Source organism: Salvia splendens, chromosome 2 (assembly GCF_004379255.2).
Source record: "Salvia splendens isolate huo1 chromosome 2, SspV2, whole genome shotgun sequence".
NCBI lineage: Eukaryota > Viridiplantae > Streptophyta > Magnoliopsida > Lamiales > Lamiaceae > Salvia > Salvia splendens.
In genome coordinates, this window is record NC_056033.1 from 3,570,675 (window position 1) to 3,638,505 (window position 67,831).

The window sequence follows — 67,831 nt, forward strand, 5'->3', positions numbered from 1 at the left end:
CGAAGAAAAGGTAATGTATTTATCAAACAAGTTTATTTTATGATCAACAATTTTAATATTTATAATGTTCTTCAAATTAAACAACTAATTACATTATTACAGCGTCTTGTTACTTCGTATTAATATACTATTAAAAACACTTGCTGCATATTATTTCTAAAACTCTCTAAATATGAAGTACAAAAGTTCACTTTTGTGGCCGACCAAATATTAGACCAATGAAAATTATCCATAATTTATGTTTATTTTAAAACACTCACATTTTCATTATATTTTTTTTTAAAAATCCTTAAATTGAAAATCTGGTTATTGAAAGATGCCATTTCGCAGAATACAATCATCGGATTTAAATTTATGTGGAAACTTTTCCACCTAATCGTGAAAAGTGAGTATAATTCGAACTTTGTGAGGGAGAAGTATAGGTATAAATTTTATCACAATTTGCAATATCTTCTCTTGTGAATACATGAACTTCTTCTTATAATTTCACACAAATATAGACATATTTGTGAAAAACTTGGTAAACATAATTGACCATATTAGCACATTATTACTCTAAAATATTTCAAAGGCAGTACTATTATACTATATAGTATTAGTAAATTCATTTTCATTTTGAAAAATACTCCACTCTTTTGGATATAGGCGCAGGTAGTGGATTTAATTAAACCCCAAAAAACAATAAATAATTGTTCAAATCTTACCAAGTAATTAATCGAGCGTGACACTAGAAACTACTACTACTCTTCAAAATGGAAGCAAAACAATTAACCAAATTAAAATGTAGTAGTAGTAACTTTGATTTCCAAACTTTTGCTCTAAAAAAGAACTGAAACAGAAGTGGGGTGAAAATGTCCACGCGCATTTTAGTGAGGAGCATGCACTAAGTGTATAACTAATAATTGGAGAAGTATTCTTTATCAGGAAATTCCTTCTGTGCAAATTGTCTAATGTGCGCCTACTACAGTACAAGGCGTGGCTGCTTTTTCAGCACCACAAATATTTTTAAATGTATAAATAATTAATTTTGTAAATTCAAAAAGAGGAATTTTGTTTTATATTATTAGGATCTCATACTTCAGTTCAAATGATTCTGTGCTCTTGGCTTGTCTTACTTAGGTTTTTTAAATTGTATTTAAAATTTTATTTGAGCCTGGCAATTTCAATATACATATAATAGCACATATATCAAGGTTTTTAATAATAACAAATTAATATTGTGAATAAAAAAATACATAATTTTTCGTTCACTTTAAAAGTTATATAAATGTTTACACATGGTCATTTCGTACCTAGTGGCTTCATAATTGGTAACTAATGGGCTCCTCCGTATTTATTAAAACGTTATGAAAATTGCAAAAAATGTGCTTCATTTGAATTGTAATGTTTCATACACTTGTGTATTTACTATTTTCACGTTTGAACCCTTTTTACTATGAGAAATTTCATGTTAGAGTACTTAATTTATATGAGCATCACTGATAAGCACCGATCTCATTTTGTCCATAATAACATTTTTTGTTCTATTTGATTTGATTTTAATATATGGAGTACATTAAAACTTGTTATTAACGTCATTATATTCAATATATTTTTTTAAAAAAGTTGAAGCTCGATTCATTTTTTTTGAAGCCATGTATAAAAGGAATAAATAGACCTTCGATTTTTTAATTTTTTTAATAAATAGACCTTTGATTGTTACTCCATATTGATAATTTGTAAAATAATGACATCAATAATAACTTTTAAGATACTCCATAAAATTATAAAATAAAAATAATAGGACTAACCATTGTTTTGTTCACTGCTTATTCCGATCTGGGCATTGTGGATATTTCAGAAAATAGGGTTATTTGCTTGTAAATACACGAACTTTCAACATTTTATGTTTTATCTCTTAAACTTTATTTTTTGAATACAAATGCATGAATTTTAAAATAATAGGACTAACCATTGTTTTGTTCTCTTAAACTTTATTTTTTGAATACAAATGCATGTGGTGATATGAAATTTTAATTTCATTTTTTTCAATTAGTAAAATAAAAGTAATATAGTTTCAATTGCCACATAAGTTTTAATATCCCACATCAGCTTTAATTTTTAATTTAGGGGAAAATAAAAAAAATTAAAGTTCATGCATTTATATTCTAAAAATAAAATTTAAGAAAAAAACAGAAAATGTTGAAAATTCATGTATTTAGAGGCAAATAGCCCCACAAAATAAAATCAAACTTGTATGAAAATATAATAAATGTGTGACAGTTGCAATTGTGAGTTGAGAGCCACACGAGTAGAGAAACAAACATTAGCATTACATGCGGTGGTTATAACTCCCAATCATTGATCATCACCATTCATTCTTGTTGGCTTCTTCTCATCTTATAAATACACATTTTACAATTGCATGCCACCCTTCCCCACCTCATTTATTACTTATTCATATGCCTTGGGCTACAATATATACTATTAATACTACAAGATAAGATTATCATTCCTTTTTTATATATCTATACTTTAGTCACCTGTCACAATTTTTTATAAAATTATTCAAGTCTGCATTTCCTTGTTGAAAGTGACTCATTTCTTTAATATTACTAATATTTTGTAGTGTTTGCGTGTGTTTCAGTCATTATGACTCCCGTGGGATTATGTTTATGAGTGGAACCCTAATTACTAAACGAATAAATCGAGATGAAGCAAAACTCAATTTTTTTAATATCATGTGGAGTATCATTATTTTGAAGTGCTATATGCTGACACAAGTATAAATGTCGAGCTTGAGTAGTATTTATAGGAATTTTGACATGATGGGGTTAGTGTATTTTGTGGGCATTGGACCCCCTACCAATAACATAATTATTTTTAAACTTTTATATAATGGAGTATTTTTTTTATTAGAAAGTGAAATTATCTTTTTGAAGTGCAGTAGATATATTATTACTGACGTAGTTCTGTACATATCCTGATTAATATTTTCGATTAGTAGAAAATAGGGACTCTTGAATTTAATTATGTGACATATGGGGTAATTATTATCTCAATGAATGAAGGATGATTTCTTATTTTGGTACTTGTACTCATTGATGATGATTATAACTAAGAGTTAATAACACATTACTATTACAGTTGGTTTATTACAATAATAACATGCCATTTTAAGATATGCAAAATATTTATCAATATTCCTACAAAAAGCTACGAATATGGCTATAATAAATTTCGAAGTAGAAGTATAAGAATATGATTGTTTTTGGAAGCTTGGTATGTGGATTAGATATTGGTGTTATGCCTTTCTCATTTCACCTAATTAAGTAGTAGTTGACGATCTTATCAACATTAGAAGGTGGAATGAATCAAATATTCCAAGAAAAAGCATAATTCAGTGACATATTGGAGGTGGTCGTGTATGTTTTCATTCTTTCACCTTTTTTTGGTTGAATAGCTACGTTTGTCTCGGTCTTGGTAGTCTTATTTTGGTGCTTTTTTTTATGCTTTTAGCTTCTCTTGTTCTTATTGGTTGGACTTATTTTTGTGGTGCGTGTTTTTTGTTACTATCTGTGCTTTCTGCTTTTATCCTTGTTTGTTTTGCGAGAAGTGCGAGGTGTTGTTTACGACAGCCATTCTTTTCCTAGTTTCTTCTGATGTAGTTAGTGTCTATGGTTGTTTGTACTCTTGGACACTTGGCTCGATCGTTTCTTGACCTGATCACGCTTCATACTTAATAATGAAAGGAGTACTAAAAACATATGAGCTGGCCGTTTTGTGAAAAAAAGTTATGAATCGACACGATTTTTTTTTTGCATTATAATTTTTTAATTAATAAATTTAATTAGTAATCAATTGTCAATTAATAAAGGTTTCATAATTCAATAAATAGTCGTTTTCCATTTTAATTCGTCTATCAGTATTTTTTTATTTTAATCCGTGAGTGTTTATATTTGTAGTAAAATGTCCTATCACCTATTCTCTCTTTCCCTTCCTCCCACCTATTCTATTTTAACTTACTAAACTATTTATAGTGGATCGATGAGATATTAGTAGTATTTGAAAGATTACCCAGTATATAAACAGTGACAACTTAACTTCTGTAGAGATGAAGTATGTATTCTTACCCAGTTATTAAAATAATGAAGTATGTATTCTTACCCAGTTATTAAAATACACCCCTAACAATGAAATAACTCAAGATATAGACTATAGCTACCATTCACTGCATAAAATTGCTTTGGTGATAACAACGTGAAAGCATATCCAACCATTTACACTAAACTCAAACTCATTTTAATATAAATGTCACATTATATATGATTTTACTCCAACTATTTACACTAGACTCAAATTTTAAAAAAATATTATCTATATTATGTCGTTTTACTCACAAAATTTGTAAAATTTTAGGTTTTAGTTTAGTGTAAACATAAAGATAAGTATATTTTTTTCTCAAAAACCAAAAATGAGATTGGTTTTTTAATACTATTGAAGCTAATTACATATCTCATTTTAAGTTTTAGTGTACCATTGGATATCGTTTAAGTCACAAGGTTATTATCATGTTTTTAGTGGGTCAATCAAATAAGAATACGAACGCAATAAGTCTTGATTAAAATTTATTAATTTTGTCCGTGTATATGTCGAGTAAACAATTATCAGTCCTTCTCACAACCGACACACAATATTACCCAAAAATTTGTCATACAACTATAATTCTATCGGATGAATTAAGTTATTAAGATCATGATTTAAAATATCTAACGTCTACATCTACCTCAATTGTACAAAGATCACTTCAATTCATCATGTGCATAAGTTTACGTATTTATTTAACCAACCATTTATTTAGTAATTTAAAACGATACTACTATTAGTACTCCCATTAAAATGCATGAATTTTCTGACTACATTTTTTCCGTCACAATGTTATTGTTTCCCCCAAAAAGTGTCTGAGGGCAATATCGTCACATAACAAAACTATATGCGACAAACTTCATCTCAGTTTCTGCAACTCTTTCCTCTCTCTCCCAACGCCAAATCTCTCTCTCTCTCTCTCTCTACATAAACATTCTAGTACTATTAAAGAAACAAACTGAGTAACTCACGACGCTCTCCCATTATTCACATCCTATCCAACTTCCCTTTCACAACACACTTCTAATGGAGAGGGCGAAACTGAAGCCCATCTACAGACCCTCTGCAACTCCTCCCTCCGATCCTATGGAGTTCCTCTCCCGCTCTTGGAGCGTCTCCGCCTTCGAAATCTCCAAAGCCTTCACCAAGACCAACCCCGATCACCGCCGCCTCCCCGCCCCCGACATCATCTACGAAGACGTCTCAGCCCAGCTCCAAGAACCCGCAGTTTCCGGCAACCCCTTTTCCTTCGCTTCTTCAGAAACCTCCCAGCTCGTCATGGACCGCATTATGTCTCAATCGGTGCGTAAAGATTCGACCTTTTTGTCTGATTTCCCAACATTCTTGTTTTCTAGTGTGTGTTGTGTGTGCGTTTTCAACAACGCTGCGGCCTTTCTTTCAAATTCCTTCCCTTTGTCCATATCTAAAAAAATTATAGTTTTGGAGTTATGTATACCATTCTGCTTTTGTTATTTTGTGATTTGTTTAAGAGAGATTGTTAACTCAATTGATTAACGAAAGGAAAGTGTTTAGTTTGTGGGGAAAACAAAAGTTAATTTCTTGGAACTGTAAGTTATCAAGGAAGCATTTATTGGTTAGGTAAGTAGCATTATGTTTTCTTGGATAAGTAAATTATTAACAATAATTATGTCAATAACAGTACTCTTATTCTCTGGGTAAAATTTGTTGATGGGATCAAGGCTCTGGGGAATTATTTAACCAAAGCAATTATTCCTCTGTTCTGTATAGTAGTGATTTGAATATGAAATATGTGTACAACATGTGCAGCAGGAGGTATCACCACGCACTTCTGGAAGGCTGTCTCACAGCAGTGGCCCCCTCAATGGCGGACAGAGCTGTGGTGGCTCTCTCACTGACAGTCCACCGGTCTCCCCCTCTGAGATAGAAGATCTCAAGGTCCTTCTTTTAAATTAATCTCAACCAAATCTTGTTTTTTTGTCTTTATTTGGAGCTTATTGTATTGTCTTGTGATCATGTTCTCTGTATGAACGCCAAACACCTTTATCTTTATCCAAAAACATAGTCAGAATATGTTAGTACCACAGTGATGCTTTCCTTCTCCCACACTTCAAGATTGCACATTTGTTTAGTCTATTTCTTTTCTTGTTTGTTTAAAATTTTTAGCTTTTATGATTATGAGTAATGAGTGTGCAATTTTGCTATCCTTGTAGATGGAATTATGTCGGTTAGACTGTGAATTTTTTTTAAAAGTATTTATAATGTTTTTATAGTGGTGATATTGATGCATGTGAATGGTCCCTCAAAATGATAGGTACAAAGTAATTGCTTGAGTTATGAGACATTTATGCTCTTTCAGTTGCTAGTGACAAGTTTCACATAAATGTTTCTTGAATTGCTGCCAAATGTGTGCAAGGAAATTAAACATTGAATTTTTGTGGGGTGTACTATTATGATGTGTCATGAAATGGAATTGAATTTTTCTGATGAAAGTGGATACATACAGGCTTGTATGCATCAATACAGTCGAGCAAATATTCCGGTGAGTAGCAAGTACAAGAGCAGCAGCACCGCGGCGGTGAGTGGCGGAGGGAAAACTGTTGGGAGGTGGTTGAAGGATCGGAGGGAGAAGAAGAAAGAGGAGGCGAGGGCGCACAATGCACAGCTCCACGCGGCCATCTCAGTCGCTGGGGTGGCGTCTGCTATTGCTGCCATCGCAGCTGCCACAGCTGCGTCGTCTGGGGCAGGGAAGGACGAGAACATGGCCAAGACGGACATGGCTGTGGCCTCTGCTGCCACGCTGGTTGCTGCGCAATGTGTTGAGGCAGCTGAGGCTATGGGGGCTGAGCGCGACCATCTGGCCTCTGTTGTGAGCTCTGCTGTCAATGTTCGATCAGCCGGTGATATCATGACCCTTACAGCTGCTGCTGCCACTGGTCCGTAATCCACCGCATAATTTGATGATTTGAGTGATTTTGAAATGTGTTTAAATGTTTTTCTTGATGTTGATGTAGCTCTACGTGGGGCTGCCACTCTGAAGGCGAGGACGTTGAAGGATGTGTGGAACGTTGCAGCAGTGGCGCCTCTGGACAAGGGGGCGGGGGTCGTTAGTGGTGTCAGTGGGGGGAGCATTGGCAGTTCCAGCGGCGAATTCATCCCCGAAGAAAACTTCCTCGAGATATGCAGCAGAGAGCTGCTTGCAAGAGGCTGCGAGCTTTTGAAAAGAACTCGAAAGGGTAAGAATCGATGCACACTTGTTGCTCGTGTGGTTTTCGCTCCTCTATCTAATCGAACATTGCTAATCGCAGGCGATCTTCACTGGAAACTAGTGTCAGTTTATATCAACAGAATGGGGCAGGTAGTGATCAAGATTTCCACTATTCAGTCTTCCAAATTGTTCATAGATTAATTTTTGTTGTAAATTGTGTTATGTGGTGATTGTAACAGGTGATGCTGAAGATGAAGAGTAAGCATGTAGCTGGGACAGTCACCAAAAAGAAAAAGAGTAAGAGTCTATATGCTTTTAGCTTTGTGTAATAATGGGATAAGATTTGGAAGTGAAGTGATTCTACATAGGGATTAGAGAAAGCAAGATGAGAAAAAGAAGAAAGATGAGAAAGATAGCCCACCATATCATTCTTCCTTTTTATACAATTTTGAATTTGCAGATGTGGTGTTGGATGTGCTCAAGGATATTCCTGCGTGGTCCGGGCGCCACCTTCTCGAGGGGGGACCAGAGCGGAGGTACTTCGCATTGAAGACCGTCGGGCGAGGCGTCGTCGAGTTCGAGTGCAAGAATCAAAGAGAGTATGATGTGTGGACCCATGGAGTGTCTAAACTGCTTGCCATTGCTGCTGAGAGGAACAATAAACATAGGGTTTGATGTTTCTCATTAGTGGTTTAGTATAGAAAGATAAGCCTCTATTTTGGACTAACAATTGGCAAGTAGTATGGGTGAAATTGGTAGTGAAAAAATGTGGTAAAGTTGTTTGGTGTTAATCCACATGGGATGGATGGATCCCTTTAGTTTTAATCTGGAGAAAATGTAGTATTTTTTGGGATTGTGTGTTTCATTTTGAAATATTAAAAGAGTAAAGTGAAGAAAAGATTGTGAAAGCATGTGATCTAAGTTTTTTGTTGTTTCTCTTTTGTTCTTTTTGTTGGATTAAGATTGGTCAAAAGGAGAGGGAGAATCCCATTTTAAATAAAGAAACATAGAAATGATGTTTCATTCTTTTCTATATTATGCTTTGTGGGACTTGATTTTTCACACTTTATAATGGGCTAATGGGGAATCTAGATTAGGGTTGCGACTTGTGATTGGCAATTTTGTTATGTACTGCACTATTTTTTGTCTCGTTTTATATTGCCAATCTAGATTAGGGTTGTGAGTCCTATTTGTAATGGTTCAAATAATGTTAATTGTTTTACATACACACTTAAACTTTGAGCTAAGTAGAATGATAGCGAGGGGTTATTAAATATTTTTCCATGTTGGACATAAGAGGAGAGGGTGTTGGTAACATTTTTGAAACCTTATTTGGAATGGAAGATGATTCAAATTTCAAGGGAACTTGTTATAAGAGAAGGGCATCATTAATGAAATATTTCGTGAGCTACACATAAATTTATCAAACTCATAAGTCAAGATTAATTTTATGTGATAGTATATCGAGATTAAGTGTTAGGTTCTACATCTATCCTAAAAAAGTAAAACGGAGTACTATAAAATTCAATTCCATTTAATCTATCGAGCCGAAAGACCACTTGGAATGATCAAAACTCTCAACAATAGGTCGGGTCGAAAAGATGTTAGGTCGACCATCCCGAATATGGCTGGTCCGGACTGCACTCAATGCTTACCAAAGAAATGAAAGAAAAAAAAAACTAGATTGATTCGGCCCAAATATTATCAGGCCTGATAAATCATGGCGCGAAATAGCGATAGGCTGATAGCACCACACTTATGTAATTTATGTTCCAAATTTATGTCGGAATTCTTATGTTAGTTTTGTTGTAATGGTCATGTAAATTATGAAAGCAATAAACATAGAGCACTGCTACTATGATGACCTTTAAAACAATATACTCCGTACTAATATTTGCTTTTATTTTTCAAAACAAGATGGGAAAAAGTTTTCATCAAATTTACATTAGCAAGTATAGAAGATAAATTGATGGTGAAGTGAAACTTAGTTAATGTTTTTATCTTCATAAAGAGAGAATATCATTATTCATCCTTCTTCAAACAACAAACAAAATACTAGACTCTCTTTAGAAGATACCCTCGTTTGAGAATAAAAAATATACACAATCGAATTTGAAAAAAAATTAGTTTAAGAAAATAAAATCAATTTTTATATTTGTTGATACAAAATGCATTTTTTCCTACAATAAATTAAATAATCAAAACATACACAAATTCATACTTGACCGGCCCCCAAATCCAAAACCCTCGTCCGCCGCCGCGACCGCGACCCCTCCGCTCCGGCGACTGCAACCACCATCACAAATCCGGTCGACCAAATCACAGCTCATAATATACTGAAACAAGTTTTAGCTCTCAAAGCAGTGAGCATCCTGTCGATGAAAATGTACGCAGAGAGTTTCTACACAATTTCACTTTTTTACAGAGTGAGAATTAACATACGAAGCAGTTACCTTTTCTCTACTTTATTTCAGAATTGAGGCCAGCGCCGGTGCTCTCACTAATTTTGAATTGCTTGAACTCTTGAGATCAAGAGGGGCTGGAAAGGATGCCTCTCGAGTTATTGCAACCGTATCTCAATCTGAGTTCAAGGTTGGGATTCCTAGTTATGATCGTCAACTATGTTACCACTTCTTTATTGCATCTCTCATATCTTTTTGTTTTTCGTTTAGGTTTTTGATTATTTAGAGGGGACTGTTGCTTGCAATCAAACAAGGGAAATTATCGGTACCTTTGTTGCTGAGTGCCGAAAATTTGACCTTGCAAAGGCAGAGATTCTTAATATTGTGAATATAAGACCAAGAAATAAACCTGAGCTTTTTCCGGTAATCTCTATCATTTCTTGTTATTAAGTTCCTTACGTTTTGTTGTGTTGTTTAATTGTCATTCCTACATTTGCTTTTCAAATTGATTGTATCTATTAGTGTAAAGAGCCTTCCACATCATTATATTTATCAATGTTGTATGTCCACATATGTTACACTAACAAGTGGTTGATCAGTGTGACCCTTGGTTCAAATACTAGATGAAGATGTTATTTCTGAATGAGTTTAAGATGATTTGGTATCTTGTCTGTTTGTTGTTGTTTAGGTTACCACTACCCTGTTCTCAATACATACAGTTCACTGCTGTTGTGAATTTTGCATCTATCTCAGTTTAATTTTGAGGGAAATCAGTGGTTTGGAAATTTGTTTCTGATGCCTTACACACTTGAACTTTAAATTCACATTGGCTAACTAAACGGAATTATTATTTATGATCTCACATGCTTTGTCACCTGGAGTCTGGAGTATTTAATTTCAGATTCATTACCCCAATTAGTTTACAATGATCTGGTATCTGTTGTTGTTTAGGTTACTCTGTTTTCAATAGACGCAGTTACACCACCATTGCAAATTTTGCATCTATCACGGTTTAAATTTGAGGGAATCAGCGGTTTGGAGATTTGTTATGGATGTTCACACTTGAACTTTAGATTCACATTGGCTAGCTCCACCGAATTATTATTTATGATTTCATGTGCTTTGTTTTGCCCGTAGTCTTGAGTATTTCATTTATGATCATTACCTGGAATTATTACGTCAAGAAAGGGGTATTGCTAAAAAAAAGATGATGGATTTTGTAAAGTAGAGTTATACCCACCTGTGTGCATACAATGTTATGTTCACTTATGAGCAGTAAAATGAAATTCAGGGGGGCTCTTGAAACTGAATCAGCTTAGCATATCCTATTCAAATGTTAGGATAACTTGTAGATTCAAATACCAAGTGGTAAGCTGGTGAACTGTTAAATTCTTTTCTGTAATTGTATTCCTGATCACTAGATAGTGATGTGTTTAAGTGCAATTTTGAGCCATCAGTAAGTCTATATCAGGATTCGGATTTATATAGTAATTCTCAATAGAAATGGAGGAAATGTAAACGAAGTTGGGCTGTCCGTTTTTGTTCTTCACCTCTAGAAAACATCCACAACAATAATGGGGGATTGGGACATCCTGTGGTAATTTTATGAGTTAGTTTCTTTTGGAATATAACAAGAGAATGTTTGAATAATTTGTGCCGACTGTCGTTGTGTTGTTATGCTGGGCTCTTCTTTAATAGACAGTCTTAGAAAGTCCAATATCATACTTTCTTACCACTGGTAAAGGTCTAACAGACAGTCTTTGAAGTCCAATATCTTGTTCATTTTGTTCATTTTGTTTATTTTTCCTTTCGCCAGCTCATCGAGGAATGCGAGTCACGTAAGGAAGATAAGGCTAAAGAGCTTGTAGAGACCATCACAAGGATTTTGCCACCTCATCCGTCTCAGGTGGATGAAGCAAATGAGGAAGCTGCTGAGGGGGAAGAAGAAGAGACCGAGCCTGAACAAGCTGCTGAAGGGGAAGGGGAAGGGGAAGAAGAGACTGAGCCTTAACCATACCACATACTTCCTCGGTTCCATAGTCATTTTGTCATTTTGTCATTTTGTTACGTTCCATAGTAATAGAGTCATATGATACGGCTGTCCCGATATCACTTCCGGAGCCTGCCCCAGTATCACTCCCGGAGCCAGAGAGCTCCCCAACACACGAACAAGAGCCAGAGCCCGACGCAGAGCCAGAGCCCGATGCAGCAGCTAGGGTGAGTGACAGGGAGAAAGGGGAGACAGCCCCGAAGAGGAACTTGAGGCCGCGGGACAAGCTACGGGCGCCGAGCAAGTTCCAGAATTAGGATGATGGGGTCTGTTTTAGTTAGCAAGTCTTTTTTGTTTTTCTTTCCTTATACGTTTTTATTTCCTTTAAACATTATTTTTGTTTATTGAGTCGGGCCGGATTTATAAGCCCCGTTCGGGTTTTCTTTGTGGTTCTTTCCCGAATCGAATAGGATACGTCGAACCACCCTAGGGTCCTTAGTATAAAATAGGGTATTTCATCCATTACTTGCTATGAAATATTTTCCCAAAAACCTAACTTGTGAAACAAACTTTGATTATTCTTGATTCTCGTCTATTGCTGCCGCACGGAACACGTCCGTTCAACATCAATCTGTTCAATTCTTCGAGCTCGTCGAAGAGCTTGATCGTTTCTGCATTGAGAGGAAGTCTGAAAATCGGGTCTAGCGGAGAACGTCCGTAACATCATATCCCTTTTTAATAAAAGTCCACACATTTTTCCACACCTACTTCACTCGCTCTTACTTTTTTCTCTCTCCATCTCTCTACTTTTTTCATTTACCACTTTATTCTCCCTTTACTTAACTCACCTAACACAATTTTTCTTAATCTCCGTGCCGAAAAAAACGTCTCAATTACTATGGAACGGAGGAAGTAGTATACTTCTTTTACTATCTCTACTTAGTTTCTTAAGAGCATTAACCATGAATTCTAGTTAGGGTAAGAAGGAAGACGGTAGTATGAAATTTTGCACAGTGACTAATCAAATTTACAACTGAACTCTCAAGAGCCAATTACTACATCAATGTCAAGTTAATTTTTTATTCTTTTGTAACGCTAGTGATTTCTCTTTTCTAAATTTTGCACAATAATATTATACTGCAAAAACAAAATATATCAGATTTGTCCCACTCTTGCTACAAGTTTGATTTCATTTTAGGATAGTTTTGGTTTCGGGCTGGACGGACCAAATTTTCCTATTTAGGCCCGTAGGCTGGCCCGAATGAAGTGCAATTCATTGTATCTTGTTCTTGTTTCTTTTTTAAGTAGTCCATCTATCACTCCTTTTGTCCCATAAAAGGTATCCTGAATTAATGCTACTCATAAATCTCATCACTGCAATAACACCTTACAAAATCATGTAGCAAAAGAGAGTTAAAAAAGAAAAACTCAAACAAATTAAAAACAGATATTTGCAGAGAAAAATGTAATTAAAGCTCCCTTTTTCACAGTCGTAACTCATAAATTACATTCCCTAGACTCTTCTCTGCTGCTAAAAAGAGTGCAAAAAATACAAAAGCAACAAATTCAGTAACTTCAAAAAAATACTCCACTAAACAACAGATTGAGGTAAAATCTATGCAGGTTGTTGTTAGACAGACCAAATTCCAACATCATATTCAATCAGTCATTCAACATCTCTTCTATTTTTTTTTATATACACATCAAGTTTTAGTAGTAAAAAAAGAAAAGAAAAATAGTACTAAGGCATGAAGAGCTTATTTCCACACTTGCATCTCCATGCCTCTGGATAGTACTCCAACGGCATACTCATCCCCGGCTGAATCGGCACGTGCACCGCCTTGCACGGCGTGCACCTCCCGCATTTCGATCTGCACGACGGCGGCCACGACCCCGGCCCCCCCAGCCTCCGCCGCTCCACCTCCGCTGCGTTCGATAAATTTAAATAAATTAGCTCCACTTTTTTACAAAAATCATTTGCTGAAAAATAGTATACATATAAATTTAGTTACTTAATTGACGAGGAGGGGTGAAGCCGAGAGCTGAGGCGGAGGAGAGAAGGGCGAAAAGAGCAAGGGTGGCGAAGTAGAGGGCTAGCTGGCGGCGGCGGCGGCGGCGGCGGAGCACTGCCATCGCCGGAGTTTGTGGCGGTGGTGTAGCGGGTTTGAGTGAAGAGGAAGAATTATTGGGAGTGAGAGTGGGAATAATATTAGTACTATAATAAGGGGAAAAAAAAGAAATGTATTATTGGTGAAATGAAATGAGAGAGCGTTGCGTGCGAGTAAGTCCAAGTCAAACAGACATTTTACTACATTCATTGGAGTAACATGACTGTGTCTGTGTGTGAATAGGTATGGTATGGATATTGCAACCTTCTCCTTTTTTTAAATAGAACTCATGTATGAAAGGAAAAAGTGAATGAAAATAAACATAGGAAGAAATAATATTTGAAAGATATGACGGTGTCATGTTTTTGCGAGTCATGTTATAGGGGAGAAATAGTACATATGATGTAACTTCTTAAAAAATTAGTCGTCTATGGTATTGGCAACACATATCTTTTTTGAATCTATTAATAAGAATTTCATTTTTTGAAATTTATTAGTAATTTTTATATATATTAAATCGGATTTGGAATAATTGTGCGACTATTTTGGAAATTGAAAAAGGTTTGAAAATAAGAGCACATTTAGGCATAAAAATATATTGGAGTAATTAATCGTTACTATCGATTCTATTCTTTGCGTAATACATATAGCTAGAAATTAGAGGTCTAATGAAAGTGATGTTACATTATTATATGATAAGATTAACGTAGGTCTCTTTGTTAATAATCAATCCCTGCCCTACCACATATGGCAATGTGTGTTAAATTATCTAAATTCTGTCCCACATCGACTTGGTGAAGATCTCATCTAATCTATATAAGTGTGTATAACTCTCCCCCTTATGAGGCCTTTTAAGGGGTGAGTGATCAATTTCTAATATGGTATAAGAGCGGGTCCAAGTTGATGACGAATTATATCTCTTTATCTCTTCTCTTGCCATGGAAGTCCGATGTGTCATTTCGGCCTACACGTGAGGAGGCGTGTTAAAATTCATAATTCTTGTCCCACATGATCCGCGATCGTCTATTTAAACAATTTAAAATATAGATTTTTGTTATATACATTGACAAGGACGAAACAATATTTTTTTCCATGTTGACTAAAAACTAGTACTCCTATTTCGTAATTTTATTTAGATGTGTGGGTAATATTTCTCTTCCATTTTTATAATCTTATAGAAGATATATAGAGTGACCCAAATTTTAATTACTATTGATGATTATTTATCAAAATTACTAAATTAACTGATAAGATCAATAAACCTCAGTTTGGATCAATAAATATTAATCGCAACCATAATTAGACATTTATATATAATGGGTGTGATCTGTTGCTAACTTTTCTTAAGTTGCTACCGTGCTAACTCATCAACGTAGTGTATTAAAAATGTCAATATGATAATGATGAAATGTCAACATAAACTTAAGTTGATATTTTAATACATTGTGTTGACATTAAATAATTTATTAAAATATCAACACAAATATGTGTTGACATTTTAATATGATCGTGTTGATATTTTTAATACATTATATTGATGAGTTAACAAGTTAGCAATTTAAAAAATTAGCATCCATATATATATATATAATAGGTTCAACCCGTCTTACGCTGAGATGTACAACATTTTCTATATTTAATTCAGAAATCAGGCATCGTGTCATAAATTAACTTTATGTGTACAAATGGAGTAGTTTTATAGGAAAGTTCTAATTTTAATCAATTAATCACTTTGTCTCTTTGAATTATGTTATATTTCATTTTGACATAGTACTATGACCATCTTTAATGATACACTAAAATCTAAAATGAGGTAGACAATTAGCTCCAATGATACTCTAAAACTAATTCTATTTTGGTTTTTGAGAAAAAATTACCTACTTTTAGATTTACACTAAAACAAAATCAAAAACTTTTTTCAAATTTTGTAAGTAAAAAATGCATAATATAAAGAATAATCTTTTAAGTTGAAGTTAGTATAAATGATCGGAGTAAAATCACATTCAATGTGATATTTACATTAAAATAGGTTTTAGTTTAATGTAAATATTTAGAAATGCTCTAAGCCAAGTATACACAAAAACACTTTAAATCTTAAATACTTACTACCTACATGCTTATCTCAAACCATCTGCAACCAACATAAAAACACTTACATCAAAATACACAGCTACCCTTTTATTATTTACTAGTACTACCATTTTACTTAATTTATAGTATATTACACTAACTCATTCAACCCACATTTTATTATAAAACTAATAATAGTATATAAAAATGGAACTCTTATTTCACTTACTTTTTCAACTCACTTTCTTTTACATTTCCTAAAACCCATGCCGAAATCAAAGTGGGCAATTAATGGAGGACGGAGAGAGTAATATCTTATTTATTTATTACTATTGTTCTTATAAAATTAAATAGGAGTACATAAAAAAAGCATGTCAGAGATGATTAGAATGGGATGGTAATCACGTGAAGAAACATGTTTCCAGTTTTCGGTCTATTCAGGAATCGAGGCAATTATATTATGACAGTCAATAACATGTTTATTACTTATATGTCGGGTATGTGTACATATATTATTAAATACTAGTTATTGAATTGATTTCCTTTTGGATTATAGTATTAATATTTCTGTTATACTAAAAAATATTATTAACGCAAGTAATTAATTTTGCTAAAACATAGTAATCAAAGCTTGATTTAATGTTTGTGATAATTTTCTTGAAGCTAAAAGGAGCAATGATACCAATAGCAATCTGTGAAATAATATAATTATGGTATATATATCGCATGAACAATTACTAATGTGATCTACAACGAGTGTATAACTATTGCTGGCTCTCACATTTTTAAAACGAGAACAATTCATAAATCACTTTTTTTCACACAAAATCTTACTCTCGCAACATCCCTTCCCTCTTATAGCTAATTATGTTTACAGTCATATAATCTCTTCAGTTAGAAAAAAGCTTAACAATGCTGCATAAAATATTGTAACGAACAAGAAATGTACCGATTTAAGTGAGAAGAATATTTAAATTAAATAAAAAAAATAGAGAATGAAAAAAGAAAAATAGGAATGGTAAATAGGGTCGATTTTTACTAGTAAAAACGTCACATCCATGGGACCATAGCAACATTGAATAAAATATTGTTCTTACTGACCAAAAGAGAATATAATTAAAATACATATATTATAAAAAAACATCTTAATATATATATATTAGAGCGTTATTCTCCTATTCATTCCTTAGATCCTTTATTCTTCTTAATATGGGCTGTTAGATCTCATTCATCAACGGTCCAGATGATCTGCATTATTACACTATAATGGTGCATTATTAGTCGGTGTGCATTATTCAACTGAAAATCTGTATTATTACTCAATAATGGTGCATTATTAGTCGATGTGCATTATTCAACTGAAAATCTGCATTATTAAATGACACGTGACACCAATCTAACCGTCAGATGATAAAATCGTGGGGCTGAGATTAAAAAGAACAAAGAACAAAAGATACAAAAAGGAAATGAATACATCTATATATATATATATCAAAAGGAACATATAATTGATTTGTCACTTCTATTCTTCTTGTATCTTTATGAAAAAACGAATATAGTCAAAAGAAATTAGAAACATTTACTGGATATACTTTACAATAATGCTTTTATATATTACATGCATCTTACTTTTTATAAATAAGGAAATCAGATGTGATATGTTCGAATTGTAGAGTTAAAATTTGAAATTGATCAAATTAGTTATAGCTAAACTATGAGAGTATTAATCTTATATACAATTTTTTAGTGAATTTCTTCATTTTTGTTAATGAGAAAAATTTTGTGGAATAATTTTATTCCTTATGTTTGAAAAAATATTAGAGCTCGTTTGCAACGTTAATGTTAAGATATACTTTTAAGATAAGCCATAAATATAATTAAGATAAAAAATAACAGTATTTATTTTATTTGATGTTTACGAAATATGATTAAAAATCAAAGGGTAGGTTATTATTGTGTATATTTAATTGGGCTGATTGCATAATCCCAGTCCAATCCTATTTGTATTTAGAAGCTATTCGATATGGATTAATGAGTCAATTTTCATATAGCTTAAAATAACCCAAAATCTTCAACTTTTTAAATATGTGTAATTAAATGACCGATTAATGAACCCTTCAACTTATAATATGAACCCATTGATAGTTTACATTATTACACAGATCACAGTAGTAATGAATGAGATATATAAGTAAGTTTGAATTTCAAGTTATTAAATTAAACTACATCGAGAATTAATATATTAATCGAAATAGAGAGATAAATCATACACAGCTTTATACTCCCACCTCTTATTTTGTCAGCTTTTCCTTTTTCAGAAGTCTAACTTTGTCAGCATTACTTGACCAAAATAGCCACCGTGCAAAATTATACTCCTACTTCAAAATAAAGTTTAAATACTACTCCCTGCGTCCCAAGTTACTTGAGTCGTATTCCATTTTGGGTTGTCCCAAATTACTTGAGTCATTTCTCTTTTAAGCTAAAAACAAAACATCTAATCACACTTACTTTATTCTTTCTTTTACTTTACTCTCTCTCTTCTCTCTCACTTTACTCTCTTTTCTACTTTATTTAACTCACTAAATACAACTTTCTTAAATCCCGTGACGAAAAGAAACGTCTCAAGTAACGTGGGACGGAGGAAGTATGTTTTATCGTGTTTAGAAAAATGTATTTCTAAAAACGATAAAATCAAATTAATATAATTACGAGCCGCAATAAATAAGTTGAAAATAACGATATGTTTTGGTGGTGAAAATAAATATAAAAAAATTGTGCATTTAATAATAGTTGTTGATGTCGTATCTATAATGCTGCAGTGAGAGTGGTCTGTGACTGAGCAAACTGCAGTGAGGATTTAATGCTGCTCGTGTGCGTCGCTCATATTTTGCAGACGTAAAATTGGATTTTTCACTCTCTTCTTTCTCAGTCTCTCTGTGCCTGCAACTTTTTCAAGGCTATATTCACAATGCCATAAAGGCGGTCCAATTTGATTCTTAACATATTGCGATTTATTAATTTTGATCCAAAACATTATCTTTTGAATTATTCGATCTCTCACAAATAAAAACGAGTCACATTTGATCTGAATTTAACAGAACCGTTAAAAGTTAACGGTCAACGAATCTTAATTCGATTTTTGACCGCATCTCCGCCGTCTGGCTCGCCGACACCGAATTCTAGGTCTCCTCCCAATTCTACGAATTCGGACGGTTGGACCTCTGCCCAATTCTACACCGGAGGAACCACATTGTCGGAAAATCAACTACTATCAAACCGACGAACCATTCTTCCAATGCGCCCCCATCGTCATTCCTTACCTCAATCCCACCGAGCTAGTCTCCATCTCCTCAACCTGCAAAACCTTGCACCACCTCTCCACCAACGTAACTTCCCGCAAAACCTTTGACGCTTCCAGAGGTTTTGAGAAGCTTCCCATCCCTTTCCACAACCCCATCCCCGGCGACCCCCACACCTACTCCTACTTTCTCTACACTCCATCTCAGACCCTCCACACTACCACCCACTTCCGCCAGCCATGGGGCTTCGATGGCGCCACCGGTTGCGACTGCACAAAAGGCTGCGGCGGCGATGATTTTTGCCCCTGCTTGAATCTAGAATGCGGACCGAGTTGCAAGTGTGACTCTCTGTGCGGCAACAAGGCGACTCGGTGCGGGGTCAATTTGAGGTTGAAGATTGTAAAACACGAGAAAAAGGGCTGATGCCTCTATGCGGCGGAGCTGATCACCGCCGGAAGATTTATCTGTGAATACGTCGGTAAACAATCATTTCCCCCAAATACTTTATGTTCACCAATCACCAATTAGGGTTTATTGAAAATTTGTTGACTTCACCATTTTAGTTATGAATTGTTGGTTAATTTGTGTTATGCAATAGCTATAGAATGATCTGGAATTGATTGTTGTGAAGGTGAGGATGGAGGAGTAGCGGGTGATGTCTTTGCGGAAGGTCCAGGAGATTCCGTGAGGGGTGGGCTCGGGGGTGCTGGTGCGGAGGAGCTCGGTGCCGACAAGCCAGACGGCGGAGATGCGGTCAAAATCGAATTAAGATTCGTTGACCGTTAACTTTTAACGGTTCGGTAAAATTCGGACCAAATGTGACTCGTTTTTATTTGTGAGGGACCGAATAATTCAAAAGATAATATTTTAGACCAAAATCAATAAATCGCAATATGTTAAGGATCAAATTGGGCCTTTACTCTATTAATTATCACATTTCTTTTAAGTTGGAGTATTTGTTTTTTACCCATGGTGTTTTTTTGACATTTTTATTTTTAATTTTGATGAATTGAATCTATATTGATAATTAAAGCATATATGAAATTTAGTACTATTGATCTTCTCATGCAGTAATGTTTAATTTAAAGAAATTAAACTGTTGATGTAGTGCTGTAATAAGAGAAGTCGCTATAAATTAGCCGCATCCTCGTGCTATTTTTTAATTGATATAATGTTTGGTCTAACTTAGTCGCATCCACGTGCTATTTTCTAACTATGAGAAGGCGGAAAATTAATCACTTCATATGAATTGTATCCATAGCACGTGTTGATTTCTAATTATAACAAGGCTAAATATGAATGGCTTCATTGAGGTATTTTAGACTAAAAAGGATTAAAAAAATGCAAACATCATTTTTGCATTGTTTCATCAAAGTATAGAATTGTGTGGAGATATAATTTTAAATATAGAGGCCACATTTGATATTTTATGCCAAAATTTACGTGCCAAAAATGTTATTAACTCTATTTGAAAAGTATCAAAATTCATTGAATTCATAGTAGTAATTTAATAGATGTGACAGATGAGTGGTATTGATTTTTCACCAGCTGCTATATTTAGGCCTGTGGTATGATGGCCAAAAACATGATCCTAAATTGTATGAATGCAGGACAGCCGAAATTGCCAAATGTATAGTTAAAAAAGGTATTCAAATTTAAGAATTTTATGAGATCTACATAGTTCGATAAATGTGACATATTAACGCTAGCAAGACTATGATCATTACAATTGTATAGTGCAATTTCATGTTTTGCTCTAACAATTGTATCAATATTCAGTGCCATAATTCAATTGTGGGCTTATTATTGGGCTTAAATTCAATTGTGGGCTTTTGGTTTCCACGTGTATAGTTCTAGAAGATTTAGAATGGTTGTCCTTTTGCACCTTGCTCTAGAACTTTGATTCTCATAATAATCTATGGATTTTTTTGAAGCATCAGAAAAGGTTAAATAAATCATTACCACCAAAATACAATGGACAATAATCCCCCACATGGCAAAATACCAAGCAAATTCCCTCAAATAAAATCCAAACAATTGTGAATTTACTTTCCTCCTCACCAAACCTTGACCTAAATTCTATTTTGAAATTACATCGACTTCCATGGCGATTGAGGTATGTATGTTTTGGAATAAAACCCATTTTATTTTGTTTGAGATATTAGAATATTAATTATGGTGGTATGTATGTATAGGCATGGTTTATGCAAGAAAATGATGAAGATCAAAGGCTCCCACATCACAAGAACCCACCCGAATATGTTTCATTGGATCAGTTAGCGGATCTTGGAGTTCTCTACTGGAATTTGGATCCGAATAAGTATGAGAACGACCCGGATTTGAACAAGATCCGACAAGACAGAGGATATAGTTATATGGTAATTTCCTTAGCATTGTGTCCGAACCCACGAGTTTCGTTTACTGGATCCGTTAACATGAGTTATTTAATTTGGTGAAGGACATGCTTGACTTGTGCCCTGAGAAAGTGGAGAATTATGATGAGAAGCTGAAGAGGTTTTACACTGAGCACATCCATGGTGATGAGGAGATTCGTTATTGTCTGAAAGGGAGTGGCTACTTTGATGTGAGGGACAAGGATTACCGTTGGATTCGCATCTTGATCAAGGCTGGTGATCTCATCGTTTTGCCGGCTGGGATTTACCACCGTTTCACCCTTGACACTCACAACTATATCAAGGTATGTGACACCAAATTAGTAAAATGGTTATCAAAGTGAAAAAAAATAAAGAATTATGGTATATGTACTAATTAAAATTGATTATAGTTGATGAGATTGTTTGTGGGAGAGCCGGTGTGGACAGCCTTCAATAGACCACAGGAGGAGCATCCGGCAAGGAAGGGATACATCAACTCCACACTTGGAATGCCACTTCAAGTTTCTTGAGGGCTCACCATCTTGTAGTAACTACTATCTACAGTCGATAGCTCATACACTTTCGTCGTTGCGTTGCCTCTTCGGGTTCGATTTTGAGGCTCTAAGTTCATGTAATTATTTGCCGTAGTCGAAACCTTAAATTCTGAATTGCCATTGCTTGTAACATGAGGCTTAATGAACTATACTCCAATCACTACAAAAAACTTACCATTTAGTGACGGATTATACCGTCGCGAATCAGCGAATACGGTGGTCGGATAGAAGCTGTAATTAAAAAGCTTGTTTTAGTGACGGATTTGACCGTCCCTACATTTACCGACAACATCGCTAACAGAATATTCCGTCACAAACCTTATTGGGGACTGTGCTTGGAAGTCTGTGTTAGGGACGGACTACTACCCTTATATCCGTCACTAATCTGCTGGATCAATTTCTTTTCTATTTTAATCATTATTTTACCTGAATATTCAAATAAACATCAAATCAATAACTAGCAAACATAAAATCTACTAAATAAACATTAAATCTATTATATAAACATTAAATCCAAAAATTGTGATGACTGGGGATAAAAGTAGTTAAGACAATAGAAGTATAATAGGTAGTATGCTGTTCAAAAGAAGTACAGTACATCATATCAAGTTTGTGATATGTGTCAATCATATACTTGCTGAATCAGAAATGTGGCTGGACTTGTGCGGCGTCATCATGATCTCCTTCACCATCTCTTGCACCTCTTGTCGTAATTCTTTCCGCAATTCTTGACGCAATTCCTCTCGGCTCGAACTGAAGGATCTAAGCCGGTCGAGGCATGACCATTAATTCCTGGAGTTCCTGCTGAGCTGCCACGCACAAGGCTTTTTAAGCTGCCACAAACAAATACATATTTATTTAAGTTAGCTATGTATAACTTGCCTACAAATGCATATTTATTTAAGTTGAACTTGCTTACATCAACATCTGCAGCTTTCTTGTATGTATGCCGACCATCCTTGAACGAGTGTATCTCTTGAAACCAGTCATGCACACAATCCATCATCGAGACTCCCTTTTCGGCAGGCTATTTATCCAAATATCAGCAATTAGCAATTAACAATTGCAGGAATCATCATTAGAGATAATTTTAAGCCGTTGCTAACTTAAGACTCTATCAAAAACCTAAACCACGGCTTGTCATGAAACAATTAATCATTCCCAAATTCAGCAAATCTCAAAATTTTTATATTACACCCAGTACACACTTATTACAGCTCATGCCATTGGGATGTAGTATCTGTTCTGTACAACATATCTAAGAATTTGAAACATAATCAGAAGGGAAAAAAAACTCTTTCAGTTCAACTTACACAAAGTCAGCATTTGTTTTTAGGATTGAAACTTAAAGCACTTCAACATTAGATAAAATTAGAATTCTATCCCTTATTAGCAGATAATTACTAGTTTATTTGACCTTAACTACTACTACCATTTTAAAGGGAAAAAATTGAACTATACCATTTCTTGATCATATATAAATGTATAACACTAACCTTTTGCATAGATCTCTCATTGACAGACAATGACCCTCCTCGTTGCTTGCTTATTCTAGTGCCAGGTACGTCCATCTGGTTCAGACATTCTTGCCTTCTTTGCCGCTTCAGACTTCTTGATAACATTTTCAACTTTCCAGAGGTCAATCAATCCACTCCACATCTCCTGAGGTACGTAAATGGGTCGGGATTTACCGTTTGTGTACATCTTCTTCAAGGTACTAATAAAACTCGAGTATATTTTTGCAGCTTTTTCAGCCCACATTTTCTTCACCTCATGCTCCCAATCATCCGGACATGAAAATCCCTTCTGTAAAAAAAAGAATTATTAGGATATTACTGAAAACAATCTTGACGCCAAGTGTATATGAAGTAATGTAGAAACAATGGAAAAAATTTAAAAGCATTTTAAAAGAGAACTGAAATAGTAGGGTAGGCTTAATGAAGTACTTTGCTAAGGTTGGAGAACTCTTTATTCGTGGTTCCTATTGCTGCATACTTACTGCAAATGAACAAAGTATGCTGCAAGTGCAAACCATACCTTCACACCACTCTTTTTCCACCAACAAATGGTTTTGATCTTATAAGACTTCCAGTGAATAAAAGGTTGATGACATAAACTTGTGATCAAAGATCACATTAATGAAAATCGAAGACCTTAACCCTAATAAGTTTATTAGCTATACAACATTGCACCTAGTACCCCCAATCCATGAACTTTATTCATGCTGACAAATTCATATCCGTTCTCTGTCTTAATCAAACAAAGAAAACCTCCTTCAAAAGGCCATGAGACTATTATTCAAATTTAAGCATATTTGTTGAAAAATGTAAGGTTAATTTTAAGCAATAATATTATAAAAAATGTGAAAATGCCATCTCATTTAAAGACTATTATACCCTTCGTATTTGCAGATTAAATAATGTTGACAGAAAGTCAGAAAGAATTTAACTAAAAATAAAATAATAAAAAGGAAAAGGTAAAGGTAAAGGAGTTTCTCTAAATATGGACATTCTCTTTAAAGGCTATTATATCAGTTTATTACATGTTTTTCGGGTGAGTGGCCTCAAAGGAGCAATAGACACACATTTACCATTATGCAGAATAATAGATTATGACATAAAACAAGACAAAGTTAAGACAAAAGGAAGTCTTACTCGTCAGCTGCGAAGAGTGAGACAAGGTATTGATCTCCTTGCAACTCTGTTCTAGAATTTCCTCAACACTATGTTTTGCTCCAAATTCTGCCACATTTCAAACAACTTATTCATGGGTAATTGAATCTCACATTTTCAACATAATGATCCAAGAAGAAATGAAATTTTCCTTATGTAGGAATCAAATGCATAAACGAACAAGTGCATAAACGGAAATTTGGGGTAAGCAAAAGAAATGAAATGCATATTGCATCCGACTGAATTCCCTAAAAATGAACATGAGCAGACAGAGCAGTGACATTTCTCTCCATTCCAAATTAACATCCATTATATTCTTTGCAGTTGATGTATGAACATTTTTTTTTCTTACCATTTTGTGAAGGTAGAGAAAAATGATTGTTTGAATGAGACAATTTATCTCTATAAATAATTCAAAGACTCGCTATATAGATATTGAAACTCTTAACGATCCTTTTTTAGAGGAATATCCTATCAAAAAAGGTACTATAATAGATTTGATTTCCACTAAAAATCCTTTTAAATTAATGGAGCTACTATTAAACTAATTTCCATCAAAGCAAATTGAAATTGATGGTGAGTGCTGGCCAAAACAAAATAGTTTGTTCTAGATGCACATAACTTATATAATTATCATGCTTGAGAATTGGATGGCGGCTACCTATCAAATCCAGAGGCGTCCACATTTTTGTTTGAGAATTGGAGCAGCTACCTCCCAAAACAAAATCCATCTCAATTTTGTTTTTGACACGATTTATAGATGTCTACATTCATTTCGATTTGCAAACTCGATTTAATTATAAACACTACACATGCAATAGCTGATTTTACTGGCGACGGAGTGTGACTATTCATTCAAACGAAACAAATCGCAGATGAAGAAATCAGTACCTAGATTTCCAAGAGAAGTTTCTAACTTTGGACGGATTGAAGAGGTCGAGCGATGGAGAGGAAGAAGTAGCCGTAGCGGGGCAGCGGGGGCACAGGAAGTGGCGCCAAAGAGGAAAAATTGGCGGAAGCAGCGCCGCAGAGGTAATTTTTTTTTCAATCCAAGTCAAAATGCCTCAAACCCTAAATTAAAATAAAGTTAAAAATTGAAAACTAAAAATAATTCGTGACGGAATATTTGGATATAATTTTTTTTTTCTACCCCCGAAGTGACTCGGACCTCCGAAGCGTCTTACCACCGAGCTGCGCTTCGTTGCCAAGGGTGGGAACCAACGGGTCCACCTCTACCTTCCCCCTAGCAAGGGTCCAACTTTTTCCTTCCCCTGGCACGTGTCGGGTCCAACTTTTTCCTTCCCCTGGCACGGGTCCAGGCCACCAGCCTCCCCCGATACCTGGGTTCAGGCCAGTGAATCCACGGGTCGGGTCCAACTTTTTCCTTCCCCTGGCACGGGTCCAGGCCACCAGCCTCCCCCGATACCTGGGTCCAGATCACTCCCCCGATGCCTGGGTTCAGGCCAGTGAATCCATAAGCCCCAGGGGAAATTAATCCCCAAGATGTGCCTCCCAGGGGTCGAACCTTGCCTCCCTCCTCAACCACTTGAGCTAGAGGGCTTGAATATATTTTGATATAAAAATTAAAAATTGATGATTTAGTGAACATTTTTATATAAATATAAGTACAAAAATGCTCACTAAAGGTGACGGAAAAAATTGACTACAACAACCGTCACTTATCTGTCACTAATGAGTGAGTCCGTCACTAATCCCTCACTAATAAGCGCTTTTTTTGTAGTGAATGTTCGATTATATAGTTACTATAGTTAACCAAATATGATTTTATAACGTGTTCATATTATTACTATAGTTAACCAAATATGATTTTATAACGTGTTCATATTATTACTATAGTTATCCGAATATGACTTTATAGTGTGCTCATATTATAGTTAAATTGTGCATATACATGTGTGAATCGGGTTTACACACTCAATCTGGGGCAAACTATTCATTTTTGGGATAATAGGAGTATTTTTTATTCACGATAATTGATCTTTTATTTTTTGGCCCTTATCTTTGTTCATTGGATTTTCGGCTAACCCATCGTGCAATATGATATTCTATTGATTACTTGAACAAATACATGATAAAAGTTTATGAAATAACTTTCATATGACCATACAAAGAAATGAAAGAGAGTATATAAATGGGGCAGTTGAATCAATATTGGGAATGAATGTTTAATGTGAAAAATGAGATATAGTATATTTGAAAATAAAAATTCGGTGAGATAAAATCTTTGAATAAAGAATAGTTGGAGAAAATAAGCTCGGCTGTTTGAAACGAATAATAACTTGTTAATTTAGGAACGAATAATTTACAAGTTAAGCACAACAAAATATACGAAATCAGCTTTGAAATTAAAGTTTTGAACTTTGTTTCCGCATTTGAATATAAATGCGGAAATATTTCCTAAAGAAAATTACTGGACCATTGAAAAATCAAATGGAATAATCGGAAATTCAATGAAAAATCCTATCATCTTTCGTAATCAAATTTGATCGCCCTTCTTAAAATGACCAAAATGCTCACAGCGACTTTCCGTCGTTCAATTAACCTCTACACAGAAATGTTATCACCCGAGGGATATTTTAGTTCTTACAAGAGTGATTTCAATATAAATTCCCATTCGACATTCCACAATTAAGACAAATTTCCAATTTAGGCGTTTTCTTAAAAAAGCTGAATTCCTTCGCTGAAAGGGTTTGGGTGAGAGCAAGCGAGCGAGAGAGAATGGGTTCTGAAAGCAAGGTAAGAAATTTCTTTAATTTTAACTTTTCTTCTTTGAAAAGCTGTGATATTGGGATGATGTGCTTGATATCGATACTTAATTATGTAAAATTGCATTTTTATTTTGCTCAGATGATGATAAGGCCTCTTTTTTCTGTTTTTCTAGTCGATGCTATCAGATTGTAGTTGGTTGTATAAGTTCTCGGGCGGGTAGTAGGAGGATCTAATTAAGTACTCCATAAGTCTCGATCAAGTGTTCTGTGTTATCCCTGATCTCTTCTTTTTTTTATTGTACATTTTTTTGGTTTGCTTCTCAAACTTCAATTATGATGTATGATCATATATTGTGTTGGATTATTTTGGAAGCTGAACTTTGATAGTATCTCAAGCTTATATTTCTTTTGTTGCTTATCAAAATATGACCTTGAACTATAATTTAATAATTGGTGAGAGAAGCAACCAGTTGGTGGATTTAAAGTTGGAACTGTGTTTTTTCAAGAAACTGTCGTAATCAAGTGAAACTGGTTGTTATATAAAAATGGTACCCCGTAGTACAACTGTGTAAAAATGCTATCTCCAATCCCTGATTTGAGGGCTGTTCCCGGTAACGCTTATGTTGTTAGCTTGGTCCTACGGGAGGCCAAGCAAATGCATATGCTTGAAATTCGAATCGGTGCAAAGAACAGAGGAATTAGACCTATAGTTCAGTCTGTCTGTGCAAACATGTTCTTTTTTTCACTGGATTATATAAAATTGTGGTGCAATGAGAACAGCATATCCTAAATAGTTTTTGATGTAATGCTTAAACATATTCGGTTTTTACATACAGTTACTGCGTAGTGAAAGAATAATTCACTTAGTTTGTCTCTCTAATGTTTTGCATACATCTATATAAAAAAGTTCTGTTTTAGCTATGTCCCACACAAATTTTGTTGATCCAAAACTTTATTTCAACTTCATGTCTTTATTAGTAGTACATTATTTTCCTGGCTTGCTTTGACTTGTTGATTAACTGGTCGTTTGTTTCGGTAATTCAATATTGTGATTGGTTATCTTCTTTCCATTGCTATTTCATTTCTCCTCTCCATAAGTAGACTATGTGAATATCGAAAGAGTAAAAATTTATAAGTCACTCCAAGTATGCTCACCCTCCTAAACATATATTTGATACAGGATCCGAGGGAGGAGGTTATTCAGGCATGGTACATGGATGACAGTGATGCAGACCAGAGGCTTCCCCATCACAGAGATCCACAGGAATTTGTGTCATTTGAGAAACTTGATGGTACTCAGTCTTTGCATTTCCCACTCTATAATTAGATGTTCAACCATTCTTTCAGTTGTAAGTAGGTTTAATAGCTACCATGTATGGAAAAACATCGTCTCACAGAGCTCATCTAAAACCATGCCTTCTAATCTGTCCTACCTAGCTTATCGAGTAGGTTTCACAGTTACAGTATAATTTTTTAGCTTAGTCTGTACACCATGCATTCTATGTTACCTGTTTTCTCATTTTTTCAGCTTCTAAGATAGTTTCCTTGTCATTTTCAGAGCTAGGAGTGCTTAGCTGGAGGCTCGATGCTGATAATTATGAAACTGACCCAAAGTTGAAGAAAATTCGTGAAGACCGTGGATATTCTTATATGGTATCTTTAGTTTCATAGTCATGTCTTACATAGTATGTTACTTCTCATTTTCAACATTAGCATAACAGAATTCAATTTGCTTAGGATTTTTGTGAAGTTTGCCCAGAAAAGCTGCCAAATTATGAAGAGAAAATCAAGAACTTTTATGAAGAACATCTCCACACTGATGAGGAGATCCGCTATTGTGTTGCTGGAAGCGGTAAGTTTTACGATCGACTCCATCTGGTGTATACTCTATTTTATTAGATTACCCTAGTGCCTAATAGAAAGTTTCTTGGTCATGAAGGTTATTTTGATGTGCGCGATCGCGATGAAGCTTGGATACGCATCTGGGTAAAGAAGGGGGCAATGATTGTCCTTCCAGCTGGAATTTATCACCGCTTTACTCTTGATTCAGACAATTATATCAAGGTAGGTTCAGAATAACAGTCACGTTCTCCCTTTCTTGTTTAAATTTTTATCACTATAAATATTGTGCATTTGTCTAGTACTGACTGGCACCCATCCCTTGAATGTAAAATCTGCGTATGCAGGCAATGAGGCTATTTGTTGGTGACCCTGTATGGACTCCTTTCAATCGCCCTCACGATCATCTCCCTGCAAGGTGCGCCTTTTTCCTATAACCGCCCATCATAAAGGGTTGTACAGATCTAACCATTTGTACCACATATAAGCAATACCAAATCTTTTATGTGCAGGAAAGAATATGTTGATAACTTTGTGAACAAGGCGGGCGGTGGTCCAGCAGTTGATGCTGCAGCAGCTTAAAACCTCTCTCCCCAAACTGTCTGAATCTTTGAGAATGTGTGGTTACTCTGCCATCGCTTTTGTGTGATATAAATGAGCTTGAAATAATGGGGTATGTATTCTGAGGTAAAGTTTGTAAGAAGATGAATGCTCTGAGTGGATGATCCTACATAGGATATGAATGCTGCTTTTGAACAATGGTTATGTGTGTTTTGCAACATCTATAAAATGAAACGTTATACTACATCATATGGCATGCTATGTGTATCCTAGTATTTATTTAAGTGAATCAGTTTGTGGTTTATGAAGGTCGCTTTTTGATGTGGACTAACACAAATTATACGTGTCGTGTCTATTATTGTGTTGACGCGATTACGACCTGACCTGATATGCACATGCGAGATTTGTCAGTAGACTTGCATTCACCATTTTGAATGTGTGCACCCATCATGTTTGTTGATGCCATGATTGTAGCTGCAAAAGGGAATTTGAAGAGATAAAACATCAGGTTTAGATTAATGGTGAAAAATATGTCTATATCTGATTAAGAAAATTTGATTTGCTATGAAATACTGCAGTACTATAATATTTGGTTGATCATCAATGAGGCCCAACTTAAATATTACTAGTACTCCAAACTAAGTCAGCTAAAATTTTTTCCTTAGTGAGAGTTGTTCTTAACAAAAAATTACCTCGTCTACATATGCTCCACTGTAGTGCTTTATAATGATTATTTTTTATGATACTATATGTCACAAGCATTTACTTGTATGATGTATCTAAAGAAATGGAGGTGGTTGACCAGAAATTAAAATAATAAGAAATAATAGGGCACCCTAGAAATACATTTTATAATCAAGATTGTCCCACTTGCTATGCACAGATGTCCACAAGTTAATCTCAAGACGTGGAAGAATGTGTTTCATGATTTAAATTAATAATTTAAAAATAAAGGCCAACTCAATATCGTTTATACTTTATACCTCCTTTTGTTAGGCAATAAATCCAAACAAATCTTGCAAGATTATATTCATACGACGTACTATTACATAAATCTAATATAGTAGTAGTAAATATTTTTTGCATATCACAAAACACTATATATATATTTAATGTAATATTATTATATAAAAACTTACACTATACATTCATTATTAGTAATATACTATATAACTATATTATGTATATTGCCGTATAGGTAATGTTACTCAACGCATTTATATAAGCCGACGACATCTACGATAAAAGAATATTATAGTAGTATATTTTTACTGGTCAACAGCCAAAGCATGCATTTTAAAATTGTAAAAAAACATGAAATATTATTTTAGAGAAAAACATGTATGATAAAATAAATAAATAACTTTTCCGCTAAGCCGACGCGAAAGATCATTTTGTACATGGAGGATTCGTGATTGCACATTTTAATTCAAATCCATCACGCTGAATCTACTTTATTATACTCCTACTTTATTTGTCTTAATTAGTTCAAATTCATCCTAATATATGAATAAAATAAATATGCTTATGTTCGTGTGCGTGTTCATTCGTTAATGTACATTTTTTTTACCATAATTTTTTTGAGTTACCGTTTATATACATATCTAAAGAGACTCAAATCTTCGATATACACTAAAAGAAAATTTTCACCGAACGAAAATTTCCATCAGTAATTTCTACTTTCCGCAGGTAAATCTTGTTTTCGATGGAAAATATATGGATTGTCCACCGTTAGTAAATCATTGATAAATCACACTCTTTTTTTTTTTGAAGTGATAGGATAAAAATAAAGCAAATATGAATTGTGTTACTCATTAAAATTAAAAAAATGAAAAATAATGGAATATCTTTGAAGACTAATGTCCACTTTCCTCTTCCATCATCAACTTTACACCTCCTCAAAACCCAACATTATGATTGCAATAAATTTCTTCCGCAACCTATAAAAAAATATTTTCTCATGTCCCTCTATCAACAAACGCCTCATCACTCTCGCAGTGTATTATTATTATTATTATTATTATTATTATTATTATTATTATTATTATTATTATTATTATTATTATTATTATTATTATTATTATTATTATTATTATTATATTATTATTATTATTATTATTATTATTATTATTATTATTATTTTTTTTTTTTTTTTCTTTTTTCTTTTCTCGCATCTTCTTTTCCAAATCTCCCAAGAAAAGAGAAAACCCTCTGTTCTTCGAATTTTTTTGCAGCTGTATGCCGCATCTTCTTTTCCAAATCTCCCAAAGAAAAGAGAAAACCCTCTCTTCTTCGAAATTTTTTGCAGCTGTATGCCCAAACTAAATGTATTCAGATGTAGCAGAAAATCCTCAACCAATTGAGGGGCTTCATGACAATGGGCCCCCACCATTTCTGAGCAAAACCTACGACTTGGTGGAAGATAATGACACAAATGAGATAGTTTCGTGGAGTCGAGGTAACAATAGTTTCATTGTCTGGGATCCTCAGACCTTGGCCATCAATCTTCTTCCCAGATGCTTCAAACACAACAATTTCTCTAGCTTTGTCAGGCAGCTCAATACCTATGTAAGTGTGTGTTTGAATTCTTGTTTTGTGTACATGAAATAAATACTAGGATGAATGTTTTTATTGAGATTTGTTGAATCTAGCTAGAATGCCCTAGATTTTTCTACATTATTTTATGTAGAAATATAGTTTTGTTTTGTTTGTATGTAGGCAGTCGAGTTGCAGATTTGTTAAAGCTTTATTTATCTCAAATTGTGGGCTTTTGTCTGTTGCATTTTCTAGAGAATTCATCTGCACACATTAATTAATGTCTCAGCCCTTTTCTGGAGGTTTCTACCAAAATCTTGATTTTAATTAGGGCTAATTATTAGTGAAAAGTTGGTATGTATTTAAAATTTGTTGCAGGGATTCAGAAAAGTGGATCTAGACAAGTGGGAGTTTGCCCATGAAGGGTTTTTGAAGGGGCAAAGGCATCTCTTGAAGAACATCAAGAGGAGAAAAACAACAACAATAACAACAACTAGTACTAGTAATAACACTAGCATTGGCAGTTGTTTGGAAGTAGGAAGCTTTGGATTGGATGGTGAGATCGAGCGGTTGAAGAGGGACAAGCATGTGTTGAGCTTGGAGGTGGTGAAGCTGAGGCGGCAGCAGCAGCAGACAAGCTCAGACCTTAGGGAGATGGAGCTGAGGCTCAAGGGGCACGAGGCGAAGCAGCAGCAGACGATGACCTTCTTGGCTAGGGCGATCAAGAGCCCCACCTTCCTGCAGCAGATGAAGGAGGCAAGGGGTAAGAGGAATATGAAGAAGGTCAAGAGAATCGATGGTGCAGCATTCGGAGTCGAAGAACTAGGCCTAGATCAGGTTGATAATATTGGTGGTGGATTTGTTGCTGATGATAGTATGTATGTGAAGTTGGAGCCTCAAGAATTTGGTGGATTTGATCATGTGGAGTTTGAGACTTTGCCAATGGAACCTATGGTTGTGGAAGAACAGATTCAATATAGAGATGATCATGATGATCATCATAATCTTGATGTGGAGAAGCCACTTGATGAAGGGTTTTGGGGAGATTTGATCAATAGAGCATTTGAAGATGAGATTGAAAACTTTGTTTTGGATGATCCTTAGATGAGTAAGTGGGTATTATTGCTGAGATTATTTGCAGATTGATGGATCAAGAATGATTAAAGGAGTCTTGAAAATTTGTGTGACTGAATTCAAGTGTAGAATGAACTATCTTTAAGCTAAAAGAAGTAATTTTTATGCCTCACTAACCATGACTTTGATTGTTATTTCATGTTCAAGAACTTCTTCATTTTTCTGCACTGGATGCCAGTGGTGTTCAAATCTAAGACCATTGTGAATTTGCATGTGATTCCACCATATTTGTATATTATAGTAGTAATTAGTTATGCTTAAATAAATTTGATAGTGAGACACAACTCGATAACCCAAGGGGTATTGGTTTTGAATCAAATTAATCTAGGTTGTAACGACGAATCAATAATTTTTTATTTAGGGGTGCGATCGAATTGTACACCAAATAACTACATCACGCTGAAAAAATATTAAAAACTAGAATATTTTCTTTCTCGTGAACAACAAACTTATAGATAATAGTAGTATAGTTTTTGGTAAATAAAAAGTATTTGAAAGATTAAAATGAAAAATAGAGTATGGTATCATGTTGTAAAATGAAAGGGACTATAGTTTGATCTCGATCGTCTCAATTTTTTGTGCACCCATTTCATAAAAGTGAAATCTTGTCTTGAGTTCACTATCAACTTAGCAAATGATATAAAAAAGTGATTTCAACCCTCATACTATATATATTATTTTATACTACTATGATGATAAGTAGATTGTCTTTCACAAGACTATATATTCAGATTAAATGGGAGGTGCTAGATTTGAAATTGAATAAAGATCACAAGAGATGATGCTATATGTCTGTCAGCTCTGCAAGATTACTTTGCACATGCTGTTCGTGAACAAATGCATGGGCTGTCACACAGATAAATCTCAACTTATCCCACTTTGCCAAATCTTTCATTTTGCTATTACATTGGAAAATAACTAAACTATATGTGTTGACAAACACTTGGGATTAATTATGTTGTTTACAAGGATTAAATATTAAATAAAAACTTATACTATGCTCAAATCGGTGCGTATAATACCTTTCATTTAGTCTATATAAATAAAAATGACATTCCTATATGCTAAGAAGCTTAAATCTTTTTTAAGTTTGATAATATAATGATCCATTTAAAGGAACTGGTCGATAAAGTATTTTAGTTTTTGAATGCATAGCTTTAAAGAAAACGACCGAGGAATATACAACTAGGATCTAAATTATGAAAATAAACTAAATATTGAAACAGTTAGTGTTAGAAGTGGTGAGCAAGTAAGCCATAAAAAGTTCGTCATCTAAACGCAAAGTAAAATTCGATCACGACTAATATAACTGTGGGTAAGAAAATGTTACGTTCTTATTGGCTGACAATAACAACCCATTGAAGATGAAACAAGAAGAATACAATTAATAACTTAATAGATAAGTTCCTTGCATCCAAAAGCAAATCGTTAAGTATGTAGAAAAGTCCAAAAATTAATTTTCTCCCAAATTTACAACAAATCCTAGCTCAAGATATAAGATTTCTAATATACAAATCAAATTTCGAACGCCAACCTTTTTTGGTACAATAAATCACAATATTAAAATTTTAATCTCAAAATCCATCCAAAACGTGTATTTCCGTCCAAAAACAAGTAAAATCCTCTAGGTAATTATTCAATTTTCTAAGAAATTAATTGCTAAATATGAGTCATATTACTAGATGTTTTAACGATATACAACAAAACACCAACAAAATACAATTCAGTTAATAAGATGTTTTAACGAAATATAATTATTATAGTTATAAAGGGAAAATGGAAAATAAAACAATTTAGTTACTGATTAATTGTTGTGGTCTTTAGCTTGGTCTAACTATAAATACCGTAAATCCGAAAGTCACCCATAGAAATTTCCAGCTATACACCTTCATAAGCAAGGCACTATTTCTGTTTCCAGATCTACTGACATTGTTAATCCTCACCTCTCACACACACTATTGAAGAATTGCTGTGATTTCCACTGCTAGAAGATCTCCGTAACGATCGATGGGGGGACTACCATCGACGCCGCGAGGCGGCGAAGCGCGGCCGCAGGAGACGGCTGAGTATTTAATTGGGGAATTCGTTGGTGAGAAGTCATTTCCCCTCACTTCCGATTACTGGCAGAAGCTTCTCGAGCTTCCTCTCGATCTTCGCTGGCCTGCTCATCGCGTTCGCCGAGCTTGTCAGCTCTTCGGTCTGTACATTCTCAATTGCGTCTGTTTTTTTCAATTAAAATCTGTCTACGTTTTCCTCGTGCCTGCAATTTGCTATTCGTGTACTATTTTGCGTCGTTGTTGGTTGCATTGCCGATATCTGTTCCGAGATTGTGTGAACTCGGTCTCACGAGTGTGATTTATCGTCTGTTATGTGTCTTCGCTTTCTAGTTGTGGTTTTTGATGGTAGTGCCACAGAATGCTGTAGAGAAATGCAGTAACTAGTGAGTCTTTTCCCAGAGTTTGTTGCAAACTCAAATTGAAGCCAGACTTACGCAGTTTGAGAGACAGTGATGAATGTTAGTAATAAGGCTTTCTGGATGTCTTGGAACACTGGTCTAGAACTGAGTGCGTCTAATTCTTGCAGTTGATCTTTGTTCAGAATACGTATGATGGTTATCATCTTATTATTCTACGCACAAATGCCAGAAAAATTTCTTCCACAAGGTCACTACTCACTACATTCATGTTATAGAAAGAAGGAGTTGTCCTCTTTGCATTTCATTACATAGTAATCTGTGATAAAATTGACTCTTGAGATATTTTTGATGTATGAGCATTTATGCATATCTTCTATAGCAATAAAGATTATGCATCTTTTAATAATATACCACATATTTTGTCTATGCACTTATCGTGTAGTGCCAATCCTTATTCCTTAATGATTGTATATCTCTGGTAGCTTCCCCAGCAAAGATGCATCTTTTAAGAAATCTGGTGCAAATCATTCTAGTGCAAGTTGAAAATTGAAATATTTCAAGATCATGATTTCTGGTACTTCTGATAGGCTGTGGAGTTGTTATTTAGGTTTTGGAAGCTAGAATACTGTAGATAGTGTGCTGTTAACTGAAACACGAGAGTTCTCATCTTATACTTTTCAGTTTTGCATAGTAAAACTCGTAGCAACCAATCCATTATTTCTCGAGGATGATGGTTTATGTCAGCTTTAGTGGATATGCTTCAATAAGCTTTAGCCCATTGAACGATTGCAAATTACGGAAATTTACTCACACATTTTGTTATCAATGTCTATGTGAATATTAAATACTATCTGCCAGATTTGTAAGGTTCATTTCTTATGGCTGATTCAGTTATTCTTCGATATGTGTGCAGCCATGAATAATTGTAAGACAAGGCACCTCGTGAAGATTTTGATTAACCTGGCATGGTGTTTGCAAGAGTGTGTTTCAGCCTCTGATATGGAGTCCACTGCTTTCTCAAAAGCTCTTAATGCATTATTCATCTCTTCTGTTTTCCTGAAGTATCTCATTGAGAATACTAGGAGTGACAACTTTGAAGAACTGTACCTGTCGCTGGATGAAACTGATCCTGTACCGAATAATTTCTCAAAAGGTTCAACATGCTATGTCTGTACGGGTTTTTATTTCTTTTGTTGTTAATTAGTACTTTTTTTATTTGTGGAATCAAATTATTGCTTTCAAATTTTTGGAATAATGTTACATTATCGCTGTGTTTAGACTTTAGATGCAGGAAAGTAGATAGAGTAGCTTTGAATGATTAAGAAAATTGTATCCTATGTCTCCATTACTATCTCTGGCATAGAGCGTGAATATGGGAGGACGTTTACTTCTGAGTATTTTCCTAGAAAGATAAAAAAATAGTACTACTAGTAAACAATGGATTAGACTAGAGTACTTTTATCTATCCAGGCTAATCCTCAAAAGTATTTTTTGGGGAGTTTACAAGCAGCCTGAGCTTATTTTCACAGCTTATAGAATGTTTAGGAGCTTATTTGGCCAAACACTTCTCACAGCTTATCGCCATGCTGGTACTTAGGCTTATCCATAAAATGGTTTACCACACTAACAACAAAGTAGATGATAGGCCTTGTTACTATTAAGTGTCAAGTAGTAAGTTTCCCATCAAGTCATCTGTACTTAGATTTTTCCTCCAAGAGTCTCCAGTGATTATTGTAAGTACATGTGTAGACCATGCTAATTTACTCATGATCTTTATCCTTCTTAGTTCTAATCATTTTCAAATAAACTGGTTTACTTAATTTTTTGTATCATTTCTTTCAATTATGAAACAGATCAACATGTTGGAAGCTTAATCATGTTCAGTGCTCTCAATTTTATTTGCAAAGTTGATGTCAGGTATGGAGTGAGTTGTGTGTTACCCGGTTGATGTTCTGCTTTAAAGGGGCATGTCCATAACCTCTTTTCTCTACAGACCTGGAACATACCATCTGCATCAGGAGCTCCTTAACTTCATAGTGATAGCATCGTCAACTCAACTTCTCTCTGGGCCAACACCAGGACCAAATGATATACACCCATTCATTGATGCAGCAATGACACAGGTGAGTAAGTAACTTTCTCAAGTATCTACGAGGCTCTCAACTTCTTCTTCTGATTAGAAGGGTGCCTCTATTTCAGGAAAGCTCTTTGGTCAATATGGTCGTGCACAGGTCGTTGCTAAATTACGTTACACGCCCACAGTTTTCTGTTAATACTTCATCTTCTATACTATTTTCGGAAGGAAATCAGCCAGGAGTTCTAAGGAGAGTTAGCTCTGCAGCAGGTATCAATTTTATTACACACCTTACTCTAATTTAAAAGTTATTTGTTTGGTGTAGATATAGTGTATTCTCTTATTTGTTTGAACTTTACACTCTTTTAACTTTTTTTGGAAATGACATATTTTAAATGGGTTTCATCTTTCTTTCTTCCTTGTGAAATATAGGTTCGCAATTCTTAAAAACATGTTTTTCTTTTCTAACTTCAAACACAATTCAAACTGCAGCATGCTTGGTGCTGTTTCCCATCAATTATTTAGTCAGCTCAACTGGTGAAGCCTCAAGACGTTTATTAGCAGAAGACAGTCTTCATGTCCTACTCATTCTCTGTTATTACCGTAAATGTGTATCAGTGGACTATTCAAAGGATAACAGCCTTAATAACAGTTCAGAATCTCTTCTAAAGGAAGAAACATACTTTTCTGAAAACCCTTTCTGCAAAGCATTACAGAATGTCATGGATGTTGAATGTATGAGATCTTCTGCATTCCAGATCTATTGTTTGTTTGTTTGCATATCCTCTAATAGTAATAGTGCTCAAGTCTGACTAGTATGCCTACAGTTGATCGTGTTGATGTTGAAGGGAATGCACACAGTGAACCAGTCACGAGACTACCTTTTGCTTCACTTTTTGATACTCTTGGAATGTAAGTCTTCTCTTTACCTTCTGCGTTATACTGGAAACGGGTTGTGTTGATGTACAGTGCTTATCCTTTTTGGATCCTCTGACTGCTATAGTTAAAACACTAACTGCTCTGCCAGAAATCGAATTAATTTGAAAGACTTACAGTATGTGGTTTCAATTTCATTATTGTTAATCGGTTTTTTTAGCTGTAACTAGTAAGAGATTCAAAATATCAATACGTAAGGATAAAAGGGCTTTGCTGCCCTTTTATGGTTTTAGGTTTCTATTTTGTGAACCTCTGATTTTTTTTACATAATATCCATTTTGTAGGTTGTCATAACATAATCTCTCTCTCTCTCGCTCTCTCACACACACACACACACAGTTGGACACACAAACTCAAATACATATATGCACACTCTCACATGTAATGTGTTCTTTTCTCCCAGGAGCTTGGCTAATGAAGCTTCTGTCTTGTTGCTTTATTCATTGGTGCACGGAAATTCGAAGTTTTTGGAGTATGTATTGGTGCGAACAGATGCTGATACACTGGTAGATATCAGAATCTTTCACTTGATAACCCCAGCTTTCTTTCTAATGTCTCTAATCGTGATAACCAAAGCCCAAAGATCTAGGAATTATCAGCAATGAATATTGGCTCGTGATTTTCTCAGGAGGCCTTGTCAGGTCATCCACCTAATAAAGAAATTTGTAGTGCACTCACTAAAGAAGAGGCATTGATAAAATTAGATAGGAAATGAGGTTTTGTTTCGTTTTATTATTCATGCTCCTGTTAGAATTATGAAAGTAGATGTCCCTGGTGTTCTTGCATTAGAAAGGTTGAAAGCACCTGACTAATTTCACCAATTCCTCTTTAGTGAAATATGAGTGTAACTACTTGTTTGTGATAGACTATTGATATTTTTCTGGTCATTGATCTTCTTACTTCTTTATTTTAATTTTTTTGTCTCTAGTACTTCTCCCCGGTTCTATTTCTTATTCCTTTTGATATTTGATGATGACATGTTGTGATTGGCAGTTAATGCCTATGTTGGAGACACTATACAATGCTTCGAACAGGACATCAAATCATATCTATATGGTCCTTGTTATCTTTCTCATACTAAGTCAAGATTCCACTTTTAATGCCAGCATCCACAGACTGGTAAAGATTTTATTGATCCGTATCTTCTGTTAATTACTTTGAGTGGCAGTTGATTATTATTTATACTTCCAGATGCTTCCTAATGTTCCCTGGTATAAAGAGCGTATCCTGAATCAAACTTCACTTGGATCTCTCATGGTGATTATTTTAATTAGAACCGTGAAATACAATCTCTCTAAGCTACGGGTAAGATTTGATGTTGTTCTATGGTGCCTTTTCTTTTCCATTATGTTTCTCTGTTCTGTAATTTCCTCCAAGATACTCACCGGTGCTTGTGAATTCATGAAATGTTACTGAAATGTGCTTTGTTGAGATATCTGAATCTCGAAGCGCAAAATTGCTGCCTTTTGTGCCAATTAAAAAATAACTGCAGAAAACTATTAGCTTGTGCCATGAAAACATCCTATTTTGACATCTTTTTACTAACAGATCAAATGATACATCACGATGATGAATTATAAATTCTGCTTGTGCCACAAATACATCCGCGTTTTTATATTATAGATCATCATTTCTACTTGTAAATCTTGGCAGATTACATGAACCATAATATACTACGAAGGAGTTTTGCTTGGTTATTTAATATTTTCACATTCTCTTGGAAACAGGATGTCTATCTCCACACAAATTGCCTTGCAACTTTGGCTAATATGGCACCACATGTTTACAAACTGAGTGCGTATGCATCGCAGCGGTTGGTTAGCCTTTTTGATATGCTTTCACGCAAGTATGTCTCATGTTATTTGTTATTGTCGTATTTGATTGTTTTCGGTCATTAATGATGACGGTTTTGGATCTCTCACGATATGATGCTTGATCATCTAATTCTTTAGGTACAATAAATTAGCCGAGATTACAAATGAAAAGATAAATACAGGAGATGGTGCCCTAAGAGGAGACAGCCTTGCAGAGGATCCTGTAAGAAAACCCATCCTCGATACTTTTGCAATTGCAGTCCTCCAAAAGTTTTATATAATTACAGAGCCTTCATTTCTTATGCAGTCTGTTGAACTGCATATATATACTGATTTCCTGAGGATTGTGCTGGAAATACTAAATGCAATCCTTACTTATGCATTGCCCCGGAATCCCGAGGTACTAAATGTGTAATGTCATTGATTACTCAAGCAAATTATTGCCAAACTGCAATCTTTTCTTGGTGTTTTGTCATTACATGTCCTTATTTTAACTGCTACTTTCAGGTTGTTTATGCAATTATGCACAGGCAGGAAGTTTTTCTACCTTTCAAAACTCATCCACGTTTTAATGAACTGTTGGAAAACGTATACAGTGTAAGTATTCAGAAAAGAGCGTTTTCCCTTACATAAGCAAATATACTTCAACTGATTTACAAACTGTATCATCTACGACGGAAGTGTTATGCTCTCGTCCTTCCTGTTATCTACAAACTTACAGTCACATTATGATTATTTTCTTGTTCCAGGTTTTGGATTTCTTTAATAGCCGCATTGATGCACAGAAATTAGATGGAGAGTGGTCGGTTGAAAAAGTGCTTCAACTCATAATAGACTACTCTCGTGCTTGGAGAGGTGATGGAATGAAGGTATTAATGAACACTTCTGTAATAAGTTCAAAGTTCTTGTTGTTACTACCTTGTGTCTAATTTAGCCCTTTTTCCTTGAAAGACATTTACACAATTACGTTTCACCTACGAACAAGAGAGTAACCCTGAGGAGTTCTTCATTCCATATGTGTGGCAAATGGTTCTATCTCACAGGTATACTTCCTCAACATCATAAACATGTCCCATCCATCTATATCAATTTCATTTCATTCTGTCTGCCTCTCTGTGAATTGAGTTCATGGTCTATCTCATACGCAGTGGATTCGCTTTTACTACAAGCAGCATAAACTTATTCCCAGTGCCTGTCGAAGTAAGCGTACTATCCTTTTTTAAAAAACCATGAACCCTAAGGAAATGATATTGATGGATTATTCATACTGAACAGCAGGATGTAAATTCTCCGGAGGCTGAGAAGCCCCCTACCGACGAGCTGAAGGAACATGCCCTCCAAGTTGACACACTTGTATAGTCCAGTTTTAATACTAGCTCCAACAAACGTGTACACATAAAAATTGTAGGAGTATTGATCCATTGCTGTTTATATAATCCCGTTGTATATATCGCATGTTTTCTTGAATGTTGATATCTCTAATGTAGTAAGTAGTGAATAAGAGAGATCTCTCAGTTATGTACACTCTACTCATCCACACTGGTCACTAATGTTATACTCCTATTTATTCTTTTGAGTAATCATATTATTTTGATGTTTAATAATTCAAGTTAAGAATAACAGGATGAAATTCATCGTATTACTGGCAAACATCTAAAATCATACTACTACTATTACATAAAGTATTTGCAACATATTAGTAGCTCCTCCAGCTTAGAGAGACACAAGGGCGCCACCTTTGATATACTCAGTAATGGCCAAAGCGAGGAGGCCGAGCATGGCAAACCTCCCGTTCCAGAGCTCGGCGTCCGAGGTCATGACGGCCCCAGCTTTGGATTCGGGCGTCTGGCCGCTGAACAAAGGGACGAGGGAAGCTACCGAGAGCAGCGCGCTGGTGAAGATGAACCACGGGAATCCGCCGTTCTGCACCTGCGCGAAGATGTCCCTTCCGCTGGCCAGCTCCACCGCAATGGCCGCCACAAACCCGGTCATCGCCAGCCGGCCGTTGATCCGCTCTGGCCCCGGTCCACTAAAGGCCAACACGTCGAAGAAGTCTGTGCTCACCTGCACAAACATGAAACATGACCAACCAATCAGACACTGTAGATCATATACTAAATGTCCACATGACTTCTCTTTAATCGAAGTGAGGGTGAAAAATACCTTAGGCTTGGGAGGGATAGGTGTTGGAGTGGGAGGGGCTACGGCCGGCTCTTTGGTCTCATCATTCTGCTAAATCAAGAACAAACATATATAATGAGATGAATGAAAATAGAGATGTAAATAGTGAGAAATGAAAAGAAAGAGCAGTAATTACCTCAGCCGAGCTTCTCACTCTAAACTTGAGATTTCTCTTGATAGGAAGCACAAAGTTAGAAGCTCCGAGTAGCTGGTTCAAGCCACCCCTTGTGTCGACCGGGCTCCGGCCTAAGACTGAGGAAACTCCATAGCAGGATGCAGCCATTTGATATGTGTGTGAGAGAGAGAGATGAAACACAAAGCTTAATTTTAGGGAAGTGTTGAATTTAGTATGGGTTGGTGGAGTAATGAATGCTAGTATTCAGTGTTGCATTGGTATGGAAATATGAGTGTGGTATAAATAGTGCATGCGAATTTGAAGAGGACAAAAGGGGTGGATATTTTAGCGTCCACGTAATTCATCTATGGCCCGTTCAATTTTGTCACTCACGTGGATGCTTTTGGCCAAGACACTTTTACTGCAAATGGAGGGAGAGAAACAGAGAGAGAGAGGGCTGGAACTTTCTAGACCATGAGAAGGAGTCATGTGACTAATTTACTGCAACGAATCATAGGCAACTTGCATTACTCCTATTACATTAATATTAGTACGAGTGTTAATTAATGATGGAGTCAAATTGATTTGAATCCCAGATTACTTGTAGTATTGAGATCGTTATTGTGGTTTAATTAGTTAGTGGACCACCCGATCTTAAATTGGATGGCTACTAATACTATGCTCATTCCTTAATTAATTATCTATTCATCACTTCATTCCTACTGTTGGTAAAGGGATATATTATGAAATATTTTAAAAATTGGTGCAAGTAAAATAAGACTTTGCATACATCAATTTAATGGGTCTGCCAGAATGTTGGGCCTCATTTTAATTCAATTGGACAAATCAATTAAAAGATATGATCCACGTAATTATATCACACTTTTAAAGCCCAGTCATCGATATGCCTATAAATTAGTGCGCGGAATAATTACTGGGCTTGGCGGTGGATATCACTAAAGTCTAATAATTGGACACTGCGTTGTTCCATCAAGTAACCTTCCTCCACGTATTCCTTGAAACGACGACGCATCAGTATTTTCCCCCAATATTACTATTCCAACTCAGGCGAGTCGAGTCAAAATATCGCATTCAAAAACTTGAAAGCGAGAGTCGAATCGTTTGATCGTAGTTCAATGGAGACGACGGGAGGAATTATCAGGTGCGGCGGGGCAGCCTACGTCCTTTTAGGCCTCCTTCTTCTCACCACACTGACCCGTATCTCTGCGCTATCGGTCACCGTAAACGACGTCGAATGCATATACGAGTACGTCTTGTACGAAGGCGACACCGTTTCCGGGAATTTCGTCGTCGTCGATCACGATATCTTCTGGAGCTCCGATCATCCCGGCATCGACTTCACGGTATTGATTTTACCCTCTTTTTTATTTCCTCTAATTTCTTCTATTGCTCTGTGAAATTGGATTTCAATTGTGGGAGTTTCGATCTAGGTTTGGAAACTTGTGCCGAAAGAAATGATTTTTATTCATTGTTGTTGTAGTTGTTCATCCTTTGAGTGAATTGGAGATTGTAGTTGGAGCTTTGATTTAGTTATTTTGGTTACTTTCTATTATGTAAGAAGTGATTAGTCCTAGTATAATTATCGTGCACTCCTTAAAATGAAGCCTAACAAAAGATTGAAGATTTTCATTGATTCGGATTATAAGATTGTGTTTGCTAACATTAATTAGTGATTAATCTTTCTATGATTGTGTTTTGGTTATTTTCCATTATTTAAGTAGTGATTAATCTTTCCATGATTTTGTATAAATGCGTTCTCAATCATATGTTCTGCATTAATTGCAAATATAAGTTTGAGACTTGATAAATTCTAGTAATATTCTTTGAGCGTTTCCTGCTTGTTAGTTGAGCTGCCATCAAGTAGAGTTCTAGATCCAATTTTATTATTGACTACGAAAGTCAAGTTTATTTTGTATATAAGTCACTCTCAACTTGATCTCATGTCCCTAATTATGAAGAAGGTGATGTATTTGTTTGGTAATGCTTGAGCAATCTTTGTTAGGTCTGTGGCTGGGAAATAAAAGTTCTTTCCCATTCTTGTTAATTGGTGGCTTCTAGAGTCCTACACTGGCTGTTAACGTTAGACACTGTCACTTGACAACCTAGAAAAGTTTACAAAAAAAGATACCAACTTTCAACTCTTCTCAACCCGTAAGCTACCATGACTGATGGTATTTAACCAAAAATATAAGCAAGTAAAGCAATTTTCTTAACAAATTCATTAACTTGAAAATTAGAAGGCTTACATATGGATCTTAATCGGTTGTATCGAAATTCTGCCACTGTGTAGTGTGGCCCAATTGTTTAAAGTCGTATTCACTCATTGGCATATGGAGTAAGGAAACTCAATAAAGACAAAAGTGGTTATCCTCTAGGATGGGCTTGAATATGAAAATTAATTTTGTTAGTTTGAATTGCTTATTCAGTAAGATTGTGGATTTGTGGTTTATTTGGGACTCCATATCCGTAGAGAACATTTTATTGCATAGCTATATTTTAAGGTTATTGCATAGCTTCACTTGTGAACAGTGTTGTTAGGGTCGCGGGGCGCATCAGGTCGATGAGGTAAAAATTCGGGTCGCGGGTCGACGAGTCGACTGTGTCGAGAGACCCACAAATCTAGGCTAATTGTTTTGCCTTTTAATATTAAATAAAATAAATATATTGCTCTAATGTTTATAATATATCAAATAATATAAATGTAGACGCAATTCATGTGAATAGAGAGAGATAAAGTGGAAAATAGAAATGATCAAAATATCAAAACAATTCATAAGTCATAACACAATAAATAATTGATTCCATTGTCTGAAAATATCAAAACAAAGGAATATATGAAGGGTGGCAGCAAAAGATCTTTAAATTGTTTATTTGTTTAGGGGTGAAGAGGCCGAATTCTAAAGTGTAGAAGTAGGTTTGAAAAGTTTGATGTGGTGCATGCATATATATAGAGAATTGTGATTCAGAGAGTCAGAAGTCATGTGAGAGATTTGAGAAAATCAGAGATAGCATATGTTTAGGGCGACCCAACGGCGACCCTGTATCTCGATCAACCCACCCATGTTGGGGCGGTGATGGTCTCGACCCAGGCGACCCGGGCGACCCGAGCGACATTTTGACAACACTGCTTGTGAACACATTAAATGAACGTGGATGTTTTTCTTAGAGGAATGTTGGCGGAAGCTTTTAATAAATAAGTAGTACTTGACATCAGCTGCACAATATTGATGATGCTTATTGATGTAGGCAACATCACCAGCAGGTAATATTGTGCACACTTTGAAAGGAACATCTGGGGACAAGTTTGAGTTTAAGGCCCCTAAAAGTGGAATGTACAAATTTTGTTTCCACAATCCCTATTCTACACCAGAGACAGTCTCTTTCTACATTCATGTTGGCCATATTCCCACTGAACATGACCTTGCGAAGGATGGTTTGTCTGATCTTACTTTACTATTTCAATTTCACAATATTGGTAGTTCCTCTTTACTTTCAATCACCTTATTGTTCCTTCTCCTTTCCCCTAATCTTAACAGAACATTTGGATCCCATCAATGTCAAACTTGCTGAACTAAAGGAAGCTTTGGAATCTGTGACTGCGGAGCAGAAGTATTTGAAGGCTCGTGATACTCGCCATCGCCATAGTATGATTCTTCTATCATTTTTAAACTACTTCTTTATTTTTCTCCTGCTTTCTTTTTTGCCCAAGTGATTAAAACTCTGCTGAACTTTTCAGATAATCAACAAATGCCTAGTAACTGTGTAATTCACTAAAATTTGGTGGTGATAGTGTTTGGGCCATTTTACTGAAAATATAGAGACAATAGCAGTAACAAAATCTTATCTACTTAGATGCTTGCTTTCCTTTTGTGTGTTTCTTTTTGCATGTGTCTCAATGTTGGTTGGGAGGGTTGCTTTAAATTTATGAAATAAACCAAAAAAGTCGCCCCTTGCCAAAGTCCTTAAAGTCATATCATTACACGCCATATTTTCGATACTCAAATGTGGAACAAACTATAGAGTAGTTGCATAAGCTTCCTTCTTAGAGGACTTTATGGGATAACTTATTGTGGAACTTATCATGTTTTTGTGAATCCCAACTGTGTTTGTATGCCTACTTTCCATACGTAATACGGTCTGTGTTCTTCCTGCAGCAAATGAGAGCACGAGAAGGCGTGTCATATTTTACACGGTTGCGGAATACCTGTTGCTTGCGCTAGTAAGCGGACTTCAGGTCGTCTACATACGTCAATTGTTCAGTAAATCTGTTGCATACAACCGTGTTTGATCAAACCGCTAGCTACTTCCCTCTCCTCAAATCTGGTGATTGTTGAGCCGGGGAAGAAGATTAGAAGATGGTGATTGAGTGAGGTTTGTACAACAGAAATGGTCTTTTTATTTAAACTGCCCTTGTTTAAAATCACTGAGCAAACTCATCAGTTATACGTGATTTAGTTAGAGAATCTTGATTAATGTAATTTATTTTAATTAGTTGTCGAATTATTTTTGTTTGTCCTGTACTCAGGTTTTAAATATAATGGACCAATTAAATTTACACGGACAGCTGAGGATCTTGATTTCTGCGTGGTCTCTGATCACTTGCATACACTTGTTACTTTTTCTTTGTGAAGGATAAGAGTAATTTATAAATAATGATATCACCAACGGGGAGCGTTATTCTCCTATTTATCTCTAGATCCTTTATTCTTCTTAATATGAGCTATTAGATCTCATTCATCAACGGTCCAGATGACATCTGCATTATTATACTATAATGATGCATTATTAGTCGGTGTGCATTATTCAACTGAAAATCTGCATTATTACACTATAATGGTGCATTATTAGTCGGTGTGCATTATTCAACTGAAAATGTGCATTACGTGGCACCAATCTAATCGTCGGATAACAAAATCGTGGGGCTGAGATTAAAAAGAACAAAGAACAAAAGATATAAAAATGAAATAAATACATCCCTATCACCAACCAGCTATATATATGCCCATAGTTTACGAATATTATAGCCAACGGAAATTTGAAACCATCAAAGTGGTTTGGGAGGAGGTGACAAAACCACCTACTTCTGCGTATATTTTTGTCATTTATTTTCTTTTCCACTGTTACAATCAAGGACCAAGACAAAGTTGAGTAATGATTAATTAACATAATTTATCACACGTAATTGGATAATTTAATCGTTTTGATTTACAGCATAAAGTGAAAGATTTACTCCTTTTTAAGCAAATTTGCATTTATCATAATTAGCCTTCGTTTTAATTAAGGAAGACACGCGTTTGAATTTTATAAAATTTAAATTTGTAATATTTCCTTATGCCCAAATTTCGCTAATTCCATTGGATCTATATCAACAACATATGCACTTTCTCTATTTTTTGAAAAGTAGAAATCAATAATAAAATTTGCATATCAAAATGAAAATTTTGCTTCGTACTTAATTTTTTAAAATTAGCTAAGTATGAAATTTACAATAATACATACTTATAAAACAACTTCTTTTGCAGAAAGTCAGAGAGTTATGAATATATAAAAACTCCGTCTGTTACTAATATGGGTAGTTTCAAAAAAAAAGGAAAAAACACATTTATATTAAATAGGCGAAAATTATTTTGATTTTTAGATCAATTTATGTCACAGTGAAGTGTTGCCACGCAATCATTTAACATTGGATAAGAAGAGATACGTTGATATTACGTAACTACCCTTACCAGTCTCAAACAACCCGTATTTTCCCATCAAAACAAGGGCAGAATAGTCAATAAATAACTCAACTGTAACGTGCTCGTGAAATTCAGGCACAACTGAATCTTATTTATACTCAATAATTAGTGAAGAATAAGTTCGTCATCTCTCTCTCTGTCTCATACATTTTCCTCTCAGATTTTCTCAGGTCAATCCAGAAAGAAGAACAATGCTGGCCGTTTTCAACAAATCGGTGGCGAAAAGCCCAGTTGAGCTGCAGCAGAGCCCCCAAAACGGCGCCGTTTCCGCGCTCAAAGACGGATTCTTGGCGACACATTTCTCGTCCACGCACTCGGGCTCCTTCGTAATCAATCTCGCCTCTTCAGGTTTCTTTGCCTACTCTTCTTCCCGACAGAACCCTCTTCTTCCCAGGTTATTTCTTATACTTCCTTTTCTTTTCTACTTCACTTTCATCGATCTGTATGCTGTTCTTGGACCCTGTCTTCTCTACTTGCTTAGCGTATTATTGTTTATACCTGCATTCTATTTGGAGATGGTTTTAGGGTTTATAAGATGCGAATTTATGTTTGTATGTTTCTTTGTTTTTGTTCTTTTGTGGAAGTTGGTGTATGATCAAATGATGCAGAGTAATAAAAATGCAATCTTTTCTCCTTTGTTTTCCTTTATGTATCAGAAACTTATGTCAAATGGTTGGATGGATGTTGCCCAAAATGATACTACATCTGGATGTATATAGTGCACTGTTCTACTAGAGTAATCAGTAATGCCCCTATATCTATATGCCTCAGTTGTTTCTTTGTGTAAATCATGTATCTTTGCGGCCTAAGTTTTCACCTTACTTATCCATCAAATACTAAAATCCTTTGATCTGCCTTTGTGGCCTTGTTTCCTCACAGACTGTTTGCAGTTGCGGATGATATGTTCTGCTTGTTCGAAGGCCATATCGAAAACATCGCAGCTCTAAAGCAGCAGTACGGCTTGAACAAGACAGCTAACGAAGTAAGCATTGTGATCGAGGCATACAGGACTCTGAGGGATAGGGGTCCTTATCCCGCTGAGCAAGTTGTGAGGGGCATCGCAGGGAGGTTTGCGTTTGTTCTGTTCGATGCTACTTCACAATCCACGTTTATTGCTTCCGTGAGTAGTAGTCTTTTTGTTCCTTCTGATGTTATATGAAGCTTTGTTGTGTTTATATTAACTTGATATCGATGGTGCAGGATGTAGACGGGAGCGTACCCTTCTTGTGGGGAACCGATGCTGAAGGCCACCTTGTTGTTTCTACCGACACTGAAATCGTGAAGCAAGGCTGTGGCAAGTCTTCCTCTCCATTTCCTAAAGGTATACTAAGTTAGAATGATGTATAGCTTGCTCTTTGCTTTGAGCCTCTTCTTATAGTTCATAGATTAGGATGAAGAAGAGTATACATAGCTTTAATTTCTTGCTTAAACATGACCTTATTGTAATAGATTAGGATCAAGAGTATGCATACATAGTTCAACTTTAGTTGAGGCTAAGGAAATGTATTTTTATTTTCATTTCAATCAGGATGCTTTTTCACCTCATCTGGAGGATTGAGGAGTGATGGGTACGTACTAAACAAGCCCATAGCAGTGACGGCCCATCAGCCCAAAGCCCAAGGAAGAGTATCAGTTCGGCATTACCAAAGAGTTCGGCCCCAGCCTACAGCTCGGTAAAAGCCGACTAATCAAGCTCTACTCTCCACAGCCCAAGGAAGAGTATCAGTTCGGCATTACCAAAGAGTTCGGCCCCAGCCTACAGCTCGGTAAAAGCCGACCAATCAAGCTCTACTCTCAGATCGGCAAAAGCTGCTCGGCAATAGTTCAGCAGTTCGGTCTCAGTATTCGACCGAACTGGGAGATAGTGGACTCATGCAGAACCTCCACGACCTCCACTACACGATCTATTTAGTGGTGGACCCATGCTGGATCTCATGACCTCCACGACATCCACGATCTAATTAGTGATGATGTAAGCCACGACCTAATTAGTGATGATGTAAGCCACGACCTAGTTAGTGGTGATGCAAGCCACGATCTTAGTTCAATGTATAAATAGAACTTAGATCAGATAGACTAGGGGGGAGGGGAAAAAGAGCTCTCTAGACATCAAATATCATATAGCAAGTCTGTATTTGTAAGCTGGAAAACCAGATCAAGCAATACAATCTTGCCCTCCTTTCTTCCCGTGGATGTAGATTTACCTCAGTAAATCGAACCACGTAATTCCTTGTGTCGTGATCTATATTTTCTTTTACCTGCATTTACTACCAGGAAGAGTTCTTAATTTTCCTTGGCCGAGAAGCAGGAAGAGTTCTTAATTTTCCTGCAAAAGGGCCAAAAGCCGGTGACGAAAACGGTGGATTCTCCCTCCTCATCCAGACATGAAAGTCACTACCGCAGTAGTGCCGTGTCTTCCAGGAAGAAGAATCCTCAACCCCGACATGTTCCTGTTCCTCCTCGGTACCGGAATCACAGGAGAACTCCATCTCCTCCATACCGAAGAGATGTCGGGTTCGCCATGTACGGAGCATTGAAGACTCCGTTCTCGGACGATATCACCCGAACTCCCTTGCCACAGAACTACCGAACTCCGTCAATGACTTATGACGGGTTAGTGAATCCTCATGACTTCCTGGGACGCTATCAGTATAACATGGCGAACCAGGGTCTCAATGAGGTCCATATGTGCAAGTTGTTTCCCGAGCTGCTTATCGGGAACGCAAGAAGGTGGTTCGATAGCCTCCCCCAAGGCAGCATTAGATCTTACCGGGATCTAATGGATGCTTTCCACAGGAGGTTCTTTCAGAAAGCTGAAGCCCGAAGCACTTCGGCTCAGCTGCTTTCTATACGTCAAGGTCGTGACGAAAAGATCAGCGACTTTATGACGAGATTCCACAAGGAATGCCTACAAGTAGATGATCTCAATGATCTACTTGTCATTTCGGCATTCCAAAATGGAATCCTGCCCGGAGCTCTCTACAGAAAGCTCGTGGAATGCAGTCCGCAAACAGCTCAAGAGATGTGGGACATTGCGGACCAGTTTTCTCGTGCCGATGAGGCAGACCGTCGAAAACGGTCTTTAGACAGCTCATCTAGAGAAGACAAAAAGAAGCCCGATCATAGCGATCAGAGGCTTCCTCGCCGAACTCCTTCCCCACTAAAGGAGGGATAGCGGTCATCCGAGGTGATCAAAAAAGAGCGAGTGTTTGCAGATTGCGCTTAAAAGTGCCGAGCAATCAGATCGGCACCATCAAGCATAGCAATCACAGCAGCCGGAGTCAGAGGCAGGCGAAATGACCGAAGTCACACCGGAGCCGAACTCGATGGTGTACGGCACTGAAGCCGTGATTCCGGTTGAGATCGGCGTACCCAGTCCCCGAACTCTAAATTTCTCCTCAGAAATGAATGATGACGGACTGAGAGCCGAACTAGATCTGGCCGAAGAAAGAAGAGAATTGGCCTGCATAAAAGCAGCCAAGTACAAGGAGCAAGTAGCCCGGTATTATAACCAAAGGGTGAAAAAGCTGCAATTTCAAGTGGGAGATCTCGTCTTGAGAAACAACGAAGTAAGCCGAGCAGAAAAGCTGGGCAAACTCGAACCCACATGGGAAGGTCCATATCGGGTGTCAGAAGTCCTCGGCAAAGGGTCTTACAAATTGACTCACATGTCAGGAGAACAAGTACCCCGAACATGGTACATTTCCAACCTCAAGAAGTTCCATTTGTAAGAGACAGTCCGGTCAGTCAGTCTTGTGTCTAGTTCGGTCCTAGGGGTATGTGCTTTCTTTGTTTTTTACTTGTGCGTTTTGTTTGTCTATGTGCGTTTTGTCTGTCTATGTGCGTGTCGTCTCTTACAAATGTTACTGAGGTATCTTGTTCTTCGAAGGCTGATCCCCTTTTTAGAACATATATAAGCCAACGATTGTGAGTCCAAGCTTCTAAGGAGGATACAAGACCACAATTCAGCTTAAGAAACAAGCAGTTCGTCTGAAACGAACTGCAACAAAGGGAAAGTCCGATCCACGCGATAAAACTCGCCGAATTAGGACAAGGGAAAATCCGATCCACGCGATAAAACTCGCCGAATTAGGACAAGGGAAAGTCCGATCCCCAAATTAGGACAAGGGAAAGTCCGATCCGAGCGATAAAACTCGCCAAATTAGGACACAAGCTTAGTCCGGTCAAAGAAATTTACTTCATAAGACCAAAGACGAGTCCGGTCAAAGAAGTTTACTTCATAAGACCAAAGACGAGTCCGGTCAAAGAAGTTTATTTCATAAGACCGAGGACCAAGTCCGGTCAAAGAACTTTACTTCATAAGACCGAGGACGAGCACGATGAAATTTTTTCGCTGAGTTGTAAATACGCAGTGATAGAAGCGAAATGAAAATTTCATTTATTAAATCTTGTTCGGCATACAACTCCGCTGCCCTACGAGAAGGCGTTACGCTATTACAAAGGACTATTCTACTGTCCACGGTTGCTAAAGTTGAGCCACCTATTCAAAAAATCCTCGTGAAGCCGAGTTCGGGCGTTCTCGGCAGCTGAAGAATAAGCAGGTCGACGAGATGCTCTAATCGACCTACCGCCTCTTCCCTGAGCCCGGGAAGCTCTAGCACCTCGGCGGCGAAGAGCCTCTTCACGAAGCATTTGTTGATCTTGCTCACTCATAATCACAGCTCCTCTACGAACTTCAGTCCGTCCTTGTCTTGACGTTTCCGGTTGCTCCTGAGTCCGTTCTCGTCTTGACGTTTCCGGCTGTTCCTGAGTTCGTTGCTGACTTGGAGTAGGGTTTTGAGCAAGTGAATCAGGGGTTTGAGCTGGAGTGCGACCATCTGTTGGCGGGAAATGCCTAAGGAATCTCTCGATTGAGGGACGCCGGGAAAGAATGATGTCATACCGAGAAGCCCAGCGCCGCAATGATTTCACGACTTGTTGGCAAGCCGAGCTCTCCAGCGCATTGTTCCTCCGGAGTACATGATATTCCTCCCACAGTTCGTCAACTCGTTCCTGAACTTCAGAGATGGTCATTCCCCCGCGCCTGCAGATGAAATCCTCATACGCAGTCCTCTCAGCGACGGCAGTGTTCAGCTCGGCCTCCAGATCTTTCTTTTCGGACTCTAAGTCCTTATTGTCGGCCTCCAGCTTCACTAAACAAGCCAAGAGTTCGTCATTCTTCATCTGGTCAGCCATGGCTTTTTTCTCAGCTTCGTCTAAAGCGGAAGAGTACAGCCGCTTCCAGTGAAGTACCTCCAGCTCCTTAAGAGTTAAGAATACAAAGCAGCTATGTCAGTTCGGCATTTCAGTTTACTGAGCAGGTAGTAAACCACAACAGGAGTAAAAGAGAGTACGAAAAGCTATACGAAGACACAAGTGCAGAAAGAAGAATTTTTTCATTCATAAGAAAAAATTTTTTACACGAGGGCTTCAAGGCCATTTTACAAGAAGGAAGAAACTAAACTAAGAGAAGGGAGACGAAATCATACTCCGCCAACTTCGTCTCCGGCTCCTCGGTGAGGTTCAGCTTCCTTCTCCTTGTCTGCCTCAGCTTCAGCCTCGGCCTCCTTGCTCCCCCAGCCTGCTCGGTGCCCCCATCACCGATCAGCAGCACCTCTTGCTCGGCCTGCCTGTCTCCGGTCTGCTGATCAAGCTGCTCGGTCTCACCCTCTCCGTGGAAAATTGGAGCGGGTGAAACTGGCCCTAAGGAGGCAAAGATAGCCTCCATATTCTCGTCCCGGTCAGCTCGGCAACTACGAACTCGGTCAGCAGAAAGCAAGACCGAGGACGAAGCAAGCTCCTCAAGGAGCGGCAGACTCTGGAGACGAGCTGCTATCTCTCGGCCGTACAGCGGCAGGACGACTTCGGGCCCCTGTTCGGCATTATCGGTCATCAGTTTCAGCAGATCACCGACAAAGGCCGAAAATTGATTGCTCAGAAAGAGTTTCTCCGCGAAAGCACGGAGAACCTCCCCTTGGGCAACCACGGCGGCAGCATCCCTCCGTTTCGTCTGCTCTCGCTGGATGACGAGCTGGTTTTTGGCAAACTGGGCTTCATCCTGGGCCGAGATCCTAGCAGCTCTGGCCTTCTCAAAGTCTGCCTTAGCCTGTTCGGCCTGGTGACGAGCAGCCGCCAACTTCCTCTGCATCTCAGCATAATCGTTGGACGCTTTGGAGAGTTCAACGGCGACGAGCTTGGAGAGCATATCGTTCCTCTGAAAATGGAAAAAGGAAAAAGTCAACCGAGGGGCCACAAAAAATACAGGAAAAAAAGCAAGGCCAGAAAATCAAGAAGAGAATTCACCTCGGCGAAGTCCGTGGGCCATAAAAAGGGCTCACAGATATGTTCCGAAGGAGGCGCCAAGACCACGTCTTTCTCTGGCGCTCTTGGGGGTTTCTGAATCCTCCCCTTCCCCCTTGCCGAAGTCGACTCCGGCTTCTTTGGATCCGAAGAGGTCTTTTGCCTCTTCGGATTCTTCTCGGCATCAGACGCCGAGCTGCTGGTTTTCGGCCTCTCCGGTTCCTTAGATTCGGAGGATTTGCGGCTAATCTTATTTAGCATGTTCACTGCCAAAAAGCAAGAAAGCAAGGTTAGTTTTCGCCACAAAAGCAGTAAGGCACAAAAAAGAATTCCTCACCCTCGGTCTCTTCGTCCGAAGACGAGGAGTCGAATACGAAGTCGCCCTTGACGAGCTCAGACTCCAGGTACTGCTTCCTAATCATAGGAATCTTATTGAGCTCGCCCTCGAGCTCGTCCAACGGTTCTAACCGAGGATGAGGAATCACGGACTTCGGCCCTCTCCAGGGAAAGCCCGGAGCCGCTGTCCTATTATAAAAAAAGAAACGATGTTGCCACTTTGGCCACTTGGTTTTGCAGAAGGCCCTAAAAGGCTGTAAAGGGATCAAGTAAAACCAAGATCCTTTTCTCTTAAACTGGAAGAAATTAAGGATTGCCCTCAGAGACAGATCCTTATCTAGCCTACGCAGTTCGGCAGCAAAGGCCGATAAGTGCCTCCAAGAGTTCGGAGTCACCTGACCTAAAGGGAGTTGAAAAAAATCAAGCAGCTCTACAAAGGCAGGGGGAAGAGGGAAACGAAGCCCGCATTCCAAGCCGGCTTCGTAAACGGTGGCGTAACCCTCCGGCGGCGAGTCAGCCCTATGAAGGTCGTCGGGAATCGCAACCTTCCCCCCAGGAAAAAAATATTTTTCGTGTAGGGATATCACAGTATCCTTACTCAAGATGCTGTGAAAATACTCTACGGTCTTCTCCCCGGATTCTTTCCGGCTAGAAGACCCCTTATCCCCTTTCCTACCGCTACCTGACTCAGAAGAAGAAGAAGAAGACATAGTTCTTACTCTTTGAAAGTCTGAAGAAATTCTGAAGAAATTCTTGAAAGCGGAAGGAAATTTTTTCGCAAAAGAGAGAGAATGCAGAAGAAGCAATAGCAAAAGTGTTCAACTGATGAAGAAAGGACGTATTTATCAGATTCGGAGAAGATTTCAAAATCATCGCACCGTTTCGAATCCCACCTTTTCAGGATTCAACGGCCGGATTTTACTGTCGCATTTAATGCAGTCACGCGCAAGGCACGTCCCCTAACGTCAGCCTCCCCCGTACCTTTATCCAGAATGCCGAAGTGACTCGCTTCGCCGAAGTGATTCACTTCGCTTTTCGGGGGGGGGTAGTGATGGGGTACGTACTAAACAAGCCCATAGCAGTGACGGCCCATCAGCCCAAAGCCCAAGGAAGAGTATCAGTTCGGCATTACCAAAGAGTTCGGCCCCAGCCTACAGCTCGGTAAAAGCCGACCAATCAAGCTCTACTCTCCACAGCCCAAGGAAGAGTATCAGTTCGGCATTACCAAAGAGTTCGGCCCCAGCCTACAGCTCGGTAAAAGCCGACCAATCAAGCTCTACTCTCAGATCGGCAAAAGCTGCTCGGCAATAGTTCAGCAGTTCGGTCTCAGTATTCGACCGAACTGGGAGATAGTGGACTCATGCAGAACCTCCACGACCTCCACTACACGATCTATTTAGTGGTGGACCCATGCTGGATCTCATGACCTCCACGACATCCACGATCTAATTAGTGATGATGTAAGCCACGACCTAATTAGTGATGATGTAAGCCACGACCTAGTTAGTGGTGATGCAAGCCACGATCTTAGTTTAATGTATAAATAGAACTTAGATCAGATAGACTAGGGGGGAGGGGAAAAAGAGCTCTCTAGACATCAAATATCATATAGCAAGTCTGTATTTGTAAGCTGGAAAACCAGATCAAGCAATACAATCTTGCCCTCCTTTCTTCCCGTGGATGTAGATTTACCTCAGTAAATCGAACCACGTAATTCCTTGTGTCGTGATCTATATTTTCTTTTACCTGCATTTACTACCATCAAAAATTCGCCCAACCATCAAGGAGCTATGAGCATCCAAATGAGTTGAAGGCGTTTCCAAGAGTGGACAGTTCGGGGGAGGTTTGCGGGATGACATTCAAGGTAGAAGAAGGCTCGCGCAAAGGGAAGCCCGCGATGCCTCGGGTTGGAAGCGACGCAAATTGGTCCCAGCACTATTGAGCTAACTCAGAAAGTTCGATCTCTTGGCTTCTGTTATTATCAAAGCTTACCCTTTAACCTTATTATCAAAGCTTAAAAGGAATGTTTCTATCTGTTTTGTTTTGGAGTTGAGATGCTAATTTTTTATGGTATCTTCTTTTCTTGATGGATTTTTTCATACACAAACACAATCCATTTTGTGTATTGAATAATAATAATAATAATAATAATAATAATAATAATAATAATAATAATAATAATAATAATAATAATAATAATATCTTTGTTATTCTCTCCAAGAAACTAAAAACTAAAATATATTTTAAAATGCAGGGGGTTGGGTTAAACGCATGACCTAACTATGGCTGTTGAGTTCAACTTTTAAAACGTTCTTTTATTTTTAATTTGATATTATATCCATAAAATAGAAACAAGTACTAGTAGATATTGTAAGAAAATATATTTTAAATAACCAAATACTATATAAGTATTAAAACTTATGATGATTTTTTCTTTATATATAACCATTTCACCCGTATGAAAATTTTTTGACACTCACAATTAAATATACTAGTACTATATTTGTCTCATGCTATTCGTACTTTTCTTTTTCAGTATATTCCAAAATTATTTGCACTAGTTCTATTTTAAATAAGAATCGAGCTATTTAACGAAGATATTATAGGTAAGTTAGTAGTATTTTTTCATTATACTTGAAATATTAATTTAATTAATCCTAAAATTAGGATTCAAAAAGATAAGTGCGAATAGCATGAGATAAATGAAATACTAGTATATCTTTTTGTATTTTTCACTTTTAATTAGTAAATTGGTTTCGTCTCATAAAAATATGTGCATTTTATTTTCGTTTATCCCATAAAAATATGAGCATTTTCATTTATGGAAAGCTATTGACGACTCATTAACCATATACATCAATTAATTACTATATTGTTATATAAGTAAAACTATATTGTTTTGTCATATTAATTTTGATTTTAACATAATTGTAACAATTTGAAAATTTGCCATTATATATATTCAAATTTAAAAGATCACAGAATTGACCAAATTCAACGAAAATGAAATTACAATTTAATGCCGTATTCGAAATTCGAAATACAATTAATGTGCATAAATTGTGCAAGTTTCAGTTAAAGCAGCCCCATATAAATTCACTATTGCATTTTCCCCACTTCTCACCGACCACCTCTCTAGATTCTAGGGTTTTCTCTCTCCCCCCCTCTTCTTCTCCATCCCACAAATTCACAATTTTCTACTTCCCGCTTGATTCTGTAGTGATCTCAGTCACTCAATCGTCGCATTTCCCTTTCCCTGTCCAAGTCGATTCTCTCTTCAATTCATTTCATTTCTGTCGAACAAGTCCCAATAAGTTCTGCTATCTTTTGTAGCTTATGCGTCCTTAGTGTATATTTGAAGAGCAACAAGCAATGCAGATTAAGGAATTGGAGAAAATCGAGGCTTCCAGCGCCAAGAATCAGGAAAATACGGCGAGGACAGGGAAGTCGGAGGCGTCGGTGGAAAATCGTGCCGCAAAACCTTCCAATTTGAGCTCCGTCATTGATGTATCTGGAAAAACTCTCGATTTTCCGCTTGTTAGTGGCGACGAAAGCACAGTGGATGAGCTTTTTATGTATAAGAATGAGTTGAATTTGCTTCCCAGAGATGTTGGGAGGCTTAAGGGTTTAAAAACTCTCAAGTTTTTCGCGAATGAATTGAACTTGTTTCCTGAGGAGTTCAGGAATCTGGTTGAGCTTCAATGCTTGCAAGTGAAGGTGACGGAGCCGGGAGTTAGTGGGTTGGAGTTAAGTGAACTGGGGAATTTGAAAGAGCTGGAACTCAGTAGAGTGCCCCCAAGGCCTTCTGCTTTCCCCATTTTGCGCGAGATTGCCGGGCTTAAGCGCTTGACGAAGCTCTCCGTATGTCATTTCTCCATAAGGTAGCGAAAATGTTGAATCTTTATGTTGTTGCATCTGTTATGTGTATTTTTGTTTTTTGTATGATATCGCTCAATTGCGGAGATATGTTACCAGCTGTCTTTTTATATCTAGTTTGATTTACATTAGGTGTTAGAGGGATTCTTTTTTATTAGCTAGTAGTCTGTGTTTATTATACTTCAACATAGAGTGCATATTTGTGTGTTTTTCGGAAGAAGAATGACCTGCCATTCTAGCTGCACTTTATTGGCTGGAAATGATACTATCTTCTAAGGGATTACTGACTCACATAGAAAAATCATTAACCTCAAGCCTTCTTGGAGATATGCTCAACTCCTAGCAAAATACTACTACTTCTTCACCTTTTGTTCTTCATACTAGTGATATCTTTATGTGTACACATCAAATTCTGAGGAGTGAGCAAGAAAACGTGCTAATGTGCATCGGCTTTCGCGCTAGTGCGCCCATCCCTTGCTTGTTTACTTGAAAGATGCTGAAAAAAGCGATAATATGGTTGAAACTCTTCCTGATGGTTGATACGGTTGCTATTGATTAAGAGTGGTATTTCTTGCTTTCATCTCCTTTCGCCGCATCTCCAAGAGTTTGTTTGTAGTTTTCCTTTAGTTGAATTTTGGGTATAAAGTCTCTTTCAGCTTCGTACCTTGCGGGCCCTAAGTCATCTAAAGTGTAAGGAATCCCTTGTCTGGTTGTATTTAGGTAAATCTTGTAGCTTATTTACCTATATGGCTATATCCTCGTTGTTCTCCTCTCCTTGATATTCTTCTGATGATCCTTGATTCTTTTGTGTGCATATTTTATGTTCTGCTTAGTATGATGCATCTGGGAAATCTGAAATTTCTTGAGTTTCATGTACCCTATGATAATTTGTAGATTGCACAAACCAGTACTGTAAAGGTTTAAGGTTTCTAATAACAATAATTAGAAAATGCGGTGAACATCAAAATGTGTTGTGTGTTGAGACATTCTGAAGCACACAATGATGTGGCATAGACATATACTGTGATATTCTTTCTAGTATGGAATTACTTTTTTTATGGACATTGTTGTATCTGTCAGGTTCCTGTGTGATGTGATCTTGAGAAAACTTATATATTGTCTCGACTTTTCTGTAATTTATCTTTGAAATACTCTTTAATAATCTAAATACGTATAAATGGTTGCCATTATTTTTTTAACCGAACTAATGGTCGTTGGAAATGAACTAGTAGTCGATTGGAGATAGAATGGAAATTGTGCAGTTGAGTCTGTCTTGGGTGGTATAATGGGGGTGAGTTATGATTTGACAATTGTCTTTTTTTTTCCTTGCAGATATCTACCTCCAGAAATAGGCTGCCTCAGTAATTTAGAATACTTGAATCTTTCATTTAACAAGATGAGGAATTTACCAGATGAAATTACTTTACTGAACTCGTTGGTGTCTTTGAAAGTGACAAACAATAAATTAGTTGAGCTGCCTTTGGGATTTTCCAATCTTCAAAGTCTGGAGAGCTTGGACTTATCGAGTAACCGATTAACTTCCATAGAGTGTTTAGAACTGGAGTCTATGAATAATCTTCAATCTCTGAATCTTCAGGTATGGAAATATGATAATTCCAACTAATAGAAATTGACCTATGACCTCTTACATGTTATGTTACTTTGTCATGTAAACCTGATGTAAAGTTTATGTCTTTATTATGATGTTGAAGCATAATCAACTTGGTGATTGTCGGGTACCGTCATGGATATGTTGCAATTTGGGGGGCAACTACGGGGATCTAGATGAATCTGCTGAGATGGATGTGTATGAAGGTGACATTGGAGACTGATAATTGTCCTTGTACATAGGCCTTTCTCTTTCTCTCACACACACTGAGATGCATGCACATATACAGACACAGCATGATACCTCTTTCACAACAACATGCATGTGTTCTGGTGTAATTTTGACCCTAGTAATGTTTACTATATTGACATGATGCAGGCTCTGCTGACGTGCAGTCCATTAATTTGAGTGGATTGTCTCCTAATCATCGTAGTTTAGCTGCACGAAGGGCTAAAGGATGGAAACGTCGATATCATTTGCAAACAAAAGCTCGCCAGGAGCGATTGAATAACTGCAGGAAGTGGAAGGGTGATGTTATGAGCCGAAGCTCTTTGGAAAAATGCACCACTTGCAGAGTTGTTGAGCGTAGTAATGCTGACCTATCAGAAGGTTCATCTACTGTTGTAGATACAGAGCTGAATCCCAAAGATATATTTCCTGCAGGGGACACACATGAATCAACTACCACTACGGTGAATGAGGAGGTCACAACTGATAAAAGGCCTATGGATGGCTGCTCATGTTCGGCAACTGATTCTGTCAGTTCTCTGTCTAGTGCAAGTTTGGGTTTTGTTTCTGATACTATTGAGGTGCAGGATGAAGTTTCATCTTCTGAGGCATCTAATTGTGCATTTAAGTGCAAAAGGCATTCAGAGAAAGATCTTGATAATCCCAAGCCCTCCAAATACAGAAAACCAACTAGTGACCCCTATTATTTGTCGTGCCAATATAGTAAAATATCATTTTGTGGAGCAAGAGATCGCCTACCTGATGGATTTTATGATGCAGGACGAGACCGGCCCTTTTTGGCACTGCCAAGTTATGAGAAAAATACTTGTGTTAACTCGCGGGAAGTGATTCTTCTTGACCGGTAAGTGTTTATATGATATTCTATTTAGTAAATACTTAATGTGCTTTTTTTAAATCAAGGAGGCTCCCTGTCTGACTTATTATCCAAGGGACCTTACAAAAGATATATACCTAAAAGGTTATGTGTTTCTTATCAGGGAAATGGATGAGAAGTTAGATGCCGTTCTTTTGTGTGCCCAAGCCTTGGTTTGTCGGTTTAGACGTATAAAAGATTCTATAAGTGAGCTAAGAGATTCGGCAACCGATACTTTGCAGACTGCATCGTTGCTTGCACTTTTTGTATCGGATCATTTTGGAGGAAGTGATAAAAGTGCTATTGTCCAGAGGGCACGTAAATCTGCTTCTGGTGCAAACTGTGGTAAACCCTTTGCTTGTACTTGTGCAACTGGGATCAGTTTTGACACTAATAAAGCCAATAAGCAAAGAGTGGACAATATAGAAGAGTCTATTTTCCTTGATATCTGTGAGAGATCTCTTCACTGTATAAAAGAAAGATGTGGTTCTGTTATAGTTCCTATTGGGGGTCTGCAGTTTGGTGTTTGTAGGCATAGAGCCTTGCTGATGAAGGTACACCTTGTATTTAGTTATTTATCTTTTTTGTCTTCGACTAGTGCTTCAGCATAAACAATCTGAAAAGTTGTTTCTATACTCTGTAGTATTTATGTGACCGCATGGAGCCTCAAATCCCTTGTGAACTAGTGAGGGGTTACTTGGACTTTTCGCCGCATGCCTGGAATGTAGTCATTATAAAGAAAGGCGAGACATTGGTCCGCATGATAGTTGATGCATGTCATCCTCTTGACATCAGGGAAGAATGTGACCCCGAATATTTTTGCAGGTTAGCATTTCTTTCACTGTAGTTATTAATGATAGTATTTTGGTGGAAATTAGACATTGCATTCAATGTAGATGTGGAGGGAGTTGGAAGATTAATTCAACCAATTATGAATTCAACAGATTGTAGGATTGCAACTGAGTCAAGCTACTATAATCTCATTTGATAAAAGCTCATTTAACAAGACTTGTTAACATAAAGGAGTCAAGCTTAAGCTTGTCCATCACTTGGCTTGTTAGCTCAAATGCATGCTCGTTAACATATGCTCATGGTTAGATGTAAAATGCATTAGCTATTGGTTTGATTGTTAACTAAATATTTTAAGCTCTAGTAGTTATATGCATATTGGTGATCTTATTAACATCGTAGTTTTAAGAAAATAATACCCTCTCCATCCTGCTATAAGTGGTATGTATACAGTAGACTTTATTAGGCTTGCCCACTTATCCTGTCCAAAAAAGGATACTTTTTACAAAAGAAGTTAGTCAACTTTAGTGGATCCTTTCACTTTATTCACAAAACACAACTTTCTTAATTTACGCGCCTGAGTTGTATCGGCCACTAATAGTAGGGCAGAGAGTAGAGTATATATATTTGTATTTTTTTGAAGAAAAAAATGTGAATATTTGTTGATTGAGCTTGATAAGCCCATGAGCTGAATGTTTTCAGCAACGTAAGCTCGAATTAATACTAACCGACTGAAGCTTGTACTTGGAACATGTTTTGTTGAGTGCATGCTTGGTTAAGCCTGTCTCTGCATTCTCAGAGCCTTGAATATGATCTGTAGAGTAATGTGAACTGTTCTTAAGTATAGTTACTGAATTTTGAATGTATATGGTTTTTTTAGGTATATACCCTTAAGCCGGGTCAATGCAGTGGTTGACAATGATACCATTTCTAACTTTCCATTCCCTTCTCTATCTATGTGTGATGAGATAGGGAAACTGGAATCCACATCCATAATGCGCTGTAATATTGGATCATTGGAGGCTGCAGTAAAGGTATGGCCCGTGTTTGTTCTTATAACTACTTGTCCTTGTACTAAGTCATTGACTTGGGAAAAATGCTGTTATCATCTTTCAGTAAATTATGGCCCTGAAAATAGTTTACACATCAATATTCATAACTGTATTGGCATGGTGTATGTTTGCTGTTTTAAACTCTTGTCATGCAATATGCAGGTAAGAACAATTGATGTATGTGGGGCTTCTGCTGATGAAGTGCGGAACTTTGAGCTATCCTGCTTAGGGGAAGTTCGAATATTGAGTGTCTTAAAGCATTCCTGCATTGTAGAACTCTATGGTCATCAGATATCATCCAACTGGTCTATGACTGCTGATGGAAACTGCAGTGGTCGTACATTAAAGTCTGCTATATTGATGGAGAACATAGAAGGAGGCTCCTTAAGGGTGAATTAATGTTCAATGATTCTTTGTCTGGTCTTGTTTGCTTCATAGATTGTTGGTGTCTAATCTGCAATTGTGTTTCAACTTGACAGGGCTACGTGGAGAAACTGTCAAGCGACGGTGAGAAATATGTTGCTTTGGACTTGGTACTGACTGTTGCAAGAGATGTAGCGTTTGCACTGACAGAAATACATGATAAAAACATAATCCATCGTGACATAAAGAGTGAGAACATTTTGATAGACCTTGAGAAGAAGAAGCAGGATGGCACGCCTACAGTGAAGATATGTGATTTTGATCAGGCAGTCCCCCTTCATTCGTACTTGCATATGTGCTGCATCGCACACTTGGGGATACCTCCTCCCAATATTTGTGTTGGGACTCCTAGGTGGATGGCCCCTGAGGTGTATGGTGCAATTCTTACGCAAAGCATGTATGGATTGGTAAGTTTGATAATCAAAAGTTGAGTGAATTTCTTATCAAGCATCACCAGCTTCAGCAGATTCTTTTGTTGCATTATGTTTGACAAAGTGTGTTTATGTGCACAGGAAGTGGATATTTGGTCTTTTGGTTGTCTGCTTCTGGAATTATTGACATTACAAGTCCCTTATAGTGGATTGCCAGAAAACGAAATTCATAATCTTCTGCAGGTACACTGCCCCCCCCCCCCCCCTCCTTCTACAATATTTGCATTTCACTTTAGAATGTGACAATACTTATGTGTTATCATTTTATTGTTTGACTTTAATTATTCAAGTTTTACTGTATTTTAGCTGAATACTGCTAGTTATTTGGTTTGAGCTACTTGAAACATACTCCATATTCTATGCAGGCGGGAGAGCGACCCAAACTGACAGACGAACTAGATGCATTGGCTCAATCTGACGAGGAGCTTGAGACCGAGCCTGAAACCCTCAGATTTCTCTCACAACTCTTCCATCAGTGTACTGAAAAGAACCCTGTTGATCGCCCATCCGCAAAAGAAATCTACGATACATTACTTTTGCGAACGAGCTCAGCTACTAGTTTGAAGATCTCAGACGAATAAAAGGTTCATCTCCTGGGAGATCTGTTCGCGTAGATTTCCAGAATTTTGTAGCGCTATTATATTGCGAGAGGCTAGCAAAAGGTAGCTTGGATCTCTTACGTCTACAGTTACTTTGAACGGCTCAGAAACTTTGCTAATTGTTCTTAATACGAGGCTGAACTACACCGAACTAGGATTCTTGAATCTTGATTCCATTCTTCATCAGTAGTTGTATAATTATAATAATGACATTGTGATTAATGTAATTTGTGTATGAATTCTTGAAGTTTCTTAGTTGAAGGCATGAAGTTGTAGGAAGTAGGAACCAGTTTTGGTCCACTGGTTTCACACATGTATGTGTAGGCCCCAGAGAGTACTTGGAGCTCTTGTGCTGTGCCTTAGACTTAGCCTACTTTATTAATTATACCAAATACATTTGTTATAGAGATTTTTGTTTTATTTAATTTATGGATGTACTTTTTCTTATTTTGAGACGAGAAACATTTCGAATTAAAAAAGATGCTCCTTTCGGGAGTAACTTTATTATCATAGTAGGAGAATTTGTCAGTGCATTAAGAATGTGTTGTTTTTATTTTAAGATATAGTATTATATTGTTATCATTCACACTCAATGCTCACATAAAAGTTCACCATATATTTTTTCATTTTAGTGAGTCGACAAATCTTTATCTTTATACTACTTATTTATCCATATTTGAAATGCTTTTACATATTTTTTTCTTAAAACTTGTTTCATTTCTTTTCTACACTCTTTTGTGGATCGGAGTGCATAGCTTTGGTATTCATTTTTCAATTTTTATTTCATCTCCAGTTAACTTCCTGTATTTGGATTTAAGTTCTCAAAAAACGATGATGTTAAGATAGATTAAAATGTAAATTAAAATAGATACACAGATTAAGTACTGGCTTTTGGTATCATCGTAGAAGTAAAGCTGAAAAATCAGTATTCCTATTTGAATTTCTGAAATTTCCATTACTCGGTATCGAGATGCGAGTGTACTTTTTCAGCTCTCCTCATCTTAAAATGCAGTCTTCATGAGACAGCCGAAATGTTGGCTTCTAACAACTGTCATATATTGCCTTCAAAATAAAATAAAATAGCATTAAAACAAAACTAGTCCCTCCGTCTCAACTAAGTTGATACAAAACTTTTAGGCAAAAATATTGAAAAATTGTGTTGAAAAGTAAGAGAGATAAATAAAGTAATAAAGACAAAGAGAAAGCAAAGGTGGTGAGGGAAAAATTATGAGTGATTAGATGTTTTGTTTTTAATTAAAAAAGGAAATGATTATTTAATTCGGACATCCTAAAAAGAAATATGATTATTTTTTTTGGATGGGCAAGGACGAGTGGTGAGAAATAAGCCTGAGATTTTTGGCTTTAGTAAAATAAAAAAAAAGTTTTTATCTAAAAAGAACTTGTGTTAGATTGTCTAATGTGTTAAACGTCGTCGGACGACGGTGGTGTGTTTACTTGAATTTCTCACATGAGAAAAAGACAAGACTTATAAACTATTTAAGACTAATATTATGTGTATGGTATGTCGTGACATTAAATGAGCTTTATTTACCTATATTCCATATAGTAGAGTCATTTTGATACTTTTCATAGTAGTTGAATAATTTCTCATTTTAATAAAAGTAACACATTTCTTTCCACTTATTTTTCCTTCTTTCTTACTCTCTTCTCTCTACTTTTCCTCTCTCATACTTTATTATCTTTTTATTTAATACTCCCCCCGTCCCACAAGAATATGCACTCTTTCACTTTTAGTCCGTCCCACAAGAATATGCAATTTCTAATTTTTGAAACTCTTCTCACTCTAATGAGATAGACTCATTCTTCACTAACAATACTTTAATTAATTTTTCTCTCTACATCTCTCTTACTTTCCTAATTTTGCATTAAAACTCGTATCAAACCCAAATTGCATATTCTTTGCGGACGGAGGGAGTAGTACATTACACACTTTTTTCTTAATATACATGCTGAAAATAAATGTCTCAACTACTATGGAAAGGGGGAGTATAAAGCAATGATAATAGTATCTCATTTTCAAAATTTCAATGTCCCAACTGTTATCTGTCACTGTATTATTATGTAACCACTTAAATGAGCAGAAAATAGGATTGAAGGATTAATGATGCCCTATATGTATTTATGTTTTACGTACGGAAAGCCTTATTACAACACTGCATTAGTTAGGCCACCTCTTACCTAAATACGGAGTACTTACCAACTGCAACCATCCAATTTATTTTGGAAAATTTATCAAATAAATCTCCAATGTTTACTCATAAATTTAACTAGTCCCTAATGTATTTTTAAAAAGTATTTGACAATTTTTCCTATTTATTTACGAAGAGTACCCTAAATTGCTGGATTATGATTTTTTTTTTCTCTTTTTCTAATCGCTCTATTTTTAACTAGTAGAACTTTCTTATTTTGTAAGTATAG

At 36.7% G+C, this 67,831-nt stretch overlaps 11 protein-coding genes and 1 long non-coding RNA gene across 18 annotated transcripts; 9 read left to right on the plus strand and 3 right to left on the minus strand.

Annotated features, from left to right (window-relative positions):
- The first annotated feature begins 4,915 nt into the window (after positions 1-4,915).
- LOC121784132 (VAN3-binding protein-like) lies at positions 4,916-8,220 on the plus strand. 2 transcript variants are annotated; one of them, XM_042182320.1, is made up of 7 exons: positions 4,916-5,427; positions 5,917-6,042; positions 6,611-7,040; positions 7,119-7,340; positions 7,413-7,462; positions 7,552-7,609; positions 7,773-8,220. In XM_042182320.1, exons 1-7 carry the CDS (start codon positions 5,152-5,154, stop codon positions 7,985-7,987), a joined length of 1,377 nt encoding a protein of 458 aa, XP_042038254.1. In that variant the 5' UTR covers positions 4,916-5,151; the 3' UTR covers positions 7,988-8,220. The 2 variants fall into 2 exon arrangements, with proteins under 2 accessions (XP_042038254.1, XP_042038249.1); XM_042182315.1 differs by having other exon boundaries at positions 4,922-5,427; positions 5,914-6,042.
- A 1,470-nt stretch (positions 8,221-9,690) lies between these two features.
- LOC121759620 lies at positions 9,691-11,725 on the plus strand. The gene is made up of 4 exons (XM_042155278.1): positions 9,691-9,698; positions 9,787-9,904; positions 9,985-10,137; positions 11,531-11,725. Exons 1-4 carry the CDS (start codon positions 9,691-9,693, stop codon positions 11,723-11,725), a joined length of 474 nt encoding a protein of 157 aa, XP_042011212.1.
- A 1,609-nt stretch (positions 11,726-13,334) lies between these two features.
- Positions 13,335-14,032, minus strand: LOC121769741 (EPIDERMAL PATTERNING FACTOR-like protein 4). The gene is made up of 2 exons (XM_042166491.1): positions 13,717-14,032; positions 13,335-13,630 (listed from the first exon to the last, which is right to left on the minus strand). Exons 1-2 carry the CDS (start codon positions 13,835-13,837, stop codon positions 13,446-13,448), a joined length of 306 nt encoding a protein of 101 aa, XP_042022425.1. The 5' UTR covers positions 13,838-14,032; the 3' UTR covers positions 13,335-13,445.
- A 7,109-nt stretch (positions 14,033-21,141) lies between these two features.
- Positions 21,142-22,322, plus strand: LOC121759559 (1,2-dihydroxy-3-keto-5-methylthiopentene dioxygenase 1-like). Its single transcript, XM_042155197.1, has 4 exons — positions 21,142-21,297; positions 21,377-21,559; positions 21,640-21,879; positions 21,967-22,322. Exons 1-4 carry the CDS (start codon positions 21,286-21,288, stop codon positions 22,084-22,086), a joined length of 555 nt encoding a protein of 184 aa, XP_042011131.1. The 5' UTR covers positions 21,142-21,285; the 3' UTR covers positions 22,087-22,322.
- A 262-nt stretch (positions 22,323-22,584) lies between these two features.
- LOC121784140 lies at positions 22,585-25,842 on the minus strand. Its single transcript, XR_006046704.1, has 5 exons — positions 25,674-25,842; positions 24,765-24,851; positions 23,607-23,916; positions 23,030-23,137; positions 22,585-22,943 (listed from the first exon to the last, which is right to left on the minus strand). It is a non-coding gene; the product is annotated as an uncharacterized LOC121784140 (long non-coding RNA).
- Positions 25,843-27,339: 1,497 nt separating this feature from the next.
- LOC121759569 (1,2-dihydroxy-3-keto-5-methylthiopentene dioxygenase 2) lies at positions 27,340-30,155 on the plus strand. Its single transcript, XM_042155208.1, has 7 exons — positions 27,340-27,539; positions 28,692-28,803; positions 29,070-29,164; positions 29,249-29,363; positions 29,451-29,575; positions 29,698-29,768; positions 29,863-30,155. The coding sequence occupies exons 1-7, from the start codon at positions 27,522-27,524 to the stop codon at positions 29,930-29,932; spliced, it is 606 nt and encodes a 201-aa protein (XP_042011142.1). The 5' UTR covers positions 27,340-27,521; the 3' UTR covers positions 29,933-30,155.
- A 1,958-nt stretch (positions 30,156-32,113) lies between these two features.
- On the plus strand, positions 32,114-33,696 carry LOC121769495 (heat stress transcription factor A-6b-like). The gene is made up of 2 exons (XM_042166325.1): positions 32,114-32,479; positions 32,825-33,696. The coding sequence occupies exons 1-2, from the start codon at positions 32,237-32,239 to the stop codon at positions 33,548-33,550; spliced, it is 969 nt and encodes a 322-aa protein (XP_042022259.1). The 5' UTR covers positions 32,114-32,236; the 3' UTR covers positions 33,551-33,696.
- Positions 33,697-35,462: 1,766 nt separating this feature from the next.
- Positions 35,463-42,400, plus strand: LOC121784144 (dymeclin-like). 5 transcript variants are annotated; one of them, XM_042182326.1, is made up of 18 exons: positions 35,463-35,777; positions 36,910-37,167; positions 37,850-37,913; positions 37,990-38,119; positions 38,196-38,340; positions 38,563-38,805; positions 38,898-38,982; positions 39,410-39,512; positions 40,000-40,125; positions 40,198-40,311; positions 40,734-40,852; positions 40,959-41,043; positions 41,128-41,220; positions 41,328-41,417; positions 41,570-41,689; positions 41,772-41,863; positions 41,969-42,020; positions 42,096-42,400. In XM_042182326.1, the coding sequence occupies exons 1-18, from the start codon at positions 35,588-35,590 to the stop codon at positions 42,177-42,179; spliced, it is 2,193 nt and encodes a 730-aa protein (XP_042038260.1). In that variant the 5' UTR covers positions 35,463-35,587; the 3' UTR covers positions 42,180-42,400. The 5 variants fall into 5 exon arrangements, with proteins under 5 accessions (XP_042038260.1, XP_042038264.1, XP_042038268.1 ...); XM_042182330.1 differs by having other exon boundaries at positions 42,099-42,400; XM_042182334.1 differs by having other exon boundaries at positions 36,910-37,149.
- A 30-nt stretch (positions 42,401-42,430) lies between these two features.
- On the minus strand, positions 42,431-43,405 carry LOC121784172 (early light-induced protein 1, chloroplastic). Of its 2 annotated transcripts, none has more exons than XM_042182348.1 (3): positions 43,138-43,405; positions 42,984-43,052; positions 42,431-42,884 (listed from the first exon to the last, which is right to left on the minus strand). In XM_042182348.1, exons 1-3 carry the CDS (start codon positions 43,282-43,284, stop codon positions 42,534-42,536), a joined length of 567 nt encoding a protein of 188 aa, XP_042038282.1. In that variant the 5' UTR covers positions 43,285-43,405; the 3' UTR covers positions 42,431-42,533. The 2 variants fall into 2 exon arrangements, with proteins under 2 accessions (XP_042038282.1, XP_042038286.1); XM_042182352.1 differs by having other exon boundaries at positions 42,984-43,049; positions 43,138-43,404.
- Positions 43,406-44,126: 721 nt separating this feature from the next.
- LOC121759577 (transmembrane emp24 domain-containing protein p24beta3-like) lies at positions 44,127-47,700 on the plus strand. Its single transcript, XM_042155219.1, has 4 exons — positions 44,127-44,480; positions 46,384-46,570; positions 46,674-46,781; positions 47,292-47,700. Exons 1-4 carry the CDS (start codon positions 44,253-44,255, stop codon positions 47,423-47,425), a joined length of 657 nt encoding a protein of 218 aa, XP_042011153.1. The 5' UTR covers positions 44,127-44,252; the 3' UTR covers positions 47,426-47,700.
- Positions 47,701-48,997: 1,297 nt separating this feature from the next.
- LOC121770038 (stem-specific protein TSJT1-like) lies at positions 48,998-57,565 on the plus strand. Its single transcript, XM_042166839.1, has 5 exons — positions 48,998-49,269; positions 49,755-49,995; positions 50,076-50,196; positions 50,404-50,434; positions 57,297-57,565. Exons 1-5 carry the CDS (start codon positions 49,067-49,069, stop codon positions 57,451-57,453), a joined length of 753 nt encoding a protein of 250 aa, XP_042022773.1. The 5' UTR covers positions 48,998-49,066; the 3' UTR covers positions 57,454-57,565.
- Positions 57,566-58,611: 1,046 nt separating this feature from the next.
- On the plus strand, positions 58,612-65,839 carry LOC121784187. Its single transcript, XM_042182358.1, has 11 exons — positions 58,612-59,392; positions 60,720-60,984; positions 61,100-61,202; positions 61,375-62,086; positions 62,223-62,652; positions 62,742-62,923; positions 63,768-63,921; positions 64,102-64,329; positions 64,419-64,769; positions 64,875-64,976; positions 65,159-65,839. Exons 1-11 carry the CDS (start codon positions 58,884-58,886, stop codon positions 65,372-65,374), a joined length of 3,252 nt encoding a protein of 1,083 aa, XP_042038292.1. The 5' UTR covers positions 58,612-58,883; the 3' UTR covers positions 65,375-65,839.
- The last annotated feature ends 1,992 nt before the right edge of the window (positions 65,840-67,831 follow it).

Excerpts from the sequence above, each read along its gene's own strand:
- LOC121784132 (XM_042182315.1), top strand. The coding sequence starts at position 5,152 with ATGGAGAGGGCGAAACTGAAGCCCATCTACAGACCCTCTGCAACTCCT. Across the intron at positions 7,041-7,118 it reads TACAGCTGCTGCTGCCACTG|CTCTACGTGGGGCTGCCACT; the intron begins GTCCGTAATCCA and ends ATGTTGATGTAG. Across the intron at positions 7,341-7,412 it reads TTTGAAAAGAACTCGAAAGG|GCGATCTTCACTGGAAACTA; the intron begins GTAAGAATCGAT and ends TGCTAATCGCAG.
- LOC121759620 (XM_042155278.1), top strand. Across the intron at positions 9,905-9,984 it reads TATCTCAATCTGAGTTCAAG|GTTTTTGATTATTTAGAGGG; the intron begins GTTGGGATTCCT and ends TTTTTCGTTTAG. Across the intron at positions 10,138-11,530 it reads ATAAACCTGAGCTTTTTCCG|CTCATCGAGGAATGCGAGTC; the intron begins GTAATCTCTATC and ends TCCTTTCGCCAG.
- LOC121769741 (XM_042166491.1), bottom strand. The coding sequence starts at position 13,837 with ATGGCAGTGCTCCGCCGCCGCCGCCGCCGCCGCCAGCTAGCCCTCTAC. Across the intron at positions 13,631-13,716 it reads CACCCCTCCTCGTCAATTAA|CGGAGGTGGAGCGGCGGAGG; the intron begins GTAACTAAATTT and ends TATCGAACGCAG.
- LOC121759559 (XM_042155197.1), top strand. Across the intron at positions 21,560-21,639 it reads ACAGAGGATATAGTTATATG|GACATGCTTGACTTGTGCCC; the intron begins GTAATTTCCTTA and ends AATTTGGTGAAG. Across the intron at positions 21,880-21,966 it reads ACACTCACAACTATATCAAG|TTGATGAGATTGTTTGTGGG; the intron begins GTATGTGACACC and ends AATTGATTATAG.
- LOC121759569 (XM_042155208.1), top strand. Across the intron at positions 29,165-29,248 it reads ACCGTGGATATTCTTATATG|GATTTTTGTGAAGTTTGCCC; the intron begins GTATCTTTAGTT and ends CAATTTGCTTAG. Across the intron at positions 29,576-29,697 it reads ATTCAGACAATTATATCAAG|GCAATGAGGCTATTTGTTGG; the intron begins GTAGGTTCAGAA and ends CTGCGTATGCAG.
- LOC121769495 (XM_042166325.1), top strand. The coding sequence starts at position 32,237 with ATGTATTCAGATGTAGCAGAAAATCCTCAACCAATTGAGGGGCTTCAT. Across the intron at positions 32,480-32,824 it reads TCAGGCAGCTCAATACCTAT|GGATTCAGAAAAGTGGATCT; the intron begins GTAAGTGTGTGT and ends AATTTGTTGCAG.
- LOC121784144 (XM_042182326.1), top strand. The coding sequence starts at position 35,588 with ATGGGGGGACTACCATCGACGCCGCGAGGCGGCGAAGCGCGGCCGCAG. Across the intron at positions 41,044-41,127 it reads ACAGCCTTGCAGAGGATCCT|TCTGTTGAACTGCATATATA; the intron begins GTAAGAAAACCC and ends TTTCTTATGCAG. Across the intron at positions 41,864-41,968 it reads CAAATGGTTCTATCTCACAG|TGGATTCGCTTTTACTACAA; the intron begins GTATACTTCCTC and ends TCTCATACGCAG.
- LOC121784172 (XM_042182348.1), bottom strand. The coding sequence starts at position 43,284 with ATGGCTGCATCCTGCTATGGAGTTTCCTCAGTCTTAGGCCGGAGCCCG. Across the intron at positions 43,053-43,137 it reads GAGTGAGAAGCTCGGCTGAG|CAGAATGATGAGACCAAAGA; the intron begins GTAATTACTGCT and ends TTCTTGATTTAG. Across the intron at positions 42,885-42,983 it reads CTATCCCTCCCAAGCCTAAG|GTGAGCACAGACTTCTTCGA; the intron begins GTATTTTTCACC and ends ATGTTTGTGCAG.
- LOC121759577 (XM_042155219.1), top strand. The coding sequence starts at position 44,253 with ATGGAGACGACGGGAGGAATTATCAGGTGCGGCGGGGCAGCCTACGTC. Across the intron at positions 46,571-46,673 it reads ACATGACCTTGCGAAGGATG|AACATTTGGATCCCATCAAT; the intron begins GTTTGTCTGATC and ends TAATCTTAACAG. Across the intron at positions 46,782-47,291 it reads TGATACTCGCCATCGCCATA|CAAATGAGAGCACGAGAAGG; the intron begins GTATGATTCTTC and ends TTCTTCCTGCAG.
- LOC121770038 (XM_042166839.1), top strand. The coding sequence starts at position 49,067 with ATGCTGGCCGTTTTCAACAAATCGGTGGCGAAAAGCCCAGTTGAGCTG. Across the intron at positions 49,996-50,075 it reads AATCCACGTTTATTGCTTCC|GATGTAGACGGGAGCGTACC; the intron begins GTGAGTAGTAGT and ends TCGATGGTGCAG. Across the intron at positions 50,435-57,296 it reads ACCTCATCTGGAGGATTGAG|GAGCTATGAGCATCCAAATG; the intron begins GAGTGATGGGTA and ends CCAACCATCAAG.
- LOC121784187 (XM_042182358.1), top strand. The coding sequence starts at position 58,884 with ATGCAGATTAAGGAATTGGAGAAAATCGAGGCTTCCAGCGCCAAGAAT. Across the intron at positions 62,087-62,222 it reads GAAGTGATTCTTCTTGACCG|GGAAATGGATGAGAAGTTAG; the intron begins GTAAGTGTTTAT and ends GTTTCTTATCAG. Across the intron at positions 64,330-64,418 it reads TAGAAGGAGGCTCCTTAAGG|GGCTACGTGGAGAAACTGTC; the intron begins GTGAATTAATGT and ends TCAACTTGACAG.